The 71,037-nt window shown below is 48.8% G+C and overlaps 2 protein-coding genes and 1 pseudogene across 2 annotated transcripts; all 3 read left to right on the top strand.

Moving 5' to 3' along the window:
• The first annotated feature begins 14,343 nt into the window (after positions 1-14,343).
• DACT2 (dishevelled binding antagonist of beta catenin 2) lies at positions 14,344-24,843 on the top strand. Its single transcript, XM_003898409.5, has 4 exons — positions 14,344-14,841; positions 20,591-20,723; positions 21,432-21,710; positions 22,652-24,843. Exons 1-4 carry the CDS (start codon positions 14,596-14,598, stop codon positions 24,313-24,315), a joined length of 2,322 nt encoding a protein of 773 aa, XP_003898458.1. The 5' UTR covers positions 14,344-14,595; the 3' UTR covers positions 24,316-24,843.
• A 20,023-nt stretch (positions 24,844-44,866) lies between these two features.
• On the top strand, positions 44,867-47,227 carry LOC110743200 (annotated as a pseudogene).
• A 167-nt stretch (positions 47,228-47,394) lies between these two features.
• On the top strand, positions 47,395-50,149 carry LOC101002097 (cTAGE family member 2-like). The gene has a single exon (XM_009206421.4). It carries the CDS (start codon positions 47,642-47,644, stop codon positions 49,877-49,879), a length of 2,238 nt encoding a protein of 745 aa, XP_009204685.3. The 5' UTR covers positions 47,395-47,641; the 3' UTR covers positions 49,880-50,149.
• The last annotated feature ends 20,888 nt before the right edge of the window (positions 50,150-71,037 follow it).

Genomic DNA, 71,037 nt, shown 5'->3' with positions numbered 1-71,037 from the left:
CACAGAGGATAAGTAAAAAACAAACATAAAAAGACCCACAAGTCCTCTTTTGAAGTCTTTCTTTTCATTTTACATTATTTTTTTCCAGGTAATTTGCAGATTGCAATCTCACCTTTTCAAAGCAATGGGACACGCGTCTTCATACCAAATTTCACTCAAGGGAACCCGTGTCCACATCTGCAATGCACTCTGGGCAGGGAACCTGCGTGCACATCTGCAGTGCACTCTGGGCAGGGAACCTGTGTGCACGTCTGCAGTGCCCTCTGGGCAGGGAACCTGTGCACTTGTCTGCAATGCACTCTGGGCAGGAAACCTGTGTGCACGTCTGCAATGCACTCTGGGTTTATGTCTAAAGGTACGGTCCTTTGCTTTATTCTTTACCTTTGCCCTAAGAGATAAGCATTGCTTGGAGCTGTTCCATAGCAATTATCATTAATCTTGTTGTGTAATCATAGACAGGTCTCCTAACCTCTAAATCATCTTGTTTCTTCAGTCAATCAGCAGGGTTTGTTGCAAGCGGAATGCAGAAGCCATGTAGGGCCACAGAACAGTTACAGACGATGAGGAACAGCGAGCGTCCCCCTCCCACTCAATGGGAGCCACCTGCACCAGCCCACGCCACAGACCACAGCAAGGATGCGCGCCTAAGAACGGTGGCGGTTAGAGCTAAGGTATGGGGACTATACACCATAAATATTCCTGAATTACTTAGTTCAGAGGTAGGGATAACATAACTGCTTCTTTTAATTATATGATCTAAAGCATACATGAGAATAATCGCCAAACTCCCATACTAGGCGATATGGTGTGGGTCTCTGTCCCCGCCCAAATCTCACATTCAAGTGTAACCCCCAGTGTTGGAGGTGGGGCTGGTGGGAGGAGCCGGATCATGGGGGTGGGTCCTCCATGAAGTCCTTAGCACCCTCCCCTCCATGCTGTTCTCTTGAGGGAGTTCTCAGGAGATCTGGCTGTTTAAAGGGTGTGGCACCTCCTGCCTCTCTTCTAGGTCCTGATCCAGCTTTGCCTTCTGCCATGAGTGAAAGCTCCCTAAAGCCTCCCCAGAAGCAGATGCCACCATGCCTCCTGCATAGCCTGTGGAGGAAACCTCTTCTTCTCCTTATAAACTAAACCTCTTTTCTTTGTAATTACCCAGCCTCACGTATTTCTTCATAGCAAGGCGAAAATGGACTAATACACCAGGTATACGCCAACAGTTGAATAAATATTCATTTAATTTAATTCAACACAAAATTATTTAACAATTACACTTATACAATTATATATATTTCCCCCAAAAGTTTATTTCTCAAAGATTAAGGTGTATCCTTCCTTTGTAGTCATAACTGAGTGTCTGCTGGTTAATGGTATTGCAGTTTATATAAAATAAAAATGGTGGAAACACCGTGTGCTACTTTCCGGGACTTGCTGCCCCCTGCAGGGTGTGTGTGCATCTGCAAGTGAACCTGTGCACTGCCCTCCCTGGTCTAAGCATCAACACTCGTTTTTATTTCCATGAACTTCAATAAGCTTCTTTCTAAAATACATAATTCACATGTAAAGAAATTATTCTTTCTGTAATTTAATTTCCTCTCAATTACTTAGGGTCCTCACGATGAACAAGATTTTCGTGCTAATTTTTTATTGCTAGTGACCTCACACATTACTGAACTCTACCCCTTGCATTGAGTGACCACAGATTTCTTCTGTTCTGTGTTATTTTTGACATCCTCTCCTGTAACTGTAATACGGAGCTGTTACATACCAATAATAAACATCTCCGGTAAACTTTTGACAAATATTTAAACAGATAATATTTAATATCTCCAGTAAATATTTGATAAATATTTAAACAGATAATACCAGAGAAGGTGTACAAATATATAACATGCGTCAAAAAAATTCAATCTTAATATTAATCCATGAGACTGACCCCTCCTTTCTTGGGGGAAGTTTCTTTGAAGTTCAGTGGAACTTCCTGTGCAAATGTCCCATCTTTTTGCTGCTCTCTAGAGACAGGACAATGGCAAGTTTTACTCCCAAATCTTTAAATCTACAGTTTATGCTGAAAAACCAAACTATGTAAAATTCATCAGTCACCTCATAAACATTAAGATACATTAGGAAGCTCATACAAAAGTAATGGTTTAAATATGACTTCAGACTTAGTAAACCATCCTTTCAGTTTTGCAAAACAAAGGAAAACATCATTATGTTTAAAATCTCTATTATATCAAATGTGGGGCACAACAGACAACTGAAATGTCACCAGCCACAAGCAGCCCGTGAAGAAGCATGCTTGCTGGGCATCCTGCTGGCAGAGGTGCATGGCGGCTCCTTCTCTGAGTACGTTTCACAGCTTGTACCATTTACATGTCACCGCCTTAAGGCAGAGCTCTCATTCCCCTTCTTAAGAAGGTAGTTGGAATCACATGGAGCTGTGAATTACACAATCCATTAGCAGCTTCTCCTCGCCCTACAGGGAGGCGACTCCCATTGTTCTCAAGGAACAGCTGCATGCAACAGAACTCCATGCCCAGGAACCAAATGAAGATGGAGCCAAATGAAAGTAACTGCCACCACCTGAGCCGCAGTCACCTGAGCCACAGACACGCAGAAGTCCTAAGAAGTCTGGGCGGGGAGGGAAGGGAATTGTGAGCTTCTGATAACATTTTATGAGATTCTTTTATAGATAAAGGAAAGTCATCTGCTGACTGATGAACTTGGGCAGCACCTACCAGCATAATCCCAATTTGCCTTTAGCAGTAATGTAATTATGAACTTCATATGGTTGCTTCGTCATGCAGAGAAGTCGGATGTATTTGCTGTAACTTTATTAACAGCCATTCCCTTTAATAAAACTAAATAAGCCGCTATAGCCTTTATCAAGTTTTAGATGAGGAACACCTGTAACTTCTCCCACTTTAAAATTTCTCTTGACTACTCATAGAAGTGAGGCCTGAAGACTAGATGAAGTTGGTAGTTTTATTTTATACTTCAAGGAGAGTCACTAATTTTTAAACTTTTGATTTAATGACACAGGTAATTCTTATAGAAAAATAAAAATACAATAAATAAGAAAGCAGTTTATCTCTAATTCCTTTACCCATATGTAACTAGTATTAACATTGTAAATGTGTAATATTTCACACCTTTCTATGCACAAAACACCCATGTACACCACAAGCACACACACGCGCACACATGCACAATTTTCAATTAAGCCAATGTTTTCTAATCTGGATTTTTGTCCTAAATAATATTATGAACAATTTTTCCATGTCAACAATATCCATGTACTCTAGTGAATGCCATCCTGAGATGCCAGAGTGAGTGATCAGTGTGAGGAGAGATGAAACAGGTCAGCAGCAGAGGCTGCAGAATCCAAGGACAGTGCCAGGCGTGCAAGCGTCGTCCAATATTGAGAGCAGGTCAAAGCAGCAGGGACAGGGAGTCCATTTAGCCAGTGGCCATGGTGCCAGAATAATCAACCACATGGGAAAGATGCTAGACTCCTACATCACACCACATGCAAAAAGAAATTCTGGGTGAATGAGAGATACACATTGAATATTAGAACGTGTGTAATATCAGAATAAAATGGTTCAAAGTATTGCCTTCATGTTGAAATGGGAGAAAACTTTACAATGGGACAGGAGTCATGAAACACATTTAAAAAAGGAAAAGAATTACGTGCTGATACGTCAAAGTTACCACAAAGCTGTGAAAAAAAGAGATTGGGGGAAATATGTGTAGCACACATGGCAGACAACTGGTAGTAACCTGAATATATAATGAGATCACACAAATTAATAAGATTTAAACAATGAAAAAAACAATATATGTACGTGATCCCCAGTGAAAGACACAGAACTTGCTGATGTACACAAAGAAAGGTGCTCAAACTCACTGTAAGTCACGGCACTGCATGCTGAATAAATACTGAGATGCCATTTATTTATGACTCAAATCCAGGGGAAAAAAGTTGTAAACTGATGACATTGGTGTCAGCAATATATTGGGTTTGGAGTTAACCCTGTAACACATTGCTTGTTACGGCAACAATGAGAAATAATTGTACAATAATAAAACAAAACTACACATGCCCACTGACATCAAGAATCCCATCTTAGAGAATACAGCCTATGGCAATAAAACCAACGGCAATAAGGTGATACCTATGAGGTTGGTAGTATTGCTATACACAGTGGGAAGAAACCAACAACTGAACGTTCATCAGTAGAAAAATGATTGAAGTATATCCACGTAAGGAAACACTTTTTATTAAATGTTTATGATTTTTTATTAAAATGCTTATTTTTTATTAAAAGATGATGAAACTACAGAGTTATATGTGCAGTATGAGTGTATAGTATGAGTACGGAAGTGAGAAGATAGATAGATAGATTTGTGAAAGACTACACAATAAAATATGTAAGGAAGGCTTGACTCGAGGAGGATGGAGAGAAGATATTAAATTTTCCTTAATATCTATTGCATATTGTATATTATTTTTGTAATAAAAACAATTCATAATATTTAAAAAATTATACAATACAGCAGACTATTTAAAAGACCATGGTGCAGTTTTTAAAATGTTCTTTGAGCTCAATGATGAACCAATTACAATGACTTTACGCAGCAAATATTACTAGACAGCTACCACAGACCAGGTATATTGTTCTAAGTGTCTAAAATACACCAGTAAAAAACCAAAGGTCTCTAATCTCACCACTCTTACAGTCTAGTGGGGAAGGACAAACAAGGAGTAATCATCATTTTAAGAAGGCAAACTATGAAGTATGAGAGGAGATAATGTGCTATGAAAACAACACTGTAGGTGAGGGCTCAGGAGGCTGCAAGGTGGATGGGAGCCCTCCCAGAAGAGGGCACAGCATGGAGGTGAGAGGGCACAGCATGTAGGGAGGGCTCAGGAGGCTGCAGGGTGGATGGGAGCCCTCCCGGAAGAGGGCACAGCATGTGCAAAGGTCTTGGGCATCTGAGAAACAGCAGATGCAGGGAGTGAGATGAGAGAAGGGGAGGGGAAGGGGTCCAAAGGAAGAGGGTCTCAAGGGCCATCATAACCTACAGCTTTCCTCTGTGTGAAGCTGGGGGCCATGCCAGGGTTTTGAGCAGAGCAGTGACAAGGTCTGACACCCACTGTTGTGTTCAAAACAGGCCATGTGGGGGAAAGTGCAGGAGCAGGAGGGCCCATTGGGGATCCCTGCAGTGGAGCAGGCAGAACAAGGGTTCCTGGTGACCGAGGGCTGAGAGGTCATGGGATAATTCCAGTACATAGCACACTGCTTAGTTGGAGCTCGGTATTTTCAAGAAGTTTGCTATTGGTGTTGTATTAGTCTGTTTTTACACTGCTATGAAGATACTACCCAAGACGGTAATCTATAAACAAAAGAGGTGTAATTGACTCACAGTTTCCTATGGCTGGGGAGGCCTCAGGAGGTGTAATTGACTCACAGTTCGGCATGGCTGGGGAAGCCTCAGGAAACTTACCATCATGGTGGAAGGGGAAGCAGTATCTTCTTCACAAGGTGGCAGGGGAGAGAAGAGTGAATGAAGAAGGAGCTTCCAGCCACTTAAAAAACCATCAGCTCTTGTGAGAACCCACTCATTATCACGAGAACAGCATGGGGGAAACTGCCCCCATGATCCAATCACCTCCCACCAATGCCTGGGGATTACAATTCAAGATGAGGTTTGGGTGGGGACACAAAGCCTAAAATGCATCAGGTGTTTAATGGCTAATATTTAAACAAAGGTAATGTTTATTTATTTATTTAATGAGGTTGCATCCTTATAAACAGTGGTTAAAGACCAAACATCACTTTCTGGAGCATCAGTTTTAATAACCTCATTTATTCTCCAAATATATCATGATTTATTCAACCAAGTGCTTACATAGATTGCTTCCACAGTGTGCAATTACAAAGAGTGTTGAAATAAGCAGCCTTATTGAGTCATCTTAGAATGTTCTGCTGATCAGTTCTTAAGAATACATTGCTAGAAGTGAATCAAGGAGCATGTTCATTTTAAGACTTTTGACTGTTCTGCCGAATTGCCCTTCAGGAATTTTCTCCTGATTTGCAGGCCCACCAGCAGTCTGTGGCAAGAGGGTGTGTTTCCTCCCCGCAATGGGTGTTATTATTATGGTTATTCTTTTTGATCTCTGCCAATCTGATTGGGGAAAAGGAAGTTTTCTAATTTAATAAATGGTGTGTGCATTAATGTTGGCTTACCACACAAGTAAATTAATCAATAAGAAAGTAAATTAATCCAATAGAGAAGGCGACCCACAGCCACAGCAAACTTACAACAACATGTTTTTATTATGTTATGTCTCTAAATGGACCCTGCTGACAGGCATGCATGCTTTACATGTTCTTATAGTCATAATGTAGTTACAATTTTACATGCAGTTTTTTCTTCCTGGCACTTGGCATCTTATAAACCTTTTCTTCATTGCTATTTAGTATTCCAAATTATAACTGTAACAGTTATGTGATACATAAAAATTGACTAAATTGTGTACTTTAGGAAAGAAACTCTAATGATCATAAAAGAAAAGGGCGGGGAGAAGGCCTGTCCCTCAGAGCTGGACTTGCTGTGTCCTCTGTGGAGTTTATGGGAGGCATGAGGAGGAGATGCACGCCTGACTATGTGAGCCCCGAAGAGAAAGTCAAAGGTAGAGAAACAGAAAAGCAGACAGCACACAACATGGGTAATTTAGAAAATACAAACGAAAAATTAGTATTCAAGAAGTGAATGCATCCACAAAATAAAAATTATAAAATATGAACATGACCCAGAGGCTAACAAAGACCTATTAGAAATTAAAAGTATGATCAATAAAATAATAGAAGTGCTGGAAGCCAAAACTGAACAAAACATTCAAAAACAAAAAGATAGTAAGATAGGAAATATGACCAAAAAAATAAACTCAGAAAGACTTAATCATGGAAGTCCAAATGAGAATTAAAATATTGCTATAAGGAGACAGAAGAGATAAATAAAAAGGAGAAATTGTCAAAGAGATAGAGAAAAATTTTTCTAGAGTCAAAGAACAAAGCTCCCTTCATGTTGAAGTTTACCAAATGCTGAATGTGATGATTAACTTTATGTGTCAACCTAATGCCTGCTGAGCCACAGGCCTTTGGTCAAATGTTATTCCGGATGTTTCCGTGAGGGTGTTTTCAGATAAGATTAACATTTACATCGGTGGACCCTGAGTAAAGCAAATTGTTCTCCCTGATGTGGGAGGCCCTCGTCCAATCAGCTGAAGTCATGAAGAGAAAAAAATCCAACCACCTTTCAGCAAGAGGGATTCTTTATCAATGTAGAGAGAGAAAAATAAAGCTCTGATAAAATGGGTAAGGATTCCAAGTTTATGGTAAGTAAATGGTAGGACCAGTGAAACAGGAGGTGGGGTGAAGGAGTCGCAAAGCTGGTAAAATTGTAAAATTGCCAACAATCTGGAAGTGAGGTGGGGCCTTCATACAAATCACTGTGAAGACCCTTGGTCCTCCTTGTGGAGGCCTCAAAAATGTTCCCTGAGCCCAAACTCTTTCTCAGAAGCACCTGTGATAGTGAATGTCATCTTGTGTGTGTGTGTGAGAGAGAGAGAAAATGAAAGAGAGAGAGAGTGCAAAAACCCCAGCATATCCTACAAGCAACATAAATTTCTATGACAGAAGGGGAGAGTATGATTGAGACAAATAAACCAAGTCTAACTTTTCCAGACCTGGTTTTTTTTTTTTTTTTTTTTTTTTTTTTGCCTGTGACCTTCTGAACAGGGGACAACGGCAGAACAAAGGACTATGTAATCACTGGAATTCCTAACAGAGCTCACATTCTAGGACTCAAACTGAGATTGCATCAGTGCCTTTCCTCTGGAGGCTGTGCTAGAAGACCTGGTTACATCCTTCCCCCCAGACAGCTCTGGATGAGACACAGTTCACGCAGGCAGTGACCCCATGGTTCTCCTCAAAATCAATGCTATGACACAATCCAAGATACAGAGGACCCCATATTTATCCAGTAACAAGCTCCTGACTACCACCAGTGAGGGCTGAGCTATGCCCACACGGGAGAGAGAAGCCAGCAAGCCAAAAACTCATTGTAAGAAATTAGAGGAAATAATCCAGTGAAGCACACCCACAGAAAATAGGCAGAAGGAAGTTGAGAAGGAAAACAACTCATGTGGATGAGTTAGAAAGCAGACACCAACAGAGAGGACCACCAAAGCCAATAGTTGTTTCTTTGCGAAACTGATAAAACTGTGAAACCATTGCCAAAATGTAGCGAGAACACAAATAACCAATGACAGAAAACACGTGAGGAGGCATCATGGCAGATTACAAGACACCTGAAGATACTAGCTCAGGTCGCGGTGCCAGCACACTTGAAAACGTGGACAAAAGGAACAAAAACCTATGGAATAATACATCTGCAACAAATTGACATGAGAAAAATAGAAAGTCTGAATAATTAAATGACTATTTAAAAGCTTGTATTCAAAATTAAAATTTTTACACACAAAAATCCCAGGTAGAAATGGCTTCATTAACAAATTCTGCAAAATACTTAAGAATAAAATGGAATGGGCCTTACACACATTCTTGCATAGACTATCAACAGAGGGAATGCTTTCAGTCCAGAAGGTCAGCATACTATTGATTCTGAAAACTTGAAAAAGAATAGACAAGAAAGGAGAATTATGAGCTAATCTCCTTGGGAATATAGATGCAAAACTTTAAAACCAAATACTATCCAACTAAATCTAGCAATATATAAGTGGGACAATATGTCATAACCAGGTTGATTGATTCCAGAAATGCAGGGTTGGCTTTATATTTGCAAATCAATCAACGTAATTAATGAAATAAATAGGGAAAAAGGAGAAAAATATTTTAATTCCCTCAATATCTTAGAAAATACCTTTGAAAAAATTCAACATTATTCTAGGAACAGATGATTATTTCATTAATCTCATACAGGATATCTTCAAAGCACACACTCCATCATCTTAGTGATGAAATATTGAAAACCTTCCCACTGTCCTTGCAAGTGACACATGGACAAGGAAGCTTGACAGCATCACCATACAACATTCTCCTTGAGGCACTAGCCACTAAAATAAGGCAAGGAAAATGAGTAAAAGATTTAAGGGTCAGAAATAAAGACATAAAACTGCCATTAATCTCAGATGATATGAACGTATATGGAAAAAAATCCCAAAGAATCGCTGGATAAATGATTCAAATGAATAAATGAGTTTAGCAAAGTTGTTAGATTTTTTGTTGGTATTTTTATCTATCATCAACCAAAATAAAATGAATTTTAAAAAGGTAATTGGCAATAGCATTAGGGAAGCAGGAGTCCAGGAGAGCCAGTGTAACTCAATTTTAAAACCAACTCCTGTCCTGCCTCACAGTCCTAAGATGTTTACAGCCAAGGAAACAGCTCGGTCATGCCTGCAAGACAAACTCCTACCACAACAGAAAGTCCAGGTGTCCCAATACCTGTACCAACATATGCCTTCAAGATAATTATAGTAATGCTCCAATGTACTGACACACTGAAATGTCAAGAATAGTTTTCTTTAAATCAACAGAATAATTCTGTCATGCTGTCAGCCCACCCACATATAGTCACGGCTTAATATAGACTTTACATAGCAAGACCCCATATAAAAAAAACTTAAAATGAAGAGGTGCATTCCTCCACTTGCTTTCTGAGGGCATCAAACTCAAACTCCGCAATGGAGTAGTATCTAAGAAACTTGCTGCTTTCACTGCACTCTACCAGTCACCTTGAATTCCTCCCTACATGGGATCCAAGAAGTGTCTCTTGGGGTCTGAATCAAGACCGCTTTCTGGTAACAATAGCGTCAGAAAAAAAGAAGAGGAGGGGGGGGGGAGGAGGAGGAGGAGGAGGAAGGAAAAGAAGAAGAAGGAGGAGGAGGAGAAAGTAGAGACAAATCTAATGAGAGCTCTACAAGACTGCCGCATCTTTCTATATAGAAAGTTGTAAAATAATAATTAGAGACATTAAAAGAAATCTCTGTATACATATATACCATGAAACACTACGCAGACATAAAAAAGAACTAGATCATGTCCTTTGCAACAACATGGATAGAGCTGGAGGCCATTATCCTAAGTGAATTAATACAGGAACAGAAAACCAAATACCACATGTTCTCACTTATAAGTGAGAGCTAAACATTGGGTTCACATGTACATAAAGAAGAGAACAGTCCCCAAGGCCTATTTGAGAGTAGAGGGTGGGAGAAGGGGTGAGGAAGGAAAAACTTTATATCCAGTGCTATGCTTATTACCTGGGTGACAAAATAATCTGTACGCCAAATCCCTGTGGCATGCAATGCACCTATACAACAAATCTGCCTATGTACCCCGAACCTAAAAGTATTAAGAAAAAGAAGAAAACTTTTATAAATAAAGGGGTATTCCTTGTCTGTGGATTAGTAATAGAATGTTCAAGATTCTAAAGATGTAATTTCTCCCCGGATAGACTACAGAGGCAATGGAGTCCTATCAAAATATAGTAGACTTCTGGTATTTATTTCCTTGCTGATTCTAAAATTTATGTAATATAGCAAAGTACCAAAGATATTCAAGACACCCTTGAAAAATATGGTGGGAGAACTTGCTCTACAAAATATCAGCACTTCTTTTAAAGACAAAATAATTATGACAAGTGCAAGAATAGACAGATGCACTAGCCATTCAGAGACGAAGACCCAGAACATTCCCGAATATACACAAACATTTTACTCAGGACCAAGGTGGCAGCAACATGCAAGGGTTCAAAAAGGACAAGACTTTTCAATAGACATTGCACTGGAATATGTGTTTAAAAACAAGTAAATTGTGACACTCCCTCCAAATACAGCACATGAAAAGCCATTCTGGGTGGATTCTAGATCTAGATAAGAAAGGCAAAATGATAAGGTTTCTAGAAGATACCATTAAGTAATGTCTTCAGTAACCTGGGTGAGTAAACATTTCTTCAAAAGGGCACAAAAGGATTAATAATAAATAAGACTATGTAAAAATTACAAACATCTGTACCTCCAGTCTCTCTCTCTTTCTCTCGCTATCTTCATCTCTATCTTTAAAAGGCATCTAAGACAAACCCACATCTTACGTATACTTAACAGGAAAGACTGAATGTTTTCTTTTGCCCTTTCTGTTCAACATGGCATTAGATGTTGTAGCCAGAACAATTAGGTAGGTAAAAGAAGTAAAAGGTACCCATCCTGGAAAGAAAGCAGTAAAACTATCTCTATTTGCAGATGACACGAGCTTCTAGGTAGAAAGTACAAAGAAATTCACACACACACACACAAAACCCCAACTATTGGAACTAATAAACAAGTTCAGCAAAGTTACAGGAATCAATATACAAGAATCTTTTCTCTTTTCTTCTTGAGACAGGGTCTCACTCTGTTGTCTGGCTGGAGTTCAGTGGTGCAAACACAGCTCACTATAGCCTTGACCTCCAGGGTTCAATGGATCCTCTGACCTCAGCCTCCCTCCTGAGTAGCTGAAACTATAGGCGCATGCCACCATACCCTTGCTATTTTTTATATTTTTGGTAGAGACAGGGTTTTATCATGGTGCCCAGGCTGCTCTGGAACGCCTGAGCTCAAGTGATACACGTGCCTCAGTCTCCCAAAGTGCTGGGATTACAGGTGTGTGCTACTATGCCTGGCCTTCCAATCAATATTTAATTTTTATACACTAACAATGAATGTTCTGAAAATAAAATTAGAAAACAATTCCATGTACAATTGTGTCAAAAATAATAAAATACTTAGAAAGTACAAGACTTCTATGCGGAAACTACAAAGCACTGTCAAAAGAAATTAATGAAGATCTAAATAAATGGAAAGACATCCTATGTTTATGGTTCAGAAGATTTAACCTTAAGGTAGCAATACCTGCAATAGGTAAACAGATTTAGTTGTAATTCACATCCAAATCCCACATGGCTTCTTTGCTGAAATTGACAATCTGATCCTAAAATTCATATAGAAATCGAAAGACGCTGGCCAGGAATAGAGGCTCACACCTGTAATCCCAGGACTTTGGGAGGCTAGGCAGGCAGATCACCTGAGGTCGGCAGTTAGAGACCAGCCTGGACATCATGGCAAAGCCCTGTCTCTACTAAAAATACAAAAAGTAGCCAGCTGTGGTGGCATGTGCTTGTAATCACAGCTACTCAGGAGGCTGAGGCACGAGAATTGCTTGAACCTGGGAGGTGGAGGATGAGCTGAGACCGTGCCGTTGCACTCCAGCCTGGGTAACACAGCAAGGCCCTGTTGAAGAAGAAGAAAGAAGAAAGAAGAAAGAAGAAAGAAGAAAGAAGAAGAAGAAGGAGGAGGAGGAGGAGGAGGAGGAGGGGAAGGAGAAGGGGAAGGAGAAGAAGAAAAAGAAATCAAAAAGATGCAGATCAGCCAAAACAATCTTGGAAAAGAAAAAATTGGAGGACTCACATTTCCTGACCTCAAAACTTATTACAAAGCTACAATGATTGAAACAGTGTAGTACTGGCATAAGAATACACATATATTCCAATGCAATGGAACTGAGAAACCAGAAACTGATTTCTGGATCAACTGATTTTCAACAAGTGTCCCAAGACAATTCAATAGGGAAAGAATTGTCATTTCAACAAATGGTACTGGGACAACTGGGTATCTAAATGTAAAAGAAGGGGCCCCTACCTCACACCATATACAGAAATTAATACAAAATAGAACAAAGGCTTAAATGTAAGTGCTAAGACTACAGCAAAATCTTAGAAATCATAGCTGTAAACTTTGTCTTTGGATTAGACAATGGTTTGTTAGGACATCCAAAGCATAAGCAACAACAAAGTAGATAAACCAGACTTCATCAAAATTATAAACATTTTTTGTTGCAAGGGACACTATCAAGAACAAGAAAAAAACTCACAACATGGAAAAATTATTTGCCAATCTTGTATTTCATAAGGGAAGTGCAAATCACGTCTGATAAGGGAATTGTATATTGAATACTCACATCTCAATAACGAAAACACAACCTAAATTTTAAAATGGGCCAAGGATCTGAATAGACAGTTCTCCAAAGGAAATATACAACAAGCACATGAAAAGATGCTCAACGTCCTTAACCATTAGGGAAACACAAATCAAAACCACAGGGAGATACCACTTCACATCTGCTGGACTAAAGACAGAGGTTGGTGTGCACACGGAGAAAATGGAACCCTCATACCCCACTGGCTGGTGGGATTCCACTTGGGAAGCAGTCTGGCAGTTCCTCACAAGGTTAAGCACAGTAGTCACCTACGATCCAGCCATTCCACTCTTAGGTACAATGAAAACATATTGCCACACAAAAACTCATACAGGAATGTCCTTGCAGCATTATTCGTGATCGCTAAAAAATGGAACAACTCACATGTCATCAACAGATGAATGGATAAACAAAATTTGGCACTGCCATGCAGTGGAATATTATTTAGACACACAAAGGAATAAAGTTCTGATGCAATCTGCAGCACAGACGCACCTTGAAAACACCTACCGAAAGGAGCCCCCACAGAGACCACCTGGCGTGTGACTCCATTTCCATCAACTTCCAGAAACCGCAGGGTGGTGGTTCTATGTGTGGGGGTGCGGGAGAGGGAATGGGGGTAGCTACCGATGAGAACAGGGTTTCTTTTGAGGGTAGTGAACACAACTTCGTTAATATACTAAAAAACTGTGGAACTGTACACCTTAAATAATGTGAGTTTTATGGTATGTGAACTGCATCTTAAGCTATTATTTTAAAAATTTAAAAAGCAAGCTGAGCAGCCTGGCCAACATGGTGAAACTCCGTCTGTGCTGAAAATACAAAAATTAGCCGAGTATAGTCGTGCGTGCCTGTAGTCCCATCTACTTGGGAGGCTGAAGCAGAAGAATCGCTTGAACCCGGGAGGTGGAGGTTGCAGTGAGATGAGATCATGCCACTGCACTCCAGCCTGGGCGACAGAGCAAGACCCTGTCTCAAAAAAAAAAAAAAAAAGCAAGGTGCGGTTTCCAAACTGCAAGGTTTTGAAATCTCTACTGCGATTGTAATGGTAACACGGTCCTTGCAATGTGATAATGTCCCAATAATTTATCTTTATAAACATTTTAAAACCTTAACAAGTCCTTTCTCCGCCTTTGTTCCACTTGCGCCTCCTTGCCCCTCTCCCCCGGGCTCCTCCTCCCGGCTGGCCCTCCCCGCTGAAGTCACGGACGCGCTCAGCTGGCCCCGGGGTGTGGGTGCGCCCGCCCTGCCCGCAGTCGGCGAGGGACCCTGGGGGGTCTGCGGGGCGGGCCCAGGGGCAGCCGCGGTGACCTCGGGGCGCGTGCAGACCCCGCCCTCAGCGACCGGCCGCAGATTCCAGCCCACCTTGGCGACCTGTGGAGCCAGGGGCGGAGAGAGGAGGCGCAGGAGGACCCGCGACACAGCTCGGGATCCGCGCGCGCTGGGCCTCCGGCGCAGCTCGTGGGGTTCGGGAGGCCGGGACACTGCCCGGGAGATGTGGACGCCGGGCGGACCCCCGGGGCCCGCGAGCTGGGACCGCCGTAGGTTGGGCGCGAGGTTGCGCGCGGCGTTCGCGGGGCTGCAGGAGCTCCAGGGGCTGCGCGCCACGCAGCAGGAGCGGGTACGGGGCGCCCTGGCCCTGCAGCCCCCGCCCGCGCCCGCCGCTCCCTGCGGTCCCCACGGTCCCCACGGCCCCGAGCAGCAGCTGGAGGCGGCGCTGGCCGCGCTGCAGGAACAGCTGGTAAGGACCGGGCGCCGGGACTCGGGGCTGCGGGGTTTGCGGGCCACAGGCGCTGCTCCCTCCCGGCGCCGGCCGAGACTGTGTGTTAGCGGGAGGGGGGCGTCTGATGGATGGAGGGGACGTCCTTTGGGATTTGATTGGAATGCAGTTGGGTCTCCAAGGAGGGGGACGCGGAGGCCCCGCGCGCAGGTGCCTGGAGGTGAAGCGCACAGATGAGGACCCTGAAAACTGCCCGGGGCTGCAGCCCGCGCTCCACCCTGCGTGGATGTGCGCCCACCCACGCCAGGATCCCGAAACTGGCAGATTTGGGGGAGACACCCTGTTGGTTAGTTACAGCATTGTTCTGACCTATGGGTACTGACCGGCTTTCCCCGGGCGGAGGTGGGCTCGGGATCCTGGCATCACTTCCCGGGGTACCGGGTCCCCCCTGCTGTCTTGGGTTAGGGGCAACAGTGTCCGCGTGGTAAAGCGCACCCCGACTTGTCCTCAGGAATGTGCTGACGTTTCTTACAGGTCGCGTCGCTGTAATAAAGTACTGGGGGAAAGCATGTCGCTGACAAAGGCCTCTTCAACTTTAAAATGTGACCTGACCTGTAAGAAGAGGCGTGTCCTCTGATCCAGAGGAAAGACTCTTTGATTTCCTTGCCACCGGCCCTCTTCAGCACTACCTGGGCGCTCTGAACCCCTCCTTTCACACAATGAAAGAAACTCCAGTCATTACCCCTCTGCTTATTATGTTATTGTATGATTTTGTAAAATTTACTGGAAACAACGCACAAGAGTTTTCATAGTTGCTGTATTTTCTTAAAGACAAACTAAAAAGGCTAGAGAAAGATATCTGTTTACTCGTGTTACCTCTATTACACTAAGTGAAATTTCTTTTACATTAGAAATTTAAGTCTGTCCTGTTAAAAGTTGCTGCCTCTGAACGTTGCCCACGTGAAGCTGCGGCATGACCGTCAGCCTAGCTGGCTCAGCCAGGTTGTTAAAGTAGCAAACCCTTCAGGATTAAAGAATCCCAGTGTGTGGGATGCCTCCCAGGATCCCGGTTATCTCCTGACCTTGTGGAAGACGGAGGTGGCAGACTGTGTGGGATTAACCTGGGCTCCCAACTCTGCCCCTGATGCCTCCTGAGAGGAAAGTAGCTGGTGTACAGACTTTGTTTACTCACCCAGTGACCAAATCCTGACCGTGTGTTTAGGTCATTTGTGTATTTGCACCCAGACACAGTCTCAGCTTCTGCGTGACCTCAGCTCAGCACGCGACAGCCACAGATGTGTTAGACGCATGTGATGGGAAGGGGGTGCTGCTGAGATGCTGGCTTCAACTGTTCCGTCGAGGGGGTGAGAGTGCAGGTGATGATTAACTTGGCTTAAGAAATATACAAATCAAACTTGCAAGTGCTCAGCCTCTAATTACAAGTAGCCTTTTGGAAGAGAAGATCAAACAGGTTTTTTGTTTATTTTATTATTATTTTTTAAATGTGGGGACCAGAAGGAACATGCAGACTTTGTCTTGAAACTTTGTTCTCGGGATGGATTATGTGATCAAAAGAGAAGAATAATTGAATTTGTGTGACATCAGCCCAGGGCTTAACACTTTTACATTTTTCTTACAGGGAAAAACATTAGGAGTGATAGCAGTTCTATAGTGTTGAATACAATGAAAAGCCTTGCTTGCTGGAGCAGTTACACACTCCAGCAACTCCCACCTAACTCAGGGTCCCCTCCGCCCACCCTGGTGCTCACCTGGCCATTGGTCATCATTCAGGTGTGAAGGCAGGAAGAACATTTATCAGGCCCTGAGCAGCTTTAGCCTACAGGAATTCTCAGGTGAGAATGATTGTTGGCATTTCCAGGGATTTAAACAGTCAAGAAAATAGCAGCACTCATCACTTCAAGGCTTATCGCAATGTGCTGCACCTTTTTAATTGCTGTGTCACAAAGGAGAGTGCAGTAGGCGGTGCTTAGTAGGATTCTGTTGAATAAATAAATGAGTGGCTTTTATTGCTGCAACAAAAGGGAAAATGATTTGAGAATTTGGGATCTTCCTGTTCTGAGTTTCTAAGCTGATGAGATCCCCATGCCCTCCGACCCAAGTGGGTTTGCTGCTGCGTGGCCAATCCAGAGAGGGTTCACTCTGTGTCCTCATGTATGTTTGTGAGGAAGGTTGTCGTTCCCAAGAAGTGCCGGCCATTCCCATATTCATAAGGGTTGGGTTCCCCAACAAGCCGTAGATAGAAAGACTGCATCCGCTTCCTGGAACTCAAAGCCCACGTGTAGACCAAAAACCCCATCCTTCACCAGTGGGTACTGTCTCCACAAGGGGAAAGATGCAGAAGAGCTCCGGGAGTCTGCAATGAAATCTTATCCGGAAGAATTTCCCCATCTTGACATTGCTGGTCGTGACTTGTTCTAAAAGTGGCAGCTTGCAACGATTCCTTTTCCCTGGCAGCTTCCCACATTCCATGCTGCAGGAGCAAGCTGTACGTCTGATTCTGCAGCATAAACTTGATGCCCGGCATTTTCCTTGGGCCGACTGTGCTTGCTTTGTGAACACACAGGGGAACCAAGGGAGGCAGGGTGAGAACTTGCTCAAGGCCACGCATTAGGGCCAGCCATCCCCAGAAACCTGCAAGGCTTCGGTAGTGCTTTTAAATCCATGAGTCCAGTCTGTGAACCGGGGACCCCTTTGCTGTTGATTGACAGGTCTCTTTTAAACTTAGGTAATAGCATTTACCTCTCTCCAGAATGGAGGGCATAGCCTTGGAATTCAGGCATAGAACGTTTCCTTTGTGTGTTCTAGCTCTCAGGGATAGAAAGGAGGTGTTTCAGATCCCATCTCCGTATCCTGAACAGTAAGGCCTTTTTCATGCTGATCCTCCGCATGTGCCAGAGAGGTGTGGTGATGGCTAGACTGTTGACTTGCACACGGGAAAGGCACAGCACGTGGAAATCAGGTCATTCTCTTGCAGTGCATAAAGAATGCATTTCAAAGAAAGGGATTAGCCTATTTTTTTTTTTTTTAACATCACCCCCTGGAATAGAAGTCCTCAAACTTTTTGTCATAAGGAACTTTTGTGGTCCCTGGGAAGCTTGTTAAAATGCAGGTTTCCAGGCTTACCCGGTAGGGTCTCAGGAAATGAGTGGGGCCTGGAGCCTGGGGTCTGCAGGTATGCCCAGCTGATCCCACTGCCTGGAGAGGCTTGGTATGAGCGCCTTTATACCAGGCCCTCCTGCCCCTTCCCCAGGCCCAGGGCTTTGGCACAGATGCCCCCGGAGCACACCTTCATCAAGGCTGCCTGGAGTTAGCCTGAATGTTTGCAGAGGGAAGTAGAGCACAGAGGCCACCCAGGGCTCGCTTGCTGCTGTGGAGTGAGTCAGTCCAATCGTGGACATGCGTGGAGATCACACTCTGGGGCTGGCCTTGCAGTGGACTCTCCTCCTTCCTGGCCGCATATATTTTGTGACTGTGAGCACAAAGTCTAACCCTAAGAAAGAGTTAATGTAAAGCACAGTCATACAAACCCCAAGTTAGGGACAGTGGTCAGGGTTACAGGCAGGGAGTAAATCCTGAATGGTGGAGTCCTGCAGACGCAGAGGGGACCTGAGGACGTAATAAATAACCTGTGAGTGCCTGAGAGCTCTGTGTGTCCTGCAGCCCCTAGACCATTAATCAGAAACCAGCAACTGAAGGCCTGGCTGGCCAAACATTAATCACAAAGCAATTAACCCAGCACAGACACGGGGGCGGGAAGGGGGCTGGAGGAGGACAAAGCTGGCTGGGGTGCAGGAGAGTGTGATTTGGAAGAGGAAAAGGCACATAGATCCTTTTAAACGTTGAGGTGTGGCCTCACCAAGGAACTTGATTTTCTGTCGGTACCTTGGGTTTTGTTTTACGACAGGAAAAAGAAAAATCATGGGCTATGAGAATCCACGCCGGCCCCTTTGTTTGGATCCAGGCTTCCTCTTTGCATAGCTGGTGTGGGAAAGCCCGCCTGTGTGTGCTGCGCAGGCTTGGTTGGTGGTGCTGTTCACTTGGATAGCAGTTTACCTGTGTGAAAATGTGCAGGGTCAGAAACCAGTATGTTTACATGAAGCTGGGTGATGCTGGAAGCATAACGTTTTGATTAAATTCAGGATTGGTTTTTGCCGTGTTCACATTCACAGATAATATTATGGCTTCAGATTCTGTCACTGTGCAAACTTTGGAGGTTGTTGGGAGGCCCCGGAGTTGGGTCCTGGAGGAGGAGGTCTGCTCCTGGCACAGAAGCTGTGCGCTGGGTCGAGCTGGGCCTCCGTCCCCTCATCCATGCTGATAGTGGGCACTTGCGTTTGGAAAATCGCAGAAGTCTTTCTCTCATCAGAACAGGAAAGCATTGCAACCTGCCTCTGTTTTGTAATGATTTCTCATATTGTGGAAATTACTGAAGTGATTCCCTGAGGCCCAGGTTATGGGACTCAGGGGAACTGCTCCTTTCCCACGTAAAATTTGAAATAGAATTAATCATTTTCTTAAGAGAACCAACCACATAATTACATTGATTAATTATTTGCCTTAATCTTGATTGTTCATCAAAACAAGAAATGTTTTAGAATTGAAAGAAAAACACACACACATGTACACACACACATGCTCATAATAAGCTTTTTAGAGTTGGGGAAGCTGAGGCCGGGAGAAGGCGCAGCCTCTCAGGGCAGGGCTGTGATGGAAACTTCTAAATACACAGTCCCTTGGCCAGGCACATGCCTGTAATCCCAGCACCTTGGGAGGCCAAGGCAGGTAGACCACTTAAGCCTAGGAGTTGGAGACCAGCTTGGGCAACATGGCAAGACCCCATCTCTACAAAAAATACATAATTAGCAGGGCATGTTGGTGCATGCCTGTAGTCCCAGAGACTTGGGAGGCTAAGGAGGGAGGATCACCTGAGCCTGGGGAGGTCGATGCTGCAGTGAGCGGTGATCGCACCACTGCACTCCAGCCTGGGCAACAGCACAAGACCCTGTCTCCAAAACAAAACAAAAGATCCTGAAGGCTGATTTTCACACTGCATTTATTCCAGGTAAAGCTGACAGTTTCCATGTTTTGCTGAGAACCTTCTCCCCTGGTAGCTCTGCCAAAGCCTGTAACAGTTCAAAATGTTACTTCTTCTATCAGGGAAGGGGAAGGGACTTATTAGTGAAGGAGGAGCTTTTCTTTCTTTCCAAGGGACTTTCTTACCTTCTTGAAAAGTCAAAAGGTTTGTGCTCTGCAGGCACCAGGAGCCCAGAGGCGGCCGAGTAAAAGGACGCCACCGTACCCAGGCACAAGATGCGCAAAGCATTACCACAGGAGGGTAAACCCTTATGCAGGCTGAAAAACGCAGCCAAATAGACGGTGCAGGTTGTTCCTGTCTGCCAAAAGGAGGTGTTGCTTTTGATCCTGATTTCAATCTCATAAGCTGTAGTATACTGTATCCTTATAAAGAAATGTAATTTGGAAAGTGCGGATAAGTGAAGCAGCCTGAACTGGAGAAAATCCGTGTGCGTATGTGTGTGGGGGGAATGGGTCAGTAGACCTTTCTTTTTCTGACGGTGGAGCAAGGAAATGGCTTCAGAATGAGCAGGGGCAGCAGCCAGATTTAGAAGATGTGTTTCGTGTGGACTCTGGGAGTTCAAATTACATTCACAATGCATGGTTCACCCTTTTGAGCCTTAAGTTTTGGTTTCCGTAGGTACAATAGTTCCCTTTCTCTTCTTTCTCTCCTCAGTCCCGGCTGAGACAGCAGGACATCGGCCTGAAGACCCACCTGGACCAGCTGGACCTGCAGATCAGTAAGCTGCAGCTGGATGTGGGCACAGCCTCCGGGGAGGCCCTGGACAGCGACAGCAGGCCCAGCTCAGGTACCAGGGTGCCCTGACCTCCTGGACACAGGGGCAGGCATGCAGCCCAGGCAGAGGTGAAGCCTGTCCTGCCAGTCCCTCTCGGGCTGAAATTCCGTTCCACTGCTCTCCCGGTGTCTGTGCAGGGAGGCGGCCGCTTCATCAGGCTGATCTGAAAGTTAGGAGGCAACACCGAAGCCTTTCTCAGGGCATATATATTAATTGGCTACCTCGCTCTTATTTTTTTAATTTGCAAAAATCACACTGTGGTCTAAATGACACTGTTGGACTCCGGAGGCCTGGGGCTGAAGCACCTCCCCAGCCTGGTCTCCTTCTCAACTTGGCAGGCGCCAGGGAAGAGAGAGAGACAGGGGCCAGGGGCCTGTCCTAAACAGGCTGAAATCCAGAGGAAGAGGCCACCCCTTAGGCAGGCATCGACCACCCAGGACTAAAGGGACCATTTGCCAGGAAAAGGGAGGGCCAGTGCTGCCGAGTGGGGGTGGAGCGGACTCTCATCAACTCACTGACAGCCCCCGAGAAGAATCCTGAGCATCTTCACCTGAGCCACACTCTCCCAGGCCGGCCGTGTGGACGACGGCCCACAGCCTCTGGTAGCCTCAGCTCAGGGGTTCCCCTGGGCCCCCCTGTGCCATGACAAGCTCAGGAGCAAAGGGGTCCCTGGGCTCTTCTGCATGGGAGTCACTGACCTGCCTTGTCTGCTGTGTCCAGGCTTTTACGAGATGAGCGACGGTGGATCCTGCTCCCTGTCCACGTCCTGTGCCTCTGTCTGCAGTGACCACATCTCTCCCTCGCTGGGCAGTTTGTTGCCTGTGGCCCAGGCCCCCAAGGCCAGGCCCAGCATGGGGGACTGGAGGCCCCGGTCGGTTGATGAGACTACTGTGCCAGCGTGGAGACCCCAGGCTACCGAGGAGGGTACCAGGCCCCGGGGCAGCATGGAGAATGCAGGCCAGCCGTGGGGCACATTCTGGCCCAGGCCGGTGTCTACAGGTAAGAAACCGCCAGGGAAGGTGGGGGTCTCATCTCAGGCACGGGATGACGGAGTGCAGTCCCCAGCTGTTGAGGGCAGAGCCAGGGACCCCACATGGGCGCGCCCCCAGGCTCCAACAGATGCTGGAAGGCCTCCGTGGGCCCTGTGGTGGTTTGGATGGAGGCAGGAATCAAACGTGGCCATGTGCATCACCACTGGCTCTTCTAACACACAGCACTTTTCCCTGTATTTAAAATGGACATCAGCAAGCTTAAAAACAATCCTTCAAAAACCCTAGATCCACTGGTGTTTGGAGGGAGAGCGGGGTTGAAGGCGCTGGTGGGGAGAAAACAGGGCTCATGCCTGGATCCCACCCCCTGGCCCGGGAGGGGCTGTAGTTGTCTTCAGACTGTCTCCAAAGGCACAGATGTCATTTTTGGCCTTGTTTTATTTCTAATACAAGGCCTGGTTTAGTAACAACCATTTGGTCTTTTCTTACTGAGAAGCCCCGTGGTTTCCTCCAGGGCATCTGCAGGGACTAGCTTCATGCCCCTGGCCTCCCTCCGGGCTCCATCCACCGCTGCGGGGCCTCTTCAGCCTCCAAGCCTTCAGGGAAATGAGGGCGCTGAACTGAGGACTCTTACTCCCTATGCGTTCTCCTTCAAGGGGAAGGATGAGAATGAGCTGAGGGGGCTGTGCCGCAGGCGCAGACAGGGCCCCGCACCCTGTGTCTGGACGCAGACGGGGCCCTGTGCCCTCTGTCTAGATGCAGATGGGGCCCCGCCGTGCCTAGATGCGGACCCCGGTGACTGGAGTCGCCGTCTCCCGTGGGACCCAGGAGTTCCTCCAAGCAGTGAATGAGCAGCGCTTCCTTCCTGGCTGCATTTCATGAATGAAGTGAAATCAACAGCACACGAAATCCTCTCCGTGTCACGTGTTTGTTCATTTTTCTCGTTCCTAGGTGATCTTGACAGAGCCCTGCTGGCAGACACGGGGCCCCAGAAAGCCAGCGCCGATGCTGAGCTCCTCGGGCTCCTCTGCCAGGGGGTGGACATCCCGCTGCACATGCCAGACCCCAAGTATCGGCAAGACCTGGTGTCCCAGGGCGGCAGGGAGATGTACCCGTACCCCAGCCCCCTGCACGCTGTGGCTCTGCAGAGCCCCCTGTTTGCCCTGGCTAAGGAAACCCCACAGAGCGGTGGCCCCTCGTTCCCCAGGGAGACCTCCCTAGGCCCCGCAGGTCTGAACACCATCCAGAATGGGCCGGTCCTCGAGGCTGGTCCGGCCAGAGCCAGAGCCTATATCGACAGGCTGCTGCATCTGTGGGGCCGGGAGACCCCAGCAAAGGGTAGCGGGGGAGAACAGGGACCTCTAAGGCATGCAGCGTCCCCATCCCCACAGAGGCAGGGTGGCTGGAGTACAGATGGTGGAGGGCGACTATTGGTCTTCGCCCCAGGGAGGGAGGATGAAGGAGGGCCAGCTCAGAGCAGAGGTGCCGGCAGGGGCCCCCAGCAGCAGGGATCCATGCCTCTTGAGGGTCCCCAGCACCCTGGCAACCTTCCAGAGGAGGGCTCCAAGCCCTCGAACAGCTGTGTCCTCAGGGAGACCATGGCGTGGCCCTCTCCCAGCTTGAAGGCCCAGCAGACACCCCCAGCTCAGGACTGTGGACGAGGCAACGTCATATCCCCATCCAGGATGCTGGACAACAGCCCCTCACCGGCCTCTGGGCACTTTGCCCACCCGTCCTTTGCTGCCAGTCTGAAAATGGGTCCCCCCAAGAGCAAGGCCGAAAAAATCAAGAGAAGGCCCACGGACAAGGTGCTGAGGTTTGCAAGGCAGCCGCCGCTTCTACTGGAGAGGCCTGAGGGAGCCCATGCAGCCCCCCAGCCGTCCCTGGAGTGGGACCCTGCCCACTGGTCCCCAGGGAGGGGTGGGCTCCCGCGGAGGCCGACCCTGGCCTGGGAGGCACCCGGGCGCTCGTGTTCCGAGTCTACCCTCTACCCCATGCCTGTCCTCGTCCCCGTGGCGGTGGCCCCGCAGGAGGGCCACCGGACCTCAGCCCAAGCCCTGTTCCCCTTTGAGGCAGCACTGCTCACCTCGGTGGCCAGGAGGAAGCATCGCCGCTGGCAGTCCACCATGGAGATCTCAGCCCGGGCCCGCCTGGCCAGCTGTCCCGAGTCTAACCCGGGGCCCCCCAGGCCCGTGGCCAGAAGAGCAGGTGGCCCACAGGCCCGGGGCCGGCCCTTGCTGGTCCGCCAGGATGCCCAGACCAGGAGCAACTCAGAGCCCTCCAAGCACTCGGCCGAGTGTGACCCGAGGTTCCCCTCAGTCATCCCGGAGACCAGCGAGGGGGAGTCCAGTGACCACACCACCAATCGATTCGGAGATCATGAATCCAGCAGCAGCGACGAGGAGGGCGGCGCCCAGAGCAGGGACTGTGACTTGGCACTGGGCTATGTGGCAGCCGGGCACACGGAGCTGACCTGGACCCAGGAGGTCCCGGTCAGCTCGGGGCCACTCCTGTCCCCCGTGCCCAAGCTGTGCCGTATTAAGGCCTCCAAGGCCCTGAAGAAGAAGATCCGTAGGTTCCAGCCGACGGCCCTGAAGGTCATGACCATGGTGTGAGGCGCAGTGACTGCATCAGGAGAAGCCTGCTGCACACCGGAGCCCTTTTCCCGCAGCGTCCTGTGCATGTCTGGGTTTCAGTGTCATCTCGCCAAGCCGCTTTATCTTCCGAGGCCACCATTTAACAGGAGTCCCCTCCTGTTACATGCTCTGCCCGTGGAGTACGCCGTGAGTCCCCGCCCCAGCAAAGACTTCCATGCAGAGCTCTGGTTTCAGATGCCAGCAGCCTCCCCGGCCGACCTAGCATCTCTTTTTAATGTCTGCCCAGGATACTGCTTCCCGGCAGGCATCTTGTTTTTTACCTTGTCATCCTCCCATGGCCTTCCCCTGCCCTCACTCCCCTCTGGCCTGGGACACGTCTCCCAATCCTTTGACCATTCCTCCCCAAAGGCGTTTTAAAGAGGCGGTTGCAGGACTCCGTGCTGGAAATTGAATTGGAGTTTAAACTCCACGTTACGCTGTCAGCGTACACGGACACCCAAATTATGCCATGATCTCAAATAAAAGGAACTTTTTTTTCCCTCTTAACTTCCTCCTCCCTGTTTCCTTGGGTGGCACATGGTAGGGGCACCATCATCTTCATGCCTGCCCATCACAGGGCACACACCAGCTTTGGGCGGGGAGGGCACCTTATGAGTGAGTAGAGACTAAACTCTGGTTTTAGTATAAAAAGTAGGGCATAGGCTGGGCGCAGTGGCTCATGCCTGTAATCCCAGCACTTTGGGAGTCTAAGGCGGGCGGATCATAAGGTCAGAAGATCAAGACCATCCTGGCCAACATGGTGAAACCCCCATCTCTACTAAAAATACAAAAAACAGAAATAAAAAAAATTAGCTGGGTTTGCTGGCACGCACCTGTAATCCCACCTACTCGGGAGGCTGAGGCAGGAGAATCACTTGAACCTGGGAGGTGGAGATTGCAGTGTGAGGAGATTGCGCCACTGCACTCCAGCCTGGGTGACAAGAGCGAAACTCCATCTCAAAAAAAAAAAAAAAAAAAAAAAAGTAGGGCATAAAAGTGGTTTTTTTTTTTTTTTTTTTTTTTTTGGTGTTTACTTTTCCAAAAGGAATTTTCCTCAACTCTTCAAGAAGAAAGATAGCAGTGCTTTCAGGTAAGCTGCCTGGTGAGGGTCACAGTATTTTCACATCAGAAAGCAGCTTTCTCCTGAAAGATAAGAATTTGACATGAAGGTGGAGAAGGCCATTGAAGCCCCCCATGGACATCCTGGGCCCCTTAGGGCAGATGCAGCTGGGCAGGATCGTTGGAAGGAAGCCAGTCAGAAAACCAGGAAGACGGGAGTAGATTTGGAAGGAGGCGGGAAATATTCCTGGAACCAGGAGTTGGTTTTAGATGCCTATAGGGAACTTCACGTCTAGAACAAAGTGGAGGTGAGGGGGAGGCTGCTGCTGAGCTCCCTGACAGTGAAGACAGTGGGGGCAGAGTCTGTTCTCTGTGCAAAACGCAAGAAAATGCAAGCATTTCCAGGGGTCAGAGCAGACAGATTCAAACACCCATTGAGTTCGTCTGTGTGCAGTTTCACCTGCCCTTCCTGAAATCTGCTTCCGAACAGAAGGCCAGAATCTTCCTCAAGCTTTCTAAAAACCTGCATTGAAATTTCAAAGGATGATTCAAACCCACTCACGGATGGGGGTTTTACTGTAAAAGTTAATTCACAGGGTATTTTATAAAAATGGCAACATTTTTAGAATGAAGCGTGGCTTCTCCAGGACCACTGAGCAGGTGAGGTTGTGACGACTGCCCCGTAGCCTGAGTCCCCGTCCTCACTCAGGACTGTGGGTCCAGCCTCAGTCCACGCGTTTTTTTGTAGCTGACCATGCTGAAGACGTGGCTAGGAAGTTCATATAAGTCATACATTCTGGTCATTCACTGGGGCTTTCCGCAGGAGCTCTGAGTGCACTATCCAGAAAGAGCAAACTTCCTTTTCATCCGCTATGGTGACCTAGCTTGTATCACAGCTCTTGGTTGCTCAGACTCCACGTTGCAAGCTACGATCACGGGGAAGCAGCCCAGAAGGGGAGTGAGTGCCGTGGGTCTGGGCTTCTCAGGGTTTTCTGACAGTGCCTGTCTTTTTTAGAAAGCTGGGCGTGGTTTCCTAACCATTCAGATTCCAACGTGCAGCCTGAGGGGTGCATTCCAGCCGGAGGGGTGCATTCCAGCCGACGGAATCCAAATCCCAGCCTGCTCCACACAGCCCTGCAAGCTGACCAGGAGAACCAAGCAGACTCCAGACAAAATGCAGCCGTCACATCGGGGGCGGGAAGGGTCCTCAGTAATCTGACAGTCCAAATCAATCAATCAATAGTTCTCTTTCCCTTCTCTATCCATCCTCTCTTTCTCAATAATGTGCTCTCTGGCTCTTACTTTCTCTCTCTCTCCCTCTCTCAAGCTCTCTCTCTCTCTCTCTCTCTCTCCCCCTTTTTAACTGTGGAGGCCCAAACATGCATTTCAGTTTGCCCCAGGTCCAAGGCCTTGCCCCAGGCATTTCAGTTTGCCCCAGGCCCAAGGGCTCTTCTACTCTCCAGTAGGTTTGGAGTAAATAAGTAGAATTCTCACAGATTCCATGGGGGTCCTCGGAGGGTCCCCCAGCCCTCCTGCCCCGTCTGCCCAGCACCCCGACTCCTTGGCTCTGCTCAGTGCTCTGCAGGACCAGGCAGCCCAGGACTTGAGGACTGCTCTGGCTCCAGTTCCCATCCCGCCTGGCCCTGGTCAAAGCCTGGCTGAGTTAGCTTCCCCCTTTCATCGAATGAACGTGATCGCTCCTCAGGGTTTGGAAGGAGGCGTAAGCTGGCAGTTTGAAAAGGGACCCACGTCTGTCTGTGCTCCCCAAAGTAGGGACGAGGGGTGAGTCGGCCCAGGTTGTGGCCTCCCTGTAGTGTGCAGAGTTGGTGAGGCTCCCTGACCCCTCTGCAAACATCGCCCAGGCACCACCAGGAAGACCGAGCAGATGCCACATGCAGGCCTAGGGCAGATAGCAGCCTGGGGAAAAGCTTTAAAACACAGAGCTAACCATTAGAACGCCGGTCATAAGAAGCCCGTTTTTTGAGAGGGCTGACAACAGGGTGCTGCTGGGTGTGGCAGAGTCTTAAGCACCGTGAATTCAGAGAACAGGGATTTGCAAGAAGTCTGGGTGGCCAAGGCAGACGCGCAGAAAGAGGATGGATGGATTCGCCCCGTGGTGAACATTCATCTCCTGAATGTCTTGTGTTCTGTGCATATTTTTCCTCTAAACCAACATGATGGAAACCACCCACACGGAAGCAGAAATGAACCAGGAAGCCCACCGAGGCAGAGCGTGGCCTGTCATATGAGGGGGTGAGCCCACCGAGGCAGAGCGTGGCCTGTCATATGAGGGGGTGTGATTGATTAGATGACGGGGGCAGCCTTCAAGTGCATTGGAAGACGGAGGAGCTGTTTCCTTCTCTCTCAAGGGATTAAAAAGTAGACAATGTAGAATTTGACTTCCGTGGCCTTTAGGACTAACTTCTAGCATGCTTATGATAAAAATATTTTAACAAAAATAAAAATAACGGGATAAAATTGCTCTTTATCCATTCTATCCTAAAATATCCTCTTCTATAATAAAAGGATAAAGAATTAAAGTTAAGCTAAAGTAAAAAATATGTCAGGAATTCTAAATTATAAGGATGTGTGAAAGATTTAATTATAATATTAGGGAAAATGTCCCAACCTACTTTAGCAAATCATACGTTATCACTGAAGAAAACAGAGCATATCATTACTGATTAAATTCAGGAAGATAAGTGGGTGCCCTAGCAAAGCTTTCTCTCTGCATCCTCCTGCATCCTCCTGCTCCAGCTTGTAGAATAATAAAAGCCTGTCTCGGTCCATTTTGTATTGCTGTAACAGAACTGAGTAATTGAAAAAGAAAAAAAGGCCTATTTGGCTCATGATATGGGTGACTGGGAAGTTTGAGACAGGCAGTTGCATCTGGTAAGGCCTTTATGCTGCTTCTACCCATGGCAGAAAGCAGAAGGGGACCGGGCGTGTGCAAAGAGACACACGGTAAGAGAAGAAGCAAGAGAGAGAAGCCGAGGAAGCCATTCTTTTAACCACCTGCTCTCTTGGGAACCAGGCCATTCCCCCAGAGCGAGAACTCACTTACCTCTGAAGGACCCTGTTGGTCTATTAATGAAGGCCCCCATGGCCCAGACACCTCCAGGCCCCACCTCCCAACACCACCACACTGGGGATCAAATTTCAAATTTTGGCATAGGTTTTGGTGGGGACAAACCACATACAAAGCATAGCAGAGCCCTCTTAGGATAGAATCCGAGGTTCTGTACGGTTACTGGATCCTAAACATTAAATGCATAAAGTCTGATGAAAAACAGTAGTGCATCTGGAATGGATTTAGCGCAGTCCCACTTTACAGGTCAAGTATTTATTTAATATCTGTGAATAAATGAAAGATCAGTGAAAAAAGGGAAAATTATTATATCTACAGATTATATGTGGCTTTAAGGTGATGGTGCCTAGTTTGTAAATGGTTGATAAAAAAACATACTTATTTTTAAAGATTAAAGTCCGCAGGAATTTGTTGACTGTCTTTTTCAATCACTTGCGTAGTTGACCCTGCTAGGCTTCGAAATGATGCTGTAAACCAGACCTGTTCACACACCGCGGCCCTCAATCATGTCACATGGGCCCCGCCACTATCCAGCAGACACAGCCCTTTTCAAAGGGGGCTTGGCCGGTGAAAGCCATACACAGGGTCTGTTCTTTCATTTACTCAGTTACCAAACATGCTGAGCTCACTGGGTGACTGCCTGTGCAGTCAGGGTTGGGAGGTGCCGACAGGAAGGGGCTCCTCCCCTCCTCTCCTGAGCACCAGGGCCCCTCCCCTTCTCTCCTGAGCAGCGGGGCCCCTCCCCTCCTCTCCTGAATAAAATCAAGCTATTGCATAGTTGAAATGTTTGCTGGTGCAACTATCCAAATTATTTTTACCTCGATTGAGTTAAATGCTGCTGCAGCTTTTATGGCCTGGAGTAGAAAATGCAATCACATCAAAAGGTGCCCTGGAAATGATAAAGAATGATGAAAACAGTCCTGTCTGAAAACAGGTTATGTATACAGCAAGAGCAGTGGCGGGTAAACGGTCCCAAAAACATGGCTAAGAGGACAGGACCACAGTTCAACATTCCTTACACATTTGGGGACGGCGTTGCATTTGGGGTCCCAGCTGGAGCAGAATTTTAGCTCTCTGCTCGTGGAAGTAGAGCGTGGCTGTAATACCACAGCTGCTGACTCAGCCCCTGCTGCCAACCGCTGGGGGAACAGACCCAGGAAAGGATAGACAAGCTGGTTAATCAATAACCTAAGGACAGCAGAGTCCTAGCTGACACTGGGCCTTCCTAAGGAGACGGAAAGCAGTGAACCTCTGTAAAAGCTTAGAGGTAAGCAGTGGTGAAGCCGGGCAGTGAGAGGCTGGATGGGGGGCTGGGAAGAGGCAGGCAGAGGGAGTCGGGAGAGGAAGGCAGTCAAATGGAGGGAAGAGAGAGAGATGGTGCAGGAGCAATCCAGGGAGGGGAGCGGGCCCGGAGCCGGGAATGAAGCTGGACTGTCACCAGGTGTGGACTTGTGGGTCCTCCTACAGCTCTCAGTTCCACCTGGGACAAGGGGAACAGCCACTGCAGGCTTTGAAGTGTGGAATAAACAAAGGCCTCCGAGTGTGGACAGGCAAAGGTTGTTTATTCAGGGCTTGCTGCAGTGAGTGGGCTGGGCAGGCAGAGATGCTCACAACAGGAAAGCTTCCCGGTGAACACACAGAGCCCCAGCTGTGCCCTGTTGGAGGCCAGGCTCTGGGGACACCAGAGCTCTAATGAGAGGCAGGCATCCTGGGGGCGTTTCTGGCTTTCTGGTTGGTCCTGAGTTGGAAGCAGGGACAAAAATTAGGAAGCTATCAGCACCGATCAAGTCTTGGCCCTCCGGAGCTGACTGTCACAGAGGTTACTGTTGAGCTTCCCGGGCTGTCACTAAAGATGGCAATCTGGCTCCCTGCAAGCCTGACACGGCCACTGGCCTCCTGGGCTGTATATTGCAGATAAAGAGTTGGCTTTCTGGGCAGGTGTGGGTCAGAGTTCTGCTTTTATATACGATCCAGTCTTGAACCCTTGCGTGTTCAATTCCTCAGAAGCAGAGGTGTTGGATGTAATTGCATTTGTGTTTTAGAAAGATCCATTCTCTGGTTGGCTGAAGTTCCAGAGAAGGGGCCTGGCCCAGGGTCTGGGCATGGGGACTCCGTGCCTGGGGAGAGGCCCACGCAGGCGGCTGCCACAGGAGGATGCAGAACTCAGGGCTGCTCTGCCTCTGGAGGACCCGGCCGCTGGCCGCTGTCACAGGCCACAGCAACACTGAGCTCCAAGAAAACCGGAGACTCTTCCACGGCGTTTCTTCGTCCCCAGCAAGAAATGAGAGTTCTTTTTTTTTGAGACGGAGTCTCACTCTGTCTCCCAGGCTGGAGTGCAGTGGCGTGATCTCGCCTCATGGTAACCTCCACCTCCCGGGTTCAAGCGATTCTCCTGCCTCAGCCTCCCAAGTAGCTGGGACTGCAGGCACATGCCGCCATGCATGGCTAATTTTTTGTATTTTTAGCAGAGACGAAGTTTCACCATGTTGGCCAGGATGGTCCCAATCCCCTGACGTCGTGATCTGCCCGCCTCGGCCTCCCAAAGTGCTGGGATTACAGGCGTGAGCTACTGCGCCCAGTTGAGAGTTCTTATTGAAATCAGAATACCTTATAGAAATAGGGCTCTAATCAGTCTTTTAATTTCTATTTTTGAATTTTTAATTCCATTTTATTTCTATTTTTCTTTCGGCTACCGTCTCCTAATCAAGGGCAGGGCGCACAGCGGGACAGGACAGCAAATCACTGACTTCAGTCACTAAAGCTTCATCCTCCTTAACAATGACTCTCCTCCGTCGCCACCCCTCACCCCACTTGAGGACATATTCTGGAATTTCCAATGTTTGTTCCTGCAATGCATTTTCCATCCTGGGTGACAGGAAGTGTCTGGTTCCAGGGCAATGAAGCAGCCACAAGGCCTCTGTGTCAGCGCTGGAGAGAAACAGCTTCCGTCCTCCTGTCCCGGACCCTCCTGGAGGGACGCTCCCAAGGCTGAGTGAGACGACACAGTCATTTCCCGCATGTTGCCCGACACTGACCCGCCCGTAGCACTTGTCCCAGTGCTGGTCTGCAGCAGCAGTGAGGGGGACCCCTTTGTGTGAGGGCTGCACTGGCCATCGTTCAGGAAAAGGCAGTAGAGCCTCTGCAGTCTTTGAAGGCCCTCCATTCCTCCAGCGCATCGGCCTTAGGACAACGCTCCTCACGGGGAGTCTCTGAGGCCTGCCTGGAAGACACTCTTCCAGCCCACCGGGTCCTGCAGCCAAAGTGCGTGGTGTCCCCTGGCCCTGGAACGAGTCTTTGTGTGACGCCGCAGGTCCCTGTAGAAAGAGCCCCTCCCTCACGGAGCCTCACGGAGCCTCGCGTTCCTTGTTGCTTTTCGGCTTTCTTACCTGGCCTCCATTGTCAATCCTTGAGGTGGGCTGGTGCTCTAGGGACTTCCTACATTGACGGGTGTGTGTTGGGTTTAGAAAGAAGCTATTGTAGAACCATCCAACGATGGAGCCTTCAGGGGCACTGTGGCCCCGGAACACATGGTGGCACGCTGGAGAAGCTGGGCAGTGCCCAGGAGTTGGCACGTGGGGACTCGGTTCGCTAAGAGTTCACTGAAAGCAAATCCATGTTTTGCATGAGCAGCCTGTGTGTCTCCTGGCTCTAAACCGTGCCTTGTTTTGTCCGGCTGTGGCCGGGATCTGTGATTCCCCGGTAGGCATTTCACCTCACTCAGAGTCACAATGTTCAAGCAAGGACAAGAACAGTGCCTGGAGTAGAACACTATTTAAATTTTATTTATGTTCATTTATTCACTGTCAATTGTCCTTTTTATTTCACCAAATTTCAAACTGTTAGAAACAGCGGAGGTTATGGAACCGAGAGTCAGGCAGATCCTGAGTTTGTCTTTATTGGCAACGGTGAGCACAGAACTCACGTATGTTTGTCTCAGAAAGATCACAGATGCACAGGTGCTTAGGAGAACTGACACCAAGCATGTGGAAGGAATTTAATTCCTTCAAGTGTTGGTACAACTGAAACAAGTTCACGTCTAATCTGGGGAGGCCTGCATGAGCTACTGGATTGGTTGAGGAAGATGAGATAATGTGAGACCCTATTTAATAGAAAGATTTTTTTACATATAATTCTCCACATATAATTTAGGGAAAATAGTCATTTATTAAAGGACTCTCAGGGACTTGTAGTTGAGCAAATGTCAACGATTTGGGTTAAGGGACATGTTCATTAACTCTTGAGATTTATAGCGTAGTTGTGAGTATCTACTATTTATTTTTCACAAGTATATATGATTAAGAATTAATATGTACAAAGTACCTCCTCAAAAATCTTCTGGTGCTCATGACAATCCTGTGAGGTAGATATCGTGGGTATTTTATATCTACACTATATTTTAAAGCTAAAAGAACTAAAGCTGAAATGAGTAGTTGGCTTGCTCAGGGCACCCACCCAGCCAGCATGTGGAGGTGTCTGAAATTAACCTCAGGCCTCTGATTTCCAAAACCCATCTCTTGCCCAAGGTCCCAGCTCACGACTGGAGCGTAAGCCTCTTTGAACAGATCATGGCTTATGTATGTATTCACGTGTAATCTCCACAGTAGCTATGCTAGGCCATTGCATGTACATGAAGGTACGTGAAGGAATGGATGGAATTCTCTTACATTAGGGAAGAAGCTAACCTCCCAGCTGAATTTTGGCGTTAGCACGACACTTAGCGTTTTTCTTGGCTGTTAAAATAAAGCGTAACAGGGTGGCAGGAGAGGATGACATATCACCACTAAATAAAGGAAATTAGACCCCCAAAGGTGTGTACTTGGCCTCTCTGTTTCTATTGGTTCATTGTCTTTTTCTGATTCAAAAACATATTTAAATTTCTGAAGTACTTAAAACAAAAAAAACAAATGCGAATACCACATACCCATTCCTCATGCCCTCACCAAAGGGATCTGGGGCAAATTAGAATGTTGCTTCATTTCCTTCAAATATTTAATTTTCAAACAATAAGTAATGTGTAAAAACTGCAGCTAAACCCCTCCCTCCATCACAGAGTTAGCCACAGTTCTGAAGTCAGGGCAGATGTCTGTTAAGTTTTCCTATATTTACGTATATTTACAGGTACCTGTAACACCACCAAGCATCCTTTTACGTTTTCACGTTTTGAATAAACGTCATCATTTTTCCAATGTGCATATTCACTCAATGGTACCTCAGGACATGTGACAATTACTAGGAGAATATTTACTGAGCTCTTTGATAAGACAGACTTGGTGTCTTTCACTCACGCAGGTCCTCCCACAGACGTGCGAGGAGTAATCACTCCTCACCAGGGGCTGGGACACGGACCCACCGGGGCTGTGCCCACACCTCCACATGCCCATGTCTGCCCCGTGCTGCCCTCGACCAGGCCATACCCCCACTGACCAGGCCAAAGTTCATCCGCCCATTCCTCTAATGATGGACTCGTATGTTGCCGTCTCAAGCAATGTTGCAGCAAACATCCATTTCTCTGTCTTTCTGTCCATGCAAGCAAGACTCTCTCTGCATAGATACTCCCGTGTCTCTCCCAGGTGGCTGTATGTGTTTCCTCTGTCACAAACTACCACAGACTTGGGGGCTTAAAACACAGCAAATTTATCCTCTTACTGTTCTGGAGGGCGGAGGTCCACAGTCATTCTCCCCGGGCTGAGGTCCGGGTGTTGGCAGGGCTGACTCCTGGAGATTCTAGCGAAGAAACTGTTTCCATGCCTTTTGCAGCTTCTAGAAGCCAGTGGCTCTGGGTCTCCTCTTCCACCGTGAAAGCCGGGAACATCGGTGAGTCCTTCTCAAGCTGCACTCTCTTATCTTCTCCCTTCTGCTTCCCCCTTCCTCTCATGAGGACCCCCGTGACTATCACACTGGGTCCACCCGGACAATCGGGGATAGTTTCCCGTCTCAGGTCAGTTGATAGCCACCTAATTCCCTCAGCAAACTTCATCCACCTTTGCCACATCACCTAACATATCCACAAATTCTAGGGATTAGGACATGGACATCTCTCGGGGACCATTGTTCTTCTGACCACACACCCACCTGCCATGCCCAAGACTTCCAACTTTCTCACTTCCAAACCTTGGTATTGTCAGGCCGTTGTAATGGTGCCAAATGGAACAGATATCAAATGATGTTTCATTATGGTTTTAATGTGCATTTATCGGTTTATAATGAGGTTGAACACTTTTCATGTTTTTCTTGGCCTTCTAGTTTCCCTTGTGAATTAACCTCTACATATCCTTTTCCCCATTTTTCTCATTTTTTTCATTGATGTGTAGGAGTCCTCAAATGTGGACACTAGTTTTTGGTGAGTGGTAAGTTACAGGGTTTGCGAGTATCACTTCCCCAGCTGAGGCTTGTCTATAAATTTGTTGATGGTGTTTTGGCTGAGCGCAGGGTTTTGGGTCAATGTCATCAAATTTAGGGATCTTTTCATTTACGATTTGTGGGTTTTTAAAAAATCATATTTGGAGAGCTCCTATACAGTCTGCTATTATACAGCTATTCCTTATTGTTATTAGCAGTTTAGCATCTTTGCCTTTTGCCTCAAGGTGCCCGTGATACTTGCCCTTGTGTGGGAGGAGAGCTCTGCTGCTGATTCCGGGTGCCTGTCCCCCATGACAATCTTCTCACCGCTGTGGATGGATCTGCTCTTTCCCACTGGCCTGTGCTGGCTCCGGCTCTCTGGGCATCAGGTACATGAGGTCTCCTCCTGGGGACACAGCAATTCTCTTTCACGGTTTATTTCTTCATCCTCCGTGCCACGTTAGTCAATTCTGCAGCTTTTGAAAAAGGCTTGATAATGACTCTCAGCCAAATATCACAGCTTTTCTTCTTCGATGCTGTCTCGGCCATTCCGGCTCTTTATACTTGTGTGTGAATCACAGCATCATCTTGTCCAGTGAAAAGCCTCTGCTTGGTTTCAATGGAATTGCATTTAAATTTATGGGCTGACTTGGGGAATTACGACTATCTTCATGACAAGTCTTCATGTCAGTTAACCTAGTTCTATTCTAGGCACCTCAGCAAGTTTTTAATTTTTTTTCTTAAAATTATGCCCATATTTTCTTACATGTATCCCTATATGCCTTTTCTGTATAATAAATAAAATTGGAGTTTTAAGTGAGGTGCATGCACCTGTATGTATGTTACTGTGTTTATTTTGTATCCAGCAGCCTTCTTAAAGCCTCTCATTAGTTTTAGGAGTTTGCCTGTGGGTTCTGTTGGATTTTCAGTGCCTGCAGTCAAACCAGGCAGAGTGTCTGTTTGAAGCCAGTACATAACATTCCTCTTTCCTACCCAGGTTCTGAAGCAAAAGCAAAGTCAAAATTTAAGCAGCCAAAGGTTATAGTATCAGTTCTATTTGAGAAAATACCGGTATTATGTCTGCGGAAAAGTGGGCTGCCCGATATTGAGCCATGAATTCACAGATTTGCCCACCTGATCCTCACAAGATCCTGCTGGGATGAGGGCCTTGTCACTCAGCTGCCCACACGGCTCAGGAGAACAGTTTGAGTGGCTCCCAACAGCAGAGGAGAAGGAAAGGGCAGGGCTGCTGCCAGGGCCCGAGCACACGCTTGGGACTCAGTGCCAAAGGGAAGATGCTGAGCTCCTTGTTCCACAAGCAGGGCCCGGTGCTATGAAAGGCACTTGAGTATAAAGCGTCTTCCTTTCATTCCGCGGTTTCTTCCTCAACTTGTCAGGATGTGTATTTGCTATTTAATGTCATTCAAAGTATAGAAAATTAAAATTTTAAATTATGGGCATGAATTTTGCTGTTTGTCTTTATACTGCGGGCCAGTGTTATAAAATTATAAGTTGCGTGCAGAATCATTGAAGCTGCAGAATCGCAGAATTGTTGAGGCTGCACGGTGTGTCTGTAGCTCTCACGCGCATTTGCATTTTATTCTTACCAGAACCGTGCAATGCTCCAGGTGAACCTGGCGTGCACGCCCCATCTGCAGGCTGCACCTCCAGCTCGCTGACAGGTAGGGAACAACTAGGAGCGGAGGAGTGTGGTCATCCTCTTCCCCTTTCCTCTGTGTCCTCACACCCAGTCCAAGTGAAAAGGCGAGCATTTGGGGACAGATGTGCTGGGACTCCTGGCACTCATGTTTCTCAGGATGGCATTGCCTTCTCTAGTGTTAGATGTAGGTTCTGGTTTGAGAGGAAAGTGTGGCCTCTGAGGCTGTTCTGCTCAGTGGTAAATGCTACACGCTCACTGTGTGGGTGCTTCAGGTCTGGCTGCACAGCTGCCATCGCAGGTCTGTGCTCATGGGCATCGTGGCTGCTCTGTGGGGACCAGGAGGCAAGGAGCAGTAGCAGACGTGCGTGTTAGATGAACCTCCCCTACTCACAAGCAATCTCTGTCAGCCTTGGGGGCATCACTTTCAGAACACAATTCAAAGACAAAATTATCAAGAATTTCAAGACAGCAATGACAGAGCACTACACTAAGCTGGTGGCTAAACTGACTGACCAGTCACAGGCTGGAAGTTGGGCCCTGGCCACAGGCCCAGCTTCTTCTCCCGACATCATCGGCCTCCCCTCCGCCCCCCGAGTCACTCTGCTTTCCCCACAGTGAGCAGGTGGGAGCTGCAGAGAAGTGTCCAGAAAAGACTGCTGGTCAGTGGAATTTCCTTTACGTGGAAAGTCGAAGTGAGGGAGTAATGGACGTTGTGACTGGAAATTCCAATCCTACTTTCTGTGCGTTTTTCTAGCATGACTGTAAGTGCTGGAGCCACCACCACCATGCTCAGCAGCACCCAGGAAGCAAGAGTAGTTGACAGAATGTTCGTGAGGATTCCTTTTGGTTTTTACTTTTTTAAAGCCCCTTCTAATCTCATAATTTCTGTGATTTTGGGTAAATACACTATGATCATAAGGTAAGGAAAAGTTAACCTTTTTAGGTTAGGAAAAGTTCTAATTCACATGCATATATATGATTGCAAAATGGTGTGAACATTTAATATTTTTTGAGATCATTGATATTTTTCATTTACTATGTTAATAAGATGAATCCCATTAACAAAATGTCCATTGCTAAACCAATTGTGCATTCATGGGATGAACAATGTTTGGTGATGGGGTTTTTGTTTGTACTTTTAAATGATACTTAAACGTAACTAGGGAGAAGATAAGCTCCAGAGCACCCGGCACAGCACCAGCAGGCTCAGTCAATTGCCCGTCTTCTCATTTACCAAACCCACGTGGCCACACCCCACCTCAGATGGATTTTTTTTGCAAAGTCCAGACATTCAATTATTTATAATGTGTCTTTTTAGGACACTGCCGAAATTAGGTTGTAAATGTTTTTTAGGATTGTATCTTATGTTCATAGAAGAAATTGGCCTATGAAATTTCTTTCCTATAATACTCACATCTGGTTTTCATCCCAAAGCTAAACCAGCCCATAAAAGCAGCTGTGATGGTTTTCTTCTTCTTATATTTCAATAAATGGTATGTAAAAGACAGGAATCATATGTTCACTCAAAATTTGTGGACCTGATTGTATAACCATCTGGGCCTTGGAGGGTTTTTGTGAATTTTAAACATTTACTCTCTTAAATGCTTACGTCTCACCAAGTTTCTCTCTATATTTTTAAGTCGGCTTGCAAATGTATGCTTTACTAGGAAATCTTCTATTTCATCTAAATTTTTAAGTTTAGTAAAATAAAGTTGCACATGCGTTTCTCTTAAGATTTGAAACATCATTACCACGGATGCGGCTATATTGTTTTCATCTGTAGCATTGCTTCCTTCCTGCTTTCCCCATTTTCTGCCTCTGATCAGTTTCAGCCCAGGGTGTACCAATATTATTCCTTTCACTAAAGGAATTGTTTCTGTCTTTTTCTAACTTTATTTTTTTAGATGATCTTGCCAGCAGTGCATTAATATTGCCCATTTTTCCAAAGAACCAGGTCTCATTTGCACTGGTGTCTCTATTTTTGCTTCATATCCTATTTCACTAATTTCTGCTCTTGCTTTCATTATCCCCTTCTTTTGGTTTTCTTTGGAATTACTCTGTGTTTCCAAATTGTTTGCTCAGCTAATGGGTTTTCAGTCTTAGTACCATGTTAGCTAGCTTCGACAACTTTAGTATGGAGTGTTTTTGTTGGTATTAATTAGTAAATTGTTTTTCGTTTTCATTATTCTTTCTAATTTGACCATAAATTATTTAAAAGGTCTTTGTAAACTTCCAAACCGAAGAAGTTTTGGTGAATTGTCTTTTTGTTATTATTTTCTAAATCACTGTGAGGTCAAACACTCTAGACTAGATGCTGATGATTCCTGTAGTTTTGTGGTTCTTGTGTTTGTTGAGACTTCCCTTGTGATCTCCTGGGGTAAGTTCTCAGAGATTCTCCCTGTGTGCTTGTTGCTGGCAGGATTTCAACCGCATTGATGAAAAAGGGAGCCCTTCACTTCCTCTGTGTGTGTACATATTTATTATCTGCTTGCAGGTATGATGAAATATGTTGCTATGACTCTAGATTTGTGCGTTTTTCTTTGAATGTTATCCCTTTGTGCTTTATATAGTTGAATACTGTCTTGGTCTGTACTTTAGAAGTGTGTTTTTTTTTTTTTTTTTCCCCTGAATGGCTCTTTTTATCATTACACGTTGGCGGTTTATGTCCCTAATAATGCTTCTTTCTCTAAATCCAGTCCAGCCTGTCATGTTGTTCTAACGCCTTCTCTTTGGTCTTTGTATTTTCCTGTTAGCTCTGCTCATATCCCTTTACATTCTGCCTTTCTGTGATACTGTGTTTTAAGTGTGTCTCTCTCTCACACTTTAATAGCTAGTTAGATTCATTTACAATCATTTAATTTATTTAAATTTATTTCCAATACCTATTTTATGTTTGCTCATGATCATACTTTTTCTTTGTTTTGTCCACATGAGTTTGATTATAATTTCTTAAACTCTTTTTATTCTCTCTACTAGTTGGAAAAGTATGTATTTTACTTCAGGAGTTGTTTTTACATATTTTGACACACATATTTGTCTCAAGAAAGTTTAAATTTATGACAATTTTTTTTCTTCTTTCATGCAATGCAAATACCACAGAATGCTATCAATCCATGGACACCTTGTCCAGCCTCCTATGCTATTACTCTCTGTGCTTTAGTTCCATCATGCCTCATCGCCTCCATGGACAGCATCACTCTTGGAGTGATCATTCAGTCTTCCCTGGATCAGCCCTCCATGGATGGCATAGTTATTGGAATGATCGCTTAGTCTTCCCTGGATCAGTCCTCCATGGATGGCATCTCTCTTGGAGTGATCGCTCAGTCTTCCCTGGATCAGCCCTCCATGGATGGCATCGCTGTTGAAGTGATCGCTCAGTCTTCCCTGGATCAGCTCTCCATGGATGACATTGCCCTTGGAGTGGTTGCTCAGTCTTCCCTAGAATCAGCTCTTTAATCGGCTTTTGCTAATTTACTAGATGATCAAAAACAAGGATACAGGAAGTGAAAATTAGATTAAGATGAACAAGCATGTTATAACTAAAATGAAGAAGAAAATAAATAATGGGAGAAAAAGAAAAACTTAGAAGCAAATTATCCTGTCTGTCTGTCTATCTATCTATCTATCTATCTATCTATCTATCTATCTATCTATCCATCTTTCTATCTATCAGCTTTGAATAGAAAGGGGAGAACTTTAATGCTTCATTTGAGACCCTTTTGGGGGTTAACAGCACCAATCCCCTCAGTTCAAAGGTCAACATCAGGGAGTTGCTGGATTCAGAAACTCCACTGCTGAGTCGGGACAATCTGTGCTTACTGCAAACACAGAGGGGCGAAGCCAGGCATCTGCAGAGCTGCGATGGCGTCACAGTGGCCAGGGAGGAGTGACAGTTGTGCTCCCAGTCCAGCCAGCAGATAACCTCCTGTCGCTGAGGAATCATAAGCCACAGCTGTGGATGGGGTTTCTAAGTCCCTTCCTTCCAGATGAGCACTCCTCTCCCTTCCCCACCCACGTCACATCATCACCTGGCTCTGTTTGTGCTGAGAAGTCTCTCAGGGCCAAGCATGTGGTAAGGCCAGAGGATTTGGACATTCATCCGTGCTCGAGGTCATCAGGTCTCAGGCTATGGGCACAGGGCGATCCTCTCCCCTCAGCTGCTGAAATACAGCCAGAGGTAAAGCAGGCATGAGTTTCCGCCTTCAAGAATGAATGTCCCTGGGCAGAAGTGGGCAGTCAAGGGAGAAAGGCCAGGGAGAGGAGGGGGCCACCAGGTCCCAGGAGGGACTGACCTGCTCAGAACAGAGGTTGTCAGTGTGGGGCTGTGTCCTGGCCATTCTCAGGGCCTCCCACATTTCCTCCCACCCTCCACACCACCAGTGAACACCTCTAATGGCCCCAGGCTGTGCAAACAGCCAAGACGTCAGAGTCCCCTCGGTGCAAAGTGGGGGACAGGCAGGTCCACATGGGGGCAGGGAGACCACGGCCGCCTCCATGTAGACGCTCTGCCCATTCCATGGGTCATCTCCTAAGTGCCACGTGGGGAGACCAGGTCCTGCCATGAGGGAAGCAGAGGCATGTGTCCCCTGGGATGGCCGCCATGTGGTCAAATGTGAGTCTGCCGGGGCTGCGAGGACCGAGTCCACAGACAGGGCCTTAACACTGTTGCTGGCTGAGCACCCAATATCCAAATGCTGGCAGCACTGGCTGCTCCTGGGGCCTTTCTCTGTGGCTTGTGGTTGCTCATATATTCCCTTGCTCTGTCAGCGGAGAGGGCCTAGAACCATCGCCCTGGTCAAAGCAAGCACAGCCAACATCCACACCTTGGTCCCTAAACCACTCTCCTGCAAAGGGAAGAATGGTTGGTTCCAGGAGAGAGGCAGGAAGACACAAGATGGACCTGAAACGTTTCACCTCCCTCCCTCCTCAACATCCAATAAGGACCGTGGGCGTGGCTGCACAACAAGGAAATAAGTGTACTTAATGCCACTGAGTGGTGCACTTAAAAAGTCCCAAAACGAGATTGCAGTGAGTCGAGATTGCACCACTGCACTCCAGCCTGGGCAATAAAGCGAGACTCAGTCTAAAAAAAAAAGAAGAAAAAGAGCCAAACTGCCAGTCTAGTTAAGTAGATTGCATTAGCATTCTCCAGAGAAATAGACAGCAGGATATGAGTGTGTGAGTGTGTGAGCCTGTGTGGTGGGGGAGGGGATGTGCAGAGAGAGAGCTGGTAAGGAATCAGTTCACATGGCTGTGGAGGCTGGCAGGTCCATATTCTTATTTATGTACTTACTTATTTTGAGACAGAGTGTAACTGCTGGAGTGCAGTGGCTTGATCTCAGCTCACTGCAACCTCAACCTCCCGAGTTCAGGTGATTTTTGTGCCTCAGCCTCCCAAGTAGCTGTGATACAGGCATGCGCCACCACACCTGGCTAATTTTTGTATTCATATTTTTAGTAGAGATGGAGTTTCACTATGTTGGCCAGGCTGGTCTTGAACTCCTGGCCTCAAGTGATCTGCCTGCCTCAGCCCCCCAAAGTGTTGGGACTACAGATGTGAGCCACTGCGCCTGGCAGTATTCTCCTGGGTGGATTGGGAGGCGGGAGGCCCAGGGCAGCATTGATGTGTCTCATATTAAAAGGGCATCTGGAGGCAGAATGCCTCATTCCTCTTTCCTTACTCAGGGGACCGCAGTCTTTTTTTTAAGGCCATCAACTGATTGGATGAGGCCCACCTACATTACAAGGAAATCTGCTTTTCCGAGTCCACAGACCTACATGTTAATCTCATCTAACTATACTTTCCCAGAAACATTTTGAATAACATTTGACCAAATATCTAGGCACTATGGCCTAGCTAATTGGTTACATAAAATTAACCATCACATATGTTTTACCACAATAAAAAAAAATCAAACATATTTCCCTGATATTTTTGAATGATAGTCATCCTAATAAAACTTCTAGTCTGCTCAAGGCGGGAAAACTAAACCAGCTATACAGAGATAAACAGCTGGTACGGACTAATTCATACTAAGATGTAAATGACTTTCTGTTCCAGTTCCAGTGATTTGTCTCCCTGACACCCCCAGGGTGGCCGCCTAACTTAGTTTTGCACATTTGGGCCTTACTCTTCCATCTCTGAATTTTCTCAGAAGCCTCTTTACTCCCCAAATAAAATTATCCTAGGAAAATTTTAGCATAAAATATACTGGGGCTGGGAAGTTGATCCAGCACTCCCCAGGATCCCCAGGAACGCCTTGGGGCCAGCCACTTGATCCACTGCATGGAAGGGTGAGCGCGGCCACCTTGTCCCTGAGCAGAGGTGCGGCCTCCTCTCACCCTCATAGACATGTACTGGTAATTCCCAGGCAGTGGGTCGGCTAGCCACCCCACAGATGGGGAAGGGCTGTCCTCCCTCTCTTTGGAGGGTATTTATCCCTGGGCGGGAGAGCTTGTCTGTGATGAAAGGGTTATCCTAGCTGCTGGACACAGAAACTCCATATCTCGGGGGATTCCAGGAGCTTCCCACACGCCGCATGTCGGGGTGGCCTATGAATATTCAGTACCTCACAAAATTCCCAACATTGAAACGCACACCTTCAAAACACATGACCTTTCAGGGACCATGTCACTGCTTACCGTAAATATGCGTAGAGTAGCAGAAAGAAGATGATTTGATTAAAACTTCAGAATAACTTAAATACCCCACTGCTGATAACAGAGACAGAAGACTAGAGAGCTGATCACGGCTAGTCCTTCAAATGTCACAAACAAGCTTTGTTACTTAGAGAGCTTTCACCAGCCTCTTCTCCAGGCTAGTTCAAATATGTGCAAAATGGCACTGAGGCTCTGACTTGTGTGTCAGTGCAAGGGGGGCTTAGAAACCTTCTGCTGAAGAAGTCGACGATGCTGCAGGGCACAGGCAGTTTACAAAAGACTTTAGCAAATTTCATTTGATCCAGAAGGGGTGGGAGTCATCATCCCCTCCCCACACATGCCTCTTTGTTTGCTTTTGTTTTTGTTTTAACAGATGAGGGAATTAGGGCTTAGAAGGATGACTTATTTTTCTGGGATTGCGTAGGAACCAGTGTCAGCAGAGCCCCACCTCCCGGCCTCTCGTCCCGGCCACCTCCAAGCTCCTGGAACTCAAAGACTCCTGACAACAAACTTCCCAGCCCATTTATGTTCTGCCCAACGTGCTCCGTCTGGAAAGGGTCTACGTGCAATCTGAGACCTCTTTGCTATTTTCCTTTATTTGATTCCATGCAACACAGACGTTGAGTGCCGGCTGTGGGTGGCCCGGGCATGGTGATAATTTATGCAATCACGTTAAGGAGGACGGATTGCCTCCTGCGGTTCCAGCTCTTGGCTTTAGGAGGTGCTCAGGAGATTCGTGGAAACTCATTCAGGAAGGTCATGGTCCCGCATGTGCGTGGCCAGTGTGGGCGCCGTGGTGGTGGAGAAACGTGCATGAATGCTGCAGGCAGGTGGTTCTGGAAGCTGACTCAGTGGTCATCCCTCTAATGACCTGTCCTGAAGGAGAGGCAGTGTCCCCGCTCCCTGAGAGAAGAGGTTTGCGGAACTGAGTAACAGAGTTACACCCACAATCCTAAGAGCCCTTATCTGCCCAGGTTTTCCTGCTCTGTCTAATTGGCTTGGTCAGTCACCACGGGAGGGAGCTGGGCCCCAGGGGCCCATGCTTGGCCTTCCCTCCTACTTGGATCCCAGTTCCCTGACGGCAGGTTCAGAATACCTGCGGCTGAGAGACAGGGCAGCTGTGCTCAGACTGCGTTTGTGAGGGGTGTGGCCCGAGGTCTTAGGCTGGGGCTGATCCTGAGGCCCACCCCTCCTGCCTCCACCCAGGAGTAAGGGGGGCGGGGACCAGACCCATGTGAGCTGGGATTTCTCCACACCTGCAGGGTCTCACCTGGGGCTTGGCCCAAACCCAGAAGGTGCCATTCCGCTGTGCCCAAGAATGGGACTGACCTGCCGCTTCAGACGCAGGCTCTGCATGGCCAAAGGCCAGGGGCACAGCTTAAGATGGTCGTGAGGTGACAGAAATCCCGGGCCTTCCCGCTTCCTGGAGAAGTCCTGCAGGGTCAGACAATACCTCCTTGGGTTCCCCTGGGTTCCTGTATTTGCTTCTCCCCACTCAGAGAGCTGTTTTCTCAAAGACCTTGTCTCTTCATTCAGCCAATTCCAGAACGGGGTCACAGGTCGCCCATGTGACAGTCAGGAAGCTGTGAGCGCCCCAGTATTTTTCTCTCCTCCTCTGCATCCTGCCGGTACCTGCGCAGATGAAGCACCGAAGCATGCATGCAGCTCACCTTCCTCCCCACCTCCCCCGCTGCCAGCCCCCCACCACATCTCACAGGCCCTGCCTCTCTGCCGCTGGGCAAGACAGGATGGGGAGCTGGCACAGCGCACGCACAAGCTCCCACTGCCTGCACCCCAGGGGACGTGTTAATCCCTCTCGACACCTTCCTTCTACTTAACAACTTGTAAACTGCTTACATTTGGGCATGTTTCACTTTTCTTTCCCTCCGCTCATCCTTTGCCACAACAGGAAGAAATGGCTCCCATAGGCCTCCCTTGGTGCTGTGTTCCTGCAAAGGAGAGCTCAGTCTTCTGCGGGCAGGCAGCACTTTCCCGCCTGAAAACCATGCTGCCTTAAAACAGGCTTCCTGAAAAGATGGTGTAGAGATCCTGATATTTCCAGCAAGAAGGAAAATGTCACCTGGAGAGGTTTCACTGTAGGGAATTAGGATCACAAGACTAAGGACTTGGCTGCTGACTCAGAGTCACGCCAAGACCCTAGACCCCCAGGACCACAGCCTTACACTGCTGTCTCCACTGCGCTGTCTGGCAGGGTGGCAAGGACAGAGGCGTCCCTAAGGCAGGCCATGCTCACATCCCCCCGTCCTCCGTGGGCCCCGATGCTACACTCTCCAACCCAGGGCTGTCTTTTACTCCTGCCCCCAACTCACACATCTACCCCAGAGCCTCTTCCAGGCATGAAGCCAGGGACCTGCAGCTGCTGTGCCCGGGGCATCCCCAGGGCAGGTGTGGATGCTTTGTGCAGGATTCAGAGGCCATGTCCAGCCCCACAACGGCCTTAGGATTTCCTCCAAGTAGAGTAGAAAAGGGAGGTGAGGAAGACGGCGGCCGGTGCAGGGAGCTGGTGCTTGCGCAGGTTGTTGAGATGCAGCCCCCCAGACCTTCTCTGTGCTGACTGGAAACCGCAAATGACTCAGGCACAACGGCTTAGCCATTTCTAGCAATGTCAGTGACACTATGACAGACCATGAGATGAAAAGACAGATGGCTATCCTGGTGGCTATTGACAGATGAGAACATTGCAAGTGTGGTATCTTGGTGTGGGGTGCCCCATCCTGTGTAGCTGCTGATGCCGGCTATCGCAGACACTGTCAAGCAGGAGACCACCCTGGCTGTGCACATGCTTCAAGGCATGGGTGTGGATGTGGTTTTGAGCACGGGGGACAACCGGAAGACAGCCAGAGCCATTGCCACCCAGGTTGGCATCAACAAAGTCTTTGCAGAGGTGCTGCCTTCGCACAAGGTGGCCAAGGTCCAGGAGCTCCAGAACAAAGGGAAGAAAGTCACCATGGTGGAGGATGATGGGGTCAATGACTCCCCAGCCTTGGCCCAGGCAGACATGGGCATTGCCATTGGCACCAGCACAGATGTGGCCATCGAGGCAGCCGACATCGTCCTCATCAGAAATGGCTGGCTAGACGTAGTAGCTGGCATTCATCTTTCCAAGAGGACCATCCAGAGAAGATACACAGCAGCCTGGTCTGGCACTGATTTATAAGCTGGCTGGGATACCCATCGCGACGTGGTGGCTGGCATTCACCTTTCCAAAAGAACTGTCTGGAGGATACGCATCAGCCTGGTCCTGGCGCTGATTTACAAGCTGGCTGGGATACCCATCATGGCAGGTAGTTGGTTCCTCTCCTGAAGAAGTGAGCTTTCCAGATGAGTTGAAGATACGTGCGTGCACGGCAGATGACGGCTCACTGCAGGGCAAGGCATCATCCGTGTTGAAGGAGTGCCAGTGTTTGGGAAATGGACACAGGGCAGGTACATTTGATGGAGAGGTAAGGGGATAACTGTCTACATGCCAGCGCTGTTCTAAGTGCCCTGGATCTTCTGGGAACGAGGTTAGCGTTTTTCAGTTGTACATGGGACGGTTGAGGATCATGCTAAGCAGAGGTGAGCCCTTTCGTGGAAGGAGTTAATCTAAAAACCATAATCTGTCTCATTTGGGAGGAGCTAAATAAATATCTCTTCAATGAAGTAAAGGTCAATCGGAAAATGTGTATTTTAGCTATAAAATTACCTACCAGAATTTACCATGGGGCATAATCTTAGTCAAGCACCCAAATTGATGATTTCAGACCACAGATACTGAAACACCAACGGGATAAGGTGGCAGGTATTTCAGTCAGCTACTGCTGCATAACAAATGACCCCAAAGCTTAGTGACTTAAAACCATGGTTTGTTATTCTTTCTCATTCTGTCAGCTGGGAGGTTCTTCTGCTGGCCTCATGCACAAGGCTACATTTAGCTAGGATGTCAGCTTGTGGATGGGCATAGCTGGGATGCTGGGTCACCTGAGTCTTTCTCCCTATGTGGTATTGTTTTAAAATACAGGTTTTAGAGCTGCCTCGGGATGTAAAGTGTAACGAGGTGGCCGGGGTGGGCCGCACGGGCCTGTGAGGCCTGTGGGTGCCTGCGTCCCCAGCTCCCCCCACAGCTGGCTCCTCAGTGGTCCGCTCCACTTGCCAGGTGGGGATCCGGGTTCCAGATGGAATGCTGCGCGTTCTCCACCGTTTGTTGTGGCTACGGTTACTGCAGCAACCGCCAGAGCAGCCTTGGCACTACGGAGGAGCCAGGGGCTACCCCTCAGCGGTACCTGGGACTGATCCCGGAGTGCGGAGGAACCAGGGGCTACCCCTCAGCGGTACCTGGGACTGATCCCGGAGTGCGGAGGAGCCAGGGGCTACCCCTCAGCCGTACCTGGGACTGATCCTGGAGTGTGGAGACGGAAGAACCAGGGGCTACCCCTCAGCCGTACCTGGGACTGATTCCGGAGTTGCCACGCAGGGTTGTGGCAGCACTGACTGAAGGTATGAGAACAGATTCTCATCCTTATGGTTTTCCATGGGAATTGGTGATACATGCAGCTGTTGTTGGATTTTTTGCTGTTCTCCTTTTTCTGTGGCGAACTTTTAGATCGGTTAGGAGTCGGCTTTATGTGAGAAGAGAGAAAAAACTTGCTGTGGAGCTTTCTGGACTAATTGAAGAAAAATGTAAACTACTCGAAATATTTAGCCTTGTTGAAAAAGAGTATGAAGACTATGAAGTAGAGTCATCTTTAGAGGATGCCAGCTTTGAGAAGGCGGCAGCAGAAGCACGAAGTTTGGAGGCAACCTGTGAAAAGCTGAACAGGGCAAATTCTGAGCTTGAGCATGAAATACTCTGTCTAGAAAAAGAGTTAAAAGAAGAGAAATCTAAACATTCTGAACGAGATGAATTGATGGCGGATATTTCCAAAAGCATACAGTCGCTGGAATATGAGTCAAAATCCCTCAAATCACAAGTAGCCGAAGCCAAAATGACCTTCACGACATGTCAAATGAACGAAGAACGACTGAAGATAGCAACAAAAGATGCTTTGAATGAAAATTCTCAACTTCAACAAAGCCAGAAGCAGCTTTTGCAAGAAGCTGACGTATGGAAAGAACAAGTGAGTGAACTTAATAAACAGAAAATAACATTTGAAGACTCCAAAGTACATGCAGAACAAGTTCTAAATGACAAAGCAAATCACATCAAGACTCTGACTGAACGCTTGCTAAAGATGAAAGATTGGGCTGGGAGGCTTGAAGAAGACATAACGGATGATGATAACTTAGAAGTGAACAGTGAATCGGAAGATGGTGCTCACTTAGATGATCCTTCAAAAGGAGCTTTGAAGAAGCTGATCCATGTAGAGTTAAATGCTTCTTTAAAAACCTTAGAAGGAGAAAGAAACCAAATTTATATTCAGTTATCTGAAGTTGATAAAACAAAGGAAGAGCTTACAGAGCGTATTAAACATCTTCAGACTGAACAAGCATCTTTGCAGTCAGAAAACACACATTTTGAAAGTGAGAATCAGAAGCTTCAACAGAATCTTAAAGTAATGACTGAATTATATCAAGAAAATGAAATGAGCCTCTACAGGAAATTAATAGTAGAGGAAAAAAGGCGGTTAGAGAAAGAAGAGAAACTTTCTAAAGTAGACGAAATGATCAGCCATGCCACTAAAGAGCTGGAGACCTATAGACAGCGAGCCAAAGATCTGGAAGAATTTGAGAAAACGATTCCTTTTTATCAAAGGAAGGCTATTTCCCATGAGGAAAAAGCACGTCATAATTGGTTGGCAGCTCGGGCTGCTGAAAGAAACCTCAGCAATTTAACGAAAGAAAATGCCCACAACAGACAAAAATTAGCTGAAACAGAGTATAAAATAAAGCTTCTAGAAAAGGATCCGTATGCACTTGATGTGCCAAATACGGCATTTGGCAGAGAGCGTTCCCCATATGGTCCCTCACCATTCGGTCGGCCTTCACCTGAAACGAGAGCTTTTCTCTGTCCTCCAACCCTGCTGGAGGGTCCACTCAGACTCTCACCTCTGCCTCCAAGGGAAGAAAGAAGAGGCTCAAGAGGCCCAGGGAATCCTCCGGACCATCAGATTGCCAATGAAAGAGGAGAATCAAGCTGTGAGAGGTTAACCCGTCCTCACAGGGCTCCTTCTGACACTGGGCCCCTGCCATCTCCGTGGGAACAGGACCGTAGGATGATGTTTCCTCCACCAGGACAGTCATATCCTGATTCAGCTCCTCCTCCCCAAAGGGAAGACAGATTTTATTCTAACTCTGCTAGACGCTCTGGACCAGCAGAACTCAGAAGTTTTAATACGCCTTCTTTGGATAAAATGGATGGGTCAATGCCTTCAGAAATGGAATCCAGTAGAAATGATATCAAAGATGATCCTGGGAATTTAAGTGTGCCTGATTCATCTCTGCCCACTGAAAAAGAAGCAACTGGCCCTGGCTTCATTCATCCACCTCTTGCTCCAATCAGAGGTCCGTTGTTTCCAGTGGATACAAGAGGCCCGTTCATGAGAAGAGGACCTCCTTTCCCCCCACCTCCTCCAGGAGCCAGGTTTGGAGCTCCTCGAGATTATTTTCCACCAAGGTATTTCCCAGGTCCACGACACGCTCCATTTGCAATGAGAAACGTCTATCCACCGAGGGGTTTTCCTCCTTACCTTCCCCCAAGACCTGGATTTCTCCCCCCACCCCCACATTCTGAAGGTTGAAGTGAGTTCCCTTCAGGGCTGAGTCTGCCTTCAAATGAGCCTGCTACTGAACATCCAGAACCACAGCAAGAAACCTGGCAATATTTTTGCCCTCTTCAAAAGTCATTTTGACTGATCTCATTTTCAATTTTAAGTAACGGCTGTTACTTAAGTGATTACACTTTTGCTCAAATTGAAACTTAATGGAATTATAATTCTCAGGATAGTATTTTGTAAATAAGGATGATTTACATATGAATCTTATGAATAAATTGTTTTCATTTTATTTTATTCTAAATAGTATAATTATTTTACTTTGACTAATCTACTGTTATATAAAAATAGTGGGAGTTTTATATAAGTAATCTTGCAGGTGGGGAGGCTTTACATTCTAAAGGCCTTGTCTTTTGCCAAGAACTGTATTTACTGTGACTGTAGACAAGTGTGTAAGTAACTTTATACTTAATTAAATAAATTTTAGTTGATTTAATGAATAAAAAAAAAAGAAAGAAAGAAAGAAAAGGGAGGTGAGAAGACAGAGGCCAAGCACTGTGTGGACTTAGGTGCTGGACGCATAGCGTGCTCATGCTCAGGGCTGGGGTCACTGTCTCATTCTTGTGCCCCGGGTTGAAGCACACGGCAAGGACAGACCCAGACACCAGGCATTGAGTCAGTTCATGGGAGGGGCCGACCGTTCTGAGCTCAGGCTATGCTGAAGGTCCCCAGAGTCCCGGGCCCTTCTGTTCACAGCCTCATCAGTGTGAGCTCTTGGCTTCAGTTTCCACACAAGCATAGATGCCGACAGCAGTGTTGTGTGGGATCCCGGAAAACGGGCCCAGTTTGCGGATCTGTAGGTGAAGACTCACCAAATTCTGAGTTGTTGCAGCTTAGAATATAGTGCAGACATCAGGATAATCGTTTGGATCTCTCAACAAGAAAGGGATTTTATAAGATGGCAAATACTATAAAATGTGTTAAATAGCAGAGTAAAAAGGCTGAATAGAGAATAGGAGATTGAGATTAGAGAAGAACGGGGAATAGCAGTTATAGGAGGCGCCAGACATATAAAAATGCAAGCACGTGAGAAGCCGTCATAACTTTATTCTTTTAATCACTGAGGGGAAGTGTTTTTTGTCCAATTTTCTTATCAAGTCTTCATACCACTTTTATAACCGAACAGCATTTTCTAGCGGTGGAAGGAAACAGTCCCCAAGCCAGTCCCAGGCAGTGGCGTCTTGCATGGTTAATCCTGAGTGGGGTGGCTTGGCTGGATCCCGGTTTAGGCTGATGTTCTGCATGAATCCAGATGACCTCCTGGCTCCTGGCAGTCTGGCCTGCCCGGTGTGGATTGGGGGTGTCCTTTCCTGGTCCTCAGAGGGATGTGATAATGCTGAGGTGTCTGCACGAGCGGAGGCAGAGGGCATGTGCCATAAACGGTCACTATGGTCATGAACACGATCAGGGGCTGGGGTTGCTGGCAGCATTAGTTCCATGGGTGTACTCCTTATCTGAGGTGCATCGTTTTTTTGTTAAGTTAAAATATATTGTCTTTGTATAAGTTTTCGAGGGCTGCCATTATTAAGAACCACAGCCTGAGTGACCTAAACAGCAGGAGTTTGTCGTCTCCGTGGCCTGGATGTCCGACATCTGAGATCAAGGTGCTGCAGGGCTGTGAGTTCTCTGAAGAAGCCGAGAAAGGGTGTGCTCCAGGCCTCTCTCCGTAGCCTGCAGACGGCCATCTTCCCCTCTGTGCCTGTCTGTCTCTACCTCCAGATTGCTCCTTCTTATGAGAACACCAGTCATATTGGTTTAGGGCCACCCTAATGATCAATCTCTAACACAATCACCACTGTAGCAACCCTATTTTCAAATAGAGTCACATTCCAAGATACTGGGTGTTAGGACGCCAACATATCCTTTTTGGGGGCAGACACAGTTCAACCCATAACAGGTCAAAGACTTTGAAGATGCTTGCAAATTAGGAAAAGGTACATCCAGTTCCCCATTATAATATACATTTGGGATGAGGAAGGCAGCAGGCAAGAATGGAAAATGGGTACTGGTTGGGAGGCTACTGCACCAGTCCAAGCACAAGGTGATGACAGTGTCGATGAGGGCGTTAGAGGCAGAGGTACAGCAAGTGGCCTAAGTTAGGGTATATTTTGCAGGCAGGCAGAGCCCATGAGACTCGTGATGGGGTGTGAAGCAGCAACTCAAAGAGGACTCCAAGACTTTGTCCTGCATATTTGGAAGGATAGAATTGCTGCTTCCTGAAATGGGGAAGGGGAATGGGAATGTTTAGGAGGGAGAGCAGGCGTCCATTTTCAGGCTCGTTTTGAGGGGCCAGACATGCACGTGAGGGTTCCAGGACACACGGGGACAGTAGACGCCCTTCCATCCAAGTCAGCCCCTCCTCTTCTCTACAAAGGCATATTCACAGGCAGTGGGATGGGCAAGTTGGTGGCCAGAGTGGGAGCACGGGGGAGGAAACAGCTGGCAAGGGAGATGGAGTTCATGATGGCTGTCATCCAGGAAGCCTTGGAATTGTGCCTCAAGGAATGTAAATCAAAGGCAGAGACAAACAGAGAATGAGTTGGACGGGACCAGAGGGAGAAGGAGGAGCATGAGCTGAATGGAAGGTGCTGGAGGCACCTGCCTGGGAGGCTGTGGCTCTGCGAGGAAGAAGGGCTGGCTGCATCTGCATGACTCTAGACCTCACCCTGGCTCTCCCCAGCCGTGCCCCTCGGGTGAACATGGAGCACCTTGCACCCAGCACACGCTCCTACCATCCCTGCTCAGGCTTGCTGCTCAGGTGTCTACATGCACACCACTGGCTCCATCGGGATCTGGGGTTGCCAAGCGGCTGGGTGAGCTGGTGGGTCTCCCTGGTGACGGGTTCATCTGGCACTGCTGTCTCCATCGGGATCTGGGGTTGCCGAGCGGCTGGGTGAGCTGGTGGGTCTCCCTGGTGACTGGTTCATCTGGCACTGCTGTCTCCATCGGGATCTGGGATTGCCGAGCGGCTGGGTGAGCTGGTGGGTCTCCCTGGTGACGGGTTCATCTGGCACTGCTGTCTCCATCGGGATCTGGGATTGCCGAGCGGCTGGGTGAGCTGGTGGGTCTCCCTGGTGACGGGTTCATCTGGCACTGCTGTCTCCTCCATGTAGGCTTGCAGGTGTATCTTCAGTGACGCATTTCCAAACCCCAAACCAAGCATCAGGCCGTAGCCAATCGACGTGAGGCCAAGGGTCTAGCAAGGATCTGTGGGTTCCTCTCTCCATGCATGCTAGGTGCACCTCCACTAGCACCTGCAGAGCCCTGGAGGGCCCCTCACCGCAGCCTTGCAGGAGCCCCCACTCCTGTCTGTCTTTCAGAACGCGTGTTCCCAGCTGTGTGTCCTGGGCTGCTGCAGAGGACACAACCTGGGGTTTCAAGCAGGAGACTCACTGCCCGCAGCACTGGAGCTAGAAGCTCAGAACCCAGGTGGCGGCAGAGCTTTCTCTCTCTCTCATCTTCTGGAGTACAATACACTGACAGTTTGTGTCCCTCCAAATTACTGTGTTGAAGCCCTCCCCCTGACAAGGTGATGGTATTAGGAGGGGCCTTCAGGAGGGGCTGGTTTCTTGAGGGTGGAGCCTCTTGGGCAGGGTGAGTGCCCTTATGTAACGTCCTGCAGGAGGCCCAGAGGGCTCCTCACCCCTTCTACCACGTTAGGGCACTGCGGGAAGATGACACCAGGAAGCAGCCCTCGCCACACACTGAACCTGTCCTGACCTTGGGCTGCCAGCCTCCAGAACCTTGGGGGATGAATGTCTGCTGCTGATCCGCCACGGAGTCTATTCTCAGAGCCGCCTGAGCAGACTGAGACGGGGTGGTCTCTGGCTCTTCGTGGCATTTCTGGCTTCTATGGAGACAGGCCCTGCAGTCTCTGCCCCCATCAGGACTTGACTGTCCTCCCTCTGCGTGTCCCACAGTGCTCCCCTCTCGGATCTGTCTTCTTATTATAAGGACACTCTCATATTGCACTAAGAGCCACCTACCTCACTGTGACCTCATCTTACATCGTTTTTTTTGTTTGTTTGTTTTTGAGACAGAGTCTTGCTCTGTCACCCAGGCTGAAGTTCAGTGGCACAATCTCGGCTCACTGCAACCTCCACCTCCCGGGTTCAAGTGATCAATTCTCCTGCCTCAGCCTCCTGAGTAGCTGGGATCACAGGTGACCACCACCATGCCTGGCTAATTTTTGGATTTTTTTTTTTTTGAGACGGAGTCTCGCTCTGTCGCCCAGGCTGGAGTGCAGTGGCCAGATCTCAGCTCACTGCAAGCTCTGCCTCCTGGGTTCATGCCATTCTCCTGCCTCAGCCTCCCGAGGGGACTACAGGCGCCCGCCACCTCGCCTGGCTAGTTTTTTGTATTTTTTAGTAGAGACAGGGTTTCACCGGGTTAGCTAGGATGGTCTCGATCTCCTGACCTCGTGACCAACCCGTCTCGGCCTCCCAAAGTGCTGGGATTACAGGCTTGAGCCACCACGCCCGGCCTAATTTTTGGATTTTTAGTAGCGACAGGGTTTCATCATGTTGGCCAGGCTGGTCTCAAACTCCTGACCTCAGGTGATCCACCCACCTCGGCCTCCCAAAGTGCTGGGATTGCAGGTGTGAGCCACCGCGCTGGACTTAATTTGCATCTTAATTGTAATTGCAATGACCATATTTACAAATAAGAACACACTGACAGGTCTCAGGGGCTAGGAATTCAGCATATGGATGGTATGAGGAACAATTCATTCCACCGCAACAGGCAAGGTTTTCTGACCCCCTGGGTTGGACAGGCCTGCAGTCCTTGCCACCTCTGCCCTTCGCATTCCCGATGTCACACCGTCCGCGGATAAACCTCCCTGTGGGCCGCAAGCACCTGTCATTTAAGAGTGTACAAATCGGAGGAAGTTCTATGTAGGGCATTGAAGTACTAGGCCTTGTTTCCAGGGGAATGCTAGTGAAGACACGTTCTGGAACTTTCCGAGCACTTAGGATTTGCAGTCAAATGAGCACCTCATAGTGTTTTCATGTAGAGAAGAGAAAACCAACGCTAAGAAAGTATTGATCTTAAATGCACAGCCACACAAAGAACCCTGCTAGATGCGATGGACTGGTTTCCATGAATGTGCCCTGCACCCCGTGTGGGCTGACTCATGCCTGGGCACACTGACCTCCACATCCCGACCACAGCACACGCTGACCCACAGAGCCCTTCAACTGAGCCTCACTGAAGCTACCCCAGAGAGGAGAACACCACACGGTCATGAATTATGTTAGCAGAAGAAAAATAAAGTGCAAAGTTGAGGCCAACACATTAAGTTAAAAAGTAGATTCGAAAACAGATTTTACTGAGCCAGGTGTGCGATGTATTCAGAAAAACGTTGGCGGCGGTGACGATGTGATGTGGGAAGATGATTGGTGTCCCACCTGCTTTCACATTTCCCAGCACAGGGAGGTGTTTCTCAGAGAGATGAACGTGCTTTTTCCTTTTCAAACTTCCCTTAGGACCAGCTGCAACCTAGCCTGAGGCATTCCCTGAAATTTCCAAAATAGGATTGTAAAATTTACAGAGAAACAATTATATTGCAAGTCAGGCTTTGCTAAGGAAGAAAAGTGACTTCTAAACCCCAGAAGGCCCAGAGGAATGGAAGCCGGGACTCAGGCCCCAGGACACAGCTCTGGCTTGGCAGGGGATGGTTAGGGAGCTCTTGCTGCTAATAGAAAGCTTTGGAATGACTGAGTGAGGGTTGACCAGGCTTTGTAGTGGGAGAGCATCATTTCCCATGAGACCGCCTTCCGTCCACACCTGTAGATGACAGAGAGGCACGAAAGTGGGCACCCACGGAGCGGGTGGAAAGGTGTGGCCGCCGGGCTCAGCCTGCTGGGCTGGACAGGACAGCGTGCAGCCAATGGACCCTGCATTGACCCTCCCCGACACCTGTGTTCCTGGTTCGTAAATGAGGGCAACGGTCGTGTTCATGTGACTTGAAGAGGAAGCTCGGGGATCTGGCATTGTGCCTGCTGCTCTGAAAATGAGGCACTGCTGTCGGGGGGCTTGGTCTCCGTGTGCAACCCCTCGAGTTTCCAGCTCTGAATATAGACTTGCTTCGCCTGTTTCTCATATGTACACCAAATGATGAAATGCTTGCAACTGGTTTACCCTTCAGAAGAAGGATTTTCCCAATGCTGAGTCAACGATATTGATGAGGTTTCTAGAAATTCCACATTGACCGTCGACATCAAACGACAAGGTGGTGCTCATGTTTTCAGTGCCAGGTTCCCCTGTGTGTCTTGTGCTGAGCTTGGTGTCGCTTGTGTGCCAACGTTAAAGGCATCAGTTGGCAGCCGCGAGGCGTCTGTTCCACTTTCACAATTAGTGCTGGGAATCCTGGGAATCTTTGAAGCTGCAGAAGATGCCTCTAAGGGCTTCACTGAAAGGCCCAGTTGTATTCAGGGTGGTTATTTTTGGAGCTGGCTGGAAGAAAGATCTGTATAGATACAGTGCCTAGAAATTGGCGTACATCACGGCTCCCGCTTCTTCATTAATTCCAAATGAATTAATTCACATTTCCATCATCATGAGGCGCTGAGTGAAGGATGATTGACGTTCAGTCCCAGTTCCAGCCCCCACAGGAGCACACAGCGGCTTTGAGGATGCCCTTCCCATCTCCTGACCTCTGTGGGAGGGATGTGGACAGGACAGGGCTAGGCTGGGCGCCGAGGACTCTGAGGGGAGGGTGGGAGTGACACTGGATGCTGGCAGAGTCTCTACATCCTGGGGCTGCCCCACAGCTGGGCCTCACTCTCTGTGACATCCCCCACCCCAAGCACCCAGCCTGGGAGGAGAGAAGGAGAGAGCCCAGGGACCCTCTGACCCTACCTGAGCCACTGGTGCCGCTTTTCGCTATTGCCCTGACAAGGGAGCCCAGTTCTCAAGCTTCCTTCTCTGTGGCAGTAGAATAAGGGGCCAAGTGTGATGGATGGGATTGAGGCTAGGGGAGCCCAGCCTGTGGGGCATGGAGACTCCACCCAGTGCAAACCTCGGCTGTGTGTACAACAGACAGTGCAGCCCAGATTCCCAGGCTCATTCAGCACGATGGGTCAAGGACTGTAGACCCTGCTCAGCCTAAGAGGCAGGAGTCCGGCAGGTGAGTATGCACAACTCCAGCAGATGGTGAGTGCGTGGGGTGAGAGGCTGCCCCGTGGGGAGGGTCCTGTCCTCACAAGTGGACACCCGGGGGGCTCATGGCACCATCCTCTCTCTCCTCAGTGGCTGTTGCAACACCACGGGGGCTGCTGAGCTGTTCCTGACACTGCCCGTTCCATCTCCATGGGTGGCACCTGCTTTCGAGGTGGCAGAGGAGATTCGCCACCACACAAACGTAACTTTTCTGACAAGTGATGCTTCCTGCCTTCTGCAAACATCTTCTGGTCCCTGGGAAAGCCCAGGAAAGGGATTCCACTGTTGGCATTTCTGGGTCCCACTAACAGAGACTCAAAACTTGGACGTTTCTAACTATGCTCTGTGGTGGGCGAGCCAAAACCTATCCACTCACACGAGGAGGCCTCTGAGATGTTGGGAACCTCCCTCTCATTCCGTTTCCGGCCCTCACAAGCTCTTACTCCCTGCAGTGAGCTCAGAAGCAGACACGCGCCCTTCTCCTCCTTCCCATTCTCTCTGGGGAGTACTCAGGAGGGTGTGGTCTGGACGGCGGTGCCCGTGTGCCACTTGCGGACAGCGGGAACTCACAGGTGACCTCAGCTTGCTAATTAGATGCTCCTCACCAGGACAGGAGCAAGGGCCCCAAGAGACATGAAATCACATCAATGTTTGTGGTGACTGGAGAGACCGACCCCCTGCAGGAGCGGAGCAGGGCCGCTCAGTGGCTCACCCTGTCCTAGATAAACCATGGTTGCTCTGCCTCCACTTCTGGGCTAATGAACAACAAACAAATAAAACAGACAAGGACACTTGGTCACAATAAGTGTTACTGAGATTTAAAATGAGGTGGGATGACAGCAAGTGACCAGACACCTGGCCCCTCCTGCTGGAGAGGAGTGTGGGGTCCCCCACTCCTGCCTGGTTCACAATGCAGCTGCGGGAGCAGCACCCCCAGAGCTGCCGTCTATCACCTGCACAGCCTTGGTCCTGCACAGCACTGTATCATGCGGTTTTGCAAGATGGTGGTAGGGGTTTGGTTTTATTCTAAGTGTGTAGATCAATCAATGGACAGATTTTGAGCAGAGAGAGGCATCATCTAATTTAATTTTGCTTTTCAGATGCTCCTATTTTCTGTATAGAGGACAGATGATCATTGAGAAGAGTGGAATCAGGGAAACCAAGATGCAGCTGAGGCTATGGCCATGGTCCAGGTGACAGGTGATGGAGACGTGGGCCAGAGGGGAAGGAGCAGGGACAAGAGAGCTGGATGGGCATGGTGCACGTGATGCCATAGAATAAGGTGGTGCATACAATGCAGAATAACAGAACATGTGATGATAAAGTAGAATGAGCAGGCCCATGGGTGTTGACAGAGAAGAGCATGGTGCATGTGACATGGGGTGAAAGTGGCCAATGTGATGTTGTAGAATAGCGTGGCTCATGTGGTGTAGAATAGCATGGCTCACGTGGTATAGAATAGTGTGGCTCACATGGTGTAGAATAGCATGACTCACGTGGTATAGAGTGGCTTGGCTCACATGGTGTAGAGTGGCATGGCTCATGTGGTGTAGAATAGCGTGGCTCATGTGGTATAGAATAGCATGGTTCATGTGGTGTAGAATAGCATGGCTCACGTGGCACAGAATGGCTTGGCTCACGTGGTGTAGAGTGGCATGGCTCACGTGGTATAGAATAGTGTGGCTCACATGGTGTAGAATAGCATGACTCACGTGGTATAAAATTGGCTTATCCACATGGTGCGAGTGGCATGGCTCGCTGTGGTGTAGAATAAGCGGTAGCTCGTAATGGTATAAGTGCGCGTGGCTCAGGTGGTGTAGAATAACGTGGCTCACATGTAGAAAAGCATGGCCCATGTGATGTAGAATAACATGTATTTTTTGGAATCGCATTAAGTTTACATTGCCTGTAAGTCTATCCATTGGAAATGCTGAGTAGGCAGTTGGAATTCTTAACTGGAAGCTCCTTGGAGTAGGAAGCACTAGAGAGGAAGTTTGGGGAGTCACTGGCACTTGGGTAGAACTGGCCGAGGTCACCCAGGGAGATGGCATAAAGAGGGGGAAACGGGGACCCAGGACTGAGCCCTGAGTCACTGCACTCTCTGTGGGTTTAACAGAGGAGGAAATGCCGCTAAGGAGCGTGAGGAGCCGAGAGTGAAGGGGTGGGAACCCTGGACACTGCTGTCCAGACAGGAGAAAGCTGCTGCTCTCAGGAAGGCAGCGGCCGCTGGTGAAATGCTGCTGGAAGGCAGCCCAACTAAGGCGACCCATGGACACCTGAGGAAGGATGCCTGCTAGACTGGGCGGGGGAGGAAGTGGGACCGTCACTCCTGCCAGCTCTCCCAGGAGCTGCTGCTGCTCAGGGCTGGGGGGAAGGGAACATTGGGTGGCCTGCGGTTTGGAGTCCAGCTACCGTCCTGTTCTTGCAGGTGCGGCTCCTGGGGCCAACACGTGCTGGTGGGTGTCATCATCCAGCCCTACCGGGAACACTGAGGAGAAGACAGGCCAGGCCCGCAGAGGAGGGTCTGCTTTGAGGACGCCGGGCAGCAGCCGCAGAGCTACCTTGACGGGGCCTCGCCCTCACCCAGCGAGGAAGAGACGAGGAGCTCCCCTCCGGCGGCCCTGTTGGTTGAGACGTGCGGGGTTAGCGCATCAGCTAAAAGTGAGGAGGGGAAAGGTGTGTGTCTGAGGGCAGAGGAGAGCGGTGCATGGATCGTCCTGGGAAGGGGCAGACGCCCGCGGAGCTGTGCGGCTTTCTGGGCAGCTGCATGGCCGGGACCCAGTGCGAGGCTTGCTCCTCTTGGATGGGTGGAGACTTAGAACCGAATGTCTCCAAACGGCAAGCAGCACACATTGTAGCCAAAATTATGAGATATTAGAAGTCTGAATTCCTATAATGGAAGACAATAAAACGTTCTGCAGATGGTCCTGTGTCAGGCACATGCTAACAGGCCCGGCCTCGCGGGCCCTGGAGCCCCCTGTGCTCCGCTGGGATATTGCAAACCAATCACGGAGGGGGCGAAGGGCCCAGGGCAGACGTGGGCGGTCACAGCGAAGTAACAGTCACGCATCACGGAGCATGAACTGCCGCTTCCTGTGCCCCCAGCACATGTCAACCTTGAGTCCTCCTCGTGGTTTTAAAAGCAAATTTAATAATCATCTTAAAGACTTTGGTGGGATATACGGGAGTCGAAGCGTTGGCAGTTCTTTTGTTCAAAAGCAGAGAAAAATTGGAGCGAATAATTCAAATACAGCAGGAATTCAGTTCTCCACGGGAATTATTTTTCATCCTTTCAGTGAGAATTAATCCTGATTACATAATCTTTCAGAATTAGGATTCAGTCTATTGTGATAAAAGAAGGCTTTGGAATCGCTCCGAGCATCCTGCCACTGGACACGGGAGAGCCAGCCCTCAGCTTGGTCCACCTCCTCCAGCTCACATGCCGCCCAGTCACGTCTCCCTCCTCCTGTCCCCTCAGCCCTGGGCCTCTCTGAGCTAAAGGAAAATGTCCCTCACTGTTTTCCTGTGGTGTGACTCTCAGACCTCGCAGAGAACGAGACGGAGTCCCATTACTTTTCCTCTGGTGTGACTCTCAGACCTCGCAGAGGACAAGACGGAGTCCCGTGCACGATGGAGGAATCTGGGACCTGTAGGGGATCCTGGGGACTGTCATGCACACCAGAAACTTTAGGGGACTCTGTGGGCTGTAGGGGACTCAGTGACTATAGGGGACTCCCAGACTTTAGGGAACCCCAGGGACTGTATGTAGGAGGCCCTGCAGACTACAGGGGGCCCCCAGACTGCAGGGACGTTGGAGACTGGAGCAGCCAGGAGGGGCCCCTTCTCCCTGGGACTCGTGCTGTCACGGAGTTGGTCCTTCCAGGCTTGGGAGCGTGGCAACCTGGTCCCAGCACACAGACAAGCCCTGGCTCTCAGAGGAGGCTGGTTAGTACCGTCATAGCATCTCTAGAAGAAGGAATCAGGCAGGAGTGCAGAGACAGAGGAAGGACAGTGTTCAGGAAATGCTCTGAAGGAAAGACGCTCTGAACATCAGAGAGAAGCTCTTAACTCTAACAGGAACTGCAGTTACACAGAGAACAGACACTCCTCCGCCCCAAGCTGAAATGCTGTCTGCACTTCCCAGCGCAACCTGGAGAAAGTTACCCATCCCTGGAAACGCAGGTGTCCCCCTGTAAGTCCAACTGAGGCTGCCTTGGCTCACTGAGGGCCAGGCCGAGATGGGAGGACGCTGGCCCAGGCGGCCCTGCAGGCAGCACCTCTGGAGTCTGAAGCCCTGGGTGTAAATCCACACTTCCACCTGCTTGTGTTGGGCAAAGGATGTGAGCCTGTCCGCCCCCAGTTCCTTCTCTGAAACAGAATGTTCACCATGTCTCGAAAACAGGCCTTTCGAGAGGAGGGAGGGAATGCCAGCGTCGGTGGGATGCAGAGTTCCTGGCACGCAGGATGCCCTCAGAAAGCAGTTATAGGACCCGGAAGCCCAGCTGTTAATTCTGATGCAAGCTCCCTTTGCCTTAGTTTCTCTGCACACAAAGTGGGGGATCTGGACAAGTGGATCCATGCAATCCTCCCCGCTATGGGAAGGTCCCTAAGCTGTGCAGCTTAGGCCTGGGGCATGTTCTTAACGAGAAAATACAACGGAAGCAACACAACTATGCACAAGACAGAGAAAGAAGAAAGAAAGACAGGGAAGAAGGAAGGGCAGGAGGGAGGGAGGATTAGAAAGAAAAAAAGTTTGTTAATGAAATCAGCAATTGCCATCCTGCAGTGGCAATTTGCAGTGCCTGCCTCTCTGCAAATCATCTGCGGCCTCGGCCTTGCCTTTCCTGTTCCAGCTGCACCGCTCCCTCCTGCTCCCCCGTTGCCTAGGGTGCAAGGGATGTGGGAAGCTGATTCATGCTTTCCCATTGTCTCTGAGGTGTGAATGCTGCTGTGCTCCTGCAGGCCTCAGGCTGGAGAGGCCATTGACAGGGAGGGCAGGGGCCTGTGTCCCTGGGAGGGGCAGGTGCAAAGGGCAGCTTCAGCTTCAGGTACCAGAATGTAACTTTCTGCCCCTGTTTGCAGACCTGTCCGATTCAGACCCTTGCTGAGACTGAGATTTCTCAAGTTACACAGTCAATTAAACAGGATTGCATTTAGCCAGCCCTGTGTGTTAAACATTAAACCAGACCAGAGGAAAAGCAATCCACAATGAGACATTCTTCCCCCGTCAGGACCCACCCCCGCTGTACCACGTCCTGTGGGAGCTGTGGACACATTTATAGCAGAAGACAGAGACCTGGTGGCCATCCTGTCCATCCAGACTGGGACAATGGGACAGGGATGGGGTGCTGCATTGACTTAGGGAGAGCAACTAGGTGCTCTCTGAGGACGGCCACCTCATTTCCCTGTCTTCCTGTCCTTGTGTCCTGGGGAAAGGCAGCAGCAGAGTTGGGGGCAGGGCAGGGATGGGACCTGTTGTTGTGCCAGGATGGGGGGCTCTTTGATCCACCCCTGGGCATTGTAAATGGTGGGAGGGGAGTCTCTGGGCTTGGGTAAGAATACTCCCGTGGGGGATCTGTGCCAGGGTTTCAGGAGACTGGTGGCAGCTCGGGTGGAGACCGGGGCGCTGTGTGCTGTGAAGGGAACCTGGCCCACCCCCTGTACCCAGTGGCTGTAACTGTGGTACTTCCCATGGTGCTGGGCTAGGGTGGAGCCAAGACCGCCAACGGTGTGGAGAGAATGGAGAGGCTCCCTTAGCAAGCCCGGTTTCTCCTTTCCTTAGGCTCTCGGGGGCACTCGGACAGTTGACGTTGAAACACAATGCCAGAGTGTGTCTCCCCAGGCAGTCTGGTGGCCGCCTGCTCTTCTCAGGGTGGCAACTTCTGCTGAGTCCCGTGTCCCACTCCACACCCCTACCCAGGGCCCTGGCCCGGGGACACAGCCAGTGTGGACAGCGACACGGGTGAGGACCCTGCATGTTACCTCTCATTCTGATGCAGCATAAAAGAAAACTCTTGTTCCTGCTTTTGAATGGGAGAAGCAAAAGCAGTTGTCACTGTCCCTATGAAACGTGAACGGGAAGCATGAACCATGAACATGAAACATGCAGCAATTGCCACCGTCCCCATGACACATGAACTTGACTCTGAGCTGCAGGAGAGCGCTCGGTGGAGACTTTCCTTCTCCCAGAAGCCGGGGGGGTCCCCAATGCCCAGGCCTAGCTCCTCAGGCATCGGCCCAAAGGCAGCTGTGGGGGTGGTGCCTCACACGGAAGTCCAGGCCCCCCTTCTGTGGGCTGCAGAAATCTTTAAAGAACCCATCACATTGCAGGACTCATTCACACAAGGGCCGGGGGCGTTGGCTCAGGCGTTTTGGTGGAAGAGGAGAACTGGAGCAAACGCCTTGCAAATCACACCACAGTTCCTCACTTACAGGAAAGTCCTTGAAGAAGAAACGATGTCATTGCAGGAATGTCAAAACTGTTGTTATATAAATAAGAGATTTAGTGGAACTATCTTCCTCCTCTTAAGCCACTGCACAGACTTGCTAATTTGACAGATGAGCCAAGCGTGAGGACTTCCTGGATGCTTAGTAGAGGGTCACAGCTCTTCTGGAAATGGAACAGGAACCTTCTCAGCACCATATTCTATTTTGACGTGTAATATGCCACTTAAATCTCCCGTGCAGTGCTGTGAGACGAATTTCTGTAGGCTTTTTGTGTAAGGAGGGTTTCCTACATCACTTTTCTTTTTAAAAACACATTTACTATATATGTGAGATTTTGATACTAAAGAAAACAGGATTTACTGTGCTTTGTCCATTCCCAAATTAATTTTGTGTCTTCGCTCCAGCAGCCAAGCAGTTAAGTTGCCCCATGAAAGGGAGCGAGATGTACCTGCTGGCGTTTATCTCTTATCAGCTTCAACAGGGCGGCACGGACATGAATAAGCTGGTTTCTGCGGCTTTTAAACTGAGACGACTATGAAGAATTCTCTAGAATGGCAAAGAGTTGCAGGAGACAATTGGCTAGACTTTCAGTCAAAGGTTTTCCAGCCTCTAAAAGAAAGCAGAGACTAGTTTTCAGCTTGTAGAATAGTGCCTTTGTAGGGCTGCTCCCAGTCAAACCACATCACACGCCTTCCCGGCACTTCCTGTCAATCAGGGATCGCCTCCAGCAGGAGTGGTGGGTGCCCACAGGCAGAGAGCCAGGAGCCCTCAGAGTGTCTCTCAGGGGTTTCCTCTAGGGCTTTTCCTGTGCTCGTGTGTTTTGTTTTAGGGGCGAGGCATTTAAATGTTTAAGAATGCTTGGGGAGGGAAGTGCGCAGGCTGGGGTTGGAGCGTGCAGTAAAAATGCACATGCAGGCCTCATGTGTGTGAAATCCAGTATTTTATTCCATTCAGCAAACAATAAAGTAAGAGACCTGCTCCGTCGGCTAGAGCGGTGGCTCCATTGAGAGGCATCGATATGAACAGACATCAATGGCATGTCAATAAAAGGGGCAGAGCCATATCCTTTTACTGCCTTTGCCTTCAGCCCACCCGAGCCAGCCCAGGCCTGCCTGCATTCGCCACAGCCCTGTGGAGCTGGGTCACGGCCGCTGGGGCTGTTTCTGTGCCGCTTCCGTGTTGCTGCTGTGAGTGTCTAGACACTGCGGGATTCTGAGCGCTGGCGTTGGCCTCTGCTGGGCCTGTGAGTGAAATTCCTCCTGGGCCAGCTGGGACCCCGTCGGGTGGGGGGGGGGATGCGGACAGTTCTGAGCTTTGTTTAGACGGGTGATAGGACAGCATTTCCACATTATGTGGATGTGCTCGGATTGTCTCTCACTTCTGGCGTCCCAGGGCGAGGTGCCTGAAGGGAGGGTGAATCCCTCGGCAAGACACCGTCCTCCGGGGTTCCCACAGCCTGGCTCCCTCTGCCTGCACCGGAAGCGTGTGGCTGCCCAGGCAGATTTCAGCAGAATGAGGATTCCAGTGTGTGTGCATGGCCCTGTGTGCCTACCTGGTCAGGAAGCATATGGTCGCCCGGGGACTTTAGAGGCAATGAGGATTCCAGCGTGTGTGCGTGGCCCTGTGTGCGTACCTGGTCAGGAAGCGTGTGGCCGCCCTGGGATTTCAGAGGGAACGAGGATTCCAGCGTGTGTGCGTGGCCCTGTGTGTATACCTGGTCAGGAAGCGTGTGATCGCCCGGGGATTTTAGAGGCAGCGAGGATTCCAGCATGTGTGCGTGGCCCTGTGTGCGTACCTGGTCCTCCAACACCTGAGTCTCACCTGCTTTGTCTGGCTGCTTGGTCAGCCCAACCAGAGCACAGGCCCTCTCAGTAGAAGGACTGGGAAGGTGAGGACAGACATGGACAAAGCGTGTTGCACCCTCCCAGAGGGTGTGCAGGGCCTCCTCCCTTTACAAAGTACAGAGAAAATGTCAGCTTTCTGCTTAGGAAAGCCCCGCTCGATGGGGACAAGCGACTCTAAATCCCCTCACCCTGGAATCAAGGGCAAGCCCCAGGCGCCTGGCAGGAGGGAGCAGCCTCGTTGGTCTGGGTTCTGTATCCCATCGTGAGCGCAGTCCCCTGGGCACACGGACGGGGTGTGTGGGAGCCTGAGCTCTGGATAGTGAGGTTTGCTTTTTCCTGTAGGGCTAATGGCAGGAACCTCTGTTTGACCAGACCTGTGATGCCGGCTTGCGTTTTGTGTTGTTCGGCAGGATTCCCACCCGTAGCTTGTCAGGCAGGGCTGGCCGGTGGGGGGCTTTGCAACTGCAGTTGATGGGAGTTGTGGGGTACCCACTCCTCAGAAGAGCCAGGGAGGCAGGAGGCACCTCCATCGCTCAGACGGGGCCTCCAGAGACAGGACAGCTTCCCCTCCTGGGAGAGCTAGAACCCACTCAGGAGGCTGTGAGATCGGGGGCCACTCACTGGTCCCCCACAGCGGCCATGCCCTGCAACAACGTGTGTGTATGTGAGACAACATGGGGTGTACAGTGTGTATGGTGTGTGCATTGTGTGCATCTGTGGTGTGTGCATATGGTATGTGTGTGGTGTGGTATACATGCTTTGTGTGGGGTATGTAGTGTGTGTACATGGTGTGCATATTACGTGTATTTACAGTGTGGTGTATATGGTGTGTGTAGTGTGTGTGAGGTGTAGCTTATATGTTGTGCGAGAGGAGTGTGGCATGTGTGTGGCATGTGTATTATGTATGTGTGATTATTGATGTATGTGATGTGTATGGGGGTGTATGGTGTGGTGTGTATATGATGTGTGTGTGAGTGTGATATATTGTGGAGTTGTGTATTATATGTTTGTGGTGTGTGTATATGTTGTGTGTGTGGTTCATGGTGTGTGTGTGGTATGATGTGTATGCTGTGTGTGGTGTGTGTATATGATGTGTGGGGTGTGGTGCATTATGTGTATATGGTGTGTATATGGTGTGCTGTGTGTGGTGTGGTGTGTAATGTGTGTGTGTGGTGTGTGTATATGAGTGTGTGGGGTGTGGTGTATTTTGTATATATGGTGTGTGTGTGTGTATAGTATGGGGTGTGTGTGTGGTGTGTGTATATGGTGTGTGCCTGGTGTGGAGTATTATGTGTATATGTGTGTGTGTGGTATACATGTGTGTGAGGTGTGTATATGGTGTGTGCGTGGTGTGGTGTGTGTATATGGTGTGTGTGTGGTGTGTATGGTGTGTGGTATGCGATGGTGTACGTGTGTGTGGTGTGTGTATAATGATGTGGGGTGTGGTGTATTATGTATATATGTTGTGTGTGTGTATAGTATGGTGTGTGTGTGGTGTGTGTATATAGGGTGTAGGGTGTGTCTATGGTGTGTATGGTGTACATGTGTCTGTGGTGTGTGTATATGGTGTGTGGGGTGTGGTGTATTACGTATATACGGGGTGTGTGTGTGTGTATAGTATGATGTGTGTGTGGTGTGTGTATATGGTGTGTGTGTGGTGTGTATATGGTGTGTGTGGTATGCATTATTGTGGTATTATTGTATGATGTGTGGGTGTTGATGTACCATATGGGGTGTATTATTGTGTATGATATAGTGTATTGTGTGGTGTGTGTATGGGTGTATTTGGTGTGTATATGGTGTGGTGTACGTGTGTGTGGTGTGTGTATATGATGTGTGGGGTGTGGTGTATTATGTGTATATATGGTTGTGTGTGTGTATGGTATGAGTGTGTGTGTGTGTGGTGTGTGTATATGATGTGTGTGGTGTGTATATGGTGTGTGTTGTGTACGTGTGTGGTGTGTGTATGTGATGTGTGGGGTGTGGTGTATGTATATACTGTGTGTGTGTATATGGTATGTGTGTGGTGTGTGTATATGGTGTGTGTGGTGTATGTGTGTGTGGTGTGTGTATATGGTGTGTGTGTGGTGTGTGTGTATATGGTGTGTCTGATTATTGCAGGAGTGTGTGCACATGGTGTTTAGTGTGTGACATGTGTGAGATTGTTATTGGTTGTTGTTGTGTATGGTGTGTTATTGGTGATTATTGTATGTGGTGTGTGTGTGGTGTCGTGGTATTGTTGGTGTGTGTATATGGTGTGTGTGGTGTACGTGTGTGTGGTGTGTGTATATGATGTGTGTGTGATGTGTGTATGTGGTGTGTGTGTGTGGTGTGTGTATGGTGTGTGTGGTGTGTATGTGGTGTGTGTGGTGTGCGTGTGTGTGTTCGTGGCATGTAGTTGATGCGGTGTGCAGAGATTATTATTGCACATGGTGTGTGTGTGTGTGTATATGGTGTGTGTGTGTGGTGTGTGTATATGGTGTGTGTGTGATGTGTATATGGTGTGTGTGGTGTGTGTGGTGTGTATATGGTGTGTGTGGTGTACGTGTGTGTGGTGTGTGTATATGGTGTGTGTGTGATGTGTATATGGTGTGTGTGTGGTGTGTGTATATGGTGTGTGTGTATATGGTGAGTGTGGTGTGTGTGTATATGGTGTGTGTGGTGTGCGTGTGTGTGGTGTGTGTATGGTGTGTGTGTGATGTGTATGGTGTGTGTGTGGTGTGTGTATATATGGTGTGTGTGGGGTGTGTATATGGTGAGGTGTGGTATCATTATTATTGTGGTATTATTATTATATGGTGTGTGCGTGGTGTCATGTGTGTGGTGTGCAGGGTGTGTGCACATGGTGTGTGTGTGTGATCCTGTGGTGTGCTAAGCAGAGCGGCCAGCCCCAGGACGCGGTGACCGCATCTCTCTGGGTCCAGGAGGGCAGGTCCTGCGACTGCCCCAGTGAAGCTGCCCACGGAGCCAGCCGTGACCCCCAGCACAGTCCCAAGCTCAGCACAGTCACTCCCCTCCTTCCTGAGATGAAAACTAGCATGGCTGCTCTTTTATTTAAAGAACTCCAGGAGGAAATCCCTGGAAATGTCCTTTTTGTTTTGCTGGAAATGCAAATATTCTCCCTGGAAATAAATCTGTTCTTCAGAGCAGAGGGGATGTCTTAGTTGCCGGGTGAGATACCCCAAGGAGAGACAGACGGGAGGAGCGATGGGATCCCTCGAACCCTCCCCAAATCCTTCTGCTCCTGGTGCCACCCCAACCAAGTACGGGGCGCCTGCAGCCCTCTACTCAGCACAGAGTGGCCCAGAGTGGCCTGGCGTTCCCGTGGCATTGGCTTTCTGCGAATTATTTCTATTGTAGGAATTATCGCCCATTTCCCAACATATTTGCTCTTATGCTGGGGCATGCATGGGCTCCGCCAGTCACCGATTCTTGCCTACTAAGGTTCCCGGTGGCATCGGTGAGTACCTGGCCCTGGCCAGTCATCGGGGTTACCTGGCATCTAAGCACCGAGTGGCTTCACCTCCCATGTGGGTTGAAATGGAACAGATTCTAAAATAACTGAGCCGAGGGTCTAGTCTTCAGCAGACTGACAGCAGAATGCGACCATGTGCCCCATCGGTTCTGACACAGTGATGCGTGGGTTCCAGGCTCGGTCTGGCCTTGCAGTGACAAACAGCAGCTTTATGCAGGTTCCCGTTTCACCTCCAGATGGTGGAAGTGGGGTACCTGCTGCTCACGCCCAGAAATTAGAGCGGGGTCCAAAAGCCTACCTCTCATTATGGTGTCAGGGAAACCCAGCAGGCAGTTTACGCTTTTCCGAGTAGAAAGACACCTACGTCTTCCTTTCCCTGTGGGCTCCTGAGTGCTCTGTGGGGCCCGTGTTCTCTCCAAGCCTCCCCAGCATTAGGACTGAGCATCGGTTCCCTGGAACCCAAGCAAAGCTGGGCCATCTTTGGCCCATCACAGCACAGCTCGGCCTTCGAAGCAACAAGTGACAACAAGTCTGCCGCTCCTGCAGGTGATTTACACCTTGACTCAAGTCCCTTAAAGAAATGCTGCAGAGGGGCTGCCTCCCTAGCACACTGCCTGCCTTTTGGGGTCCACCCCTCTGCTCCTCTTCTGTCTCAGCTCACGTGGCAGCGGCTCCTCAAGTCCCAGACCCTGCACCCTCACCTCCCCAGGGGCTCCTCAAGTCCCAGACCCTGCACCCTCCCTCACCTCCCCAGGGGCTCCTCAAGTCCCAGATCCTGCACCCTCACCTCCCGCCGTGTCCTTCCACACAGTCTGTGCTGGCCCCTCCACCCTTCCTAGTGTCAGTGGATTTAGACTTCCGGGGCTTCCTACAGTCCTCCTCTCTCCCCTGTACCCTGATGGATGCTACAGATGGCCCTGGACAGGCCTGTACAGACCCGGGCTTAAAAGATGGGGGTGGGGAGTGAGGACTGCACGGTAACTGTGTCCACTGACGTTCACATGCTTAAGGCACAAAACAGATGGCCTGAGGAGTTGGCCCCTGAGTTCTTAAATAAGAGAACAAGGGAACAGATAGGGCAATTTATTAGGACAATGTTTTTCCTAGTGAGGGAAAACAGGGCCCAAGGAAAAAGAATCACAGACCGTCACGTGTGCTGCCATACAGCTGACGAGGCTCCCTCCAGTAGGCACAGCACAGGTGCCAGTGTGGACACGGCTCTGGCTTCTCAGGACCGCAACCTGCTGCCTGCAGCCTGCCAGGGAGAAGTGACACTGAGGGAGACCTGGCACAAAATACCTCGCTGGTGTCCCTGGATCTGCGGTCACGGCTGGTTGTGTGGGTCCTTCCCTACTCTACTGTTAGCTGTAATTGGCTCTGAGCTGCCACTTTCCTGCCCCATACCAGCAATTCCTCATGTCCCCGCTAACCCTCATGTCCTCCCTAACCCATCACTCTAGTATTTGGCCACACGATTGACAAACCTCTCCTCCTCAAGTGCTTCCTGAGAGCCCAGCACATCCCGGGGACCCAGCACATCCTGGGGACCCTCTCCCAAGGCCCTCCTGGGAGACCCAGCTCTCCTTTCCTGTATCACAGTCACCAGAGAGGCTGGGGGGTCCCTCACCCTCCTGGGGCTTGGGTCCCTCTCACTGTCCCTGGGGCTGGGTTCTCTGTCACCATCTTCAGAACTGGGGTGTCTCTCACCATACTTGGGGCTAGTGTCTCCCTCACTGTCCTTGAAACCTCCATCAGCTCCACCTCCCCCCTTCTCTTCGCGTGTCCCCAGGCAAACCCCTTAAAAATTGTGTCATTTTCACAGCCACGTTTCCTCCCTCCCATTCACTCTTTGGTTTTTGCCTTTGTTTAATGAGTTTTAACCAAATAAGCTACGCATAAACATCGTGACTCTACCGCTAGAAATGGCTTCAAGTGTGGCAGAAGACCAGGAATCCAGCACCTTGTCATCCCACATAAGAAGTGCTTGGACCCTGTGGGTCCTTCTCCCCACCCCCAGTCCTGGCTGCTGCCCTCAACTTCCCATTGATCTTATTGCTCTTCCCCAGCCCAAGCCCTGCCCTTCTAGGCCTAGGACCGGACACTCCCGTTGGCCACGCACACATCTGTTGATCAGCATTTCTCGCACTTGTAAATTTGGTCTTTTCATGTTCGACATTCTGGTGTCTCCTTTTGGTTTT

This window comes from Papio anubis, chromosome 6, assembly GCF_008728515.1.
Source record: "Papio anubis isolate 15944 chromosome 6, Panubis1.0, whole genome shotgun sequence".
Taxonomy (NCBI): Eukaryota; Metazoa; Chordata; class Mammalia; order Primates; family Cercopithecidae; genus Papio; species Papio anubis.
Note: the sequence above shows the minus strand (reverse complement) of the source record. Positions and strands in the feature narration are given on the sequence as shown.

Excerpts from the sequence above, each read along its gene's own strand:
- DACT2 (XM_003898409.5), top strand. The coding sequence starts at position 14,596 with ATGTGGACGCCGGGCGGACCCCCGGGGCCCGCGAGCTGGGACCGCCGT. Across the intron at positions 14,842-20,590 it reads CCGCGCTGCAGGAACAGCTG|TCCCGGCTGAGACAGCAGGA; the intron begins GTAAGGACCGGG and ends TTCTCTCCTCAG. Across the intron at positions 21,711-22,651 it reads GCCCAGGCCGGTGTCTACAG|GTGATCTTGACAGAGCCCTG; the intron begins GTAAGAAACCGC and ends TCTCGTTCCTAG.
- LOC101002097 (XM_009206421.4), top strand. The coding sequence starts at position 47,642 with ATGAGAACAGATTCTCATCCTTATGGTTTTCCATGGGAATTGGTGATA.